The following is a 72,089-nucleotide window of genomic DNA, read 5'->3' on the forward strand; positions in this document are numbered from 1 at the left end:
CCATCCAAAACCTCCTCGAAGTTATCAGTTGATACCTAGCAAGGGATATCATACCCAGTGCAATCATAACATCATCAAATATATCATAAGATGTTTCCATACTATCTACATCCACATCTCCTAATAAATCCTCAACTGCTGACACCTGACTCTACATACATGACTCAAAGTCAACCTATGAATCAGTAATGCTAGAGTATGAACCCTCATCTACTGACTCTATTGTATCACCCAAATCACCAACATCAAAGCTAGGTGACTGCATAGATGCATTGATCCCACCAAAGGAAGCAACTACCTCCTACACTAGAGCAACATTATGATAGCTCACATACAAATCTCTAATAATAATCCCATCCTCGAGAGAGTGTGAAGTACCAGTAGTAACAATTGCATCAACTATCTTTACACTAACTATAGCAACAACTCTAGGAGCCCCAACCTACTAAAGCTCAATGCTGCTATCCACCAAGGGTATTGACACATCTACTGGTCTCTGTGAAATGAGTCCATTGTCAACACTGTGAATGGGACTAACAAGTGTCATACTAAATATAGGTACATCAGCATCATGGACACCTATCGGGGAAAACTCAAGCTTCCTTCCTTGCAACCTCGATGTCGGCCTTCTAAAGGTAGAAACGACGTACCTCACCACCCTCTCAACTATCATGGGATCTAACAAGCTCTTCACCAACCTCTGTTGATGAAGCTTTAGTTTCTCCAAACTCTCCTACAAGGCATTCATTTTTACACTAACTTCCTCATTAATTCTTTGACTTCTAGAACTACCAATCCTATGTATGTCCATAGCTAGAGAAAATAAAGTGCTAGTCACTCTAGAAATCAAATCTAAAAATCTTCAATGTGAACATTGAACAAAATAAAGATTGAGCCTAATTCTTGCAGGCTAGCAAGAAACCACTCCGATACCACTAGAACATACAAGTCTAGTTATAGCTTGAGCAATTCCAATTTTCACTAAATGTTCACCAATTATTCCTCACAAATTAGATGTTTGGCATTTTGGCAAACATTTGGCACATAGCTGGTCATTACTGTATTTATGGTATTTGGAACGTACTTTAAAAAAAAAAGTTTTAGCATGTATGATTTGCAAATTAAATACATTTAAAGAAATAATTGGAAACATATGCAAACTTCCTTTACAATAAATTAAACAAGGATAAATCTAATTTATTAATGGCATACAATAACAATACCAACTTGGAACCTGAACTTGTTTCACCATTCACCATGTAGAGGGTGAAAGATTCTCCAAATCATAGGCTCAGTGGATGACCAAATTCACACAAATTGCCAACTATAGACCCTTTTAAAATCTTACTCCTTTAATATTGAATTGACCCAAAGCAAGGTGTCCACAACCACTGTTATAAAAATGTTGTGAATAAGTGTTGGTTGCAGCTAGAAGTAGGGAAACACAGGCCTGTTAATGCTAATACATGTCTGCAAAAATGGTTCATATCCCTTGATCTACAATTTCATTAATGTTGGAAATGTGACGTCCAACTTCCTTAATGCCAAATTCAAGTTTTAGCATCTCACATGACATGCCAGAGCCCACTGATTATTAATTGTAGGAAATCATACCTATGACTGGAGGTGGAGTGTCCATATAGCTAGCAACGAAATACAGACCCAATGATAAGTCGTCTAGCTCCTTGATGGATGAATTTGGTTTAGAATCCTATCAACACAGTTATAATGCCCTTAACGCTACCTCCAGATGCAATTCAAAAATCCCTTAATATTAATTCCTTGCTCCCTCAATTCACAGTCATTAAAATAAAGGGAAAATTCAATTCCCTTCGAATCTAGACAACACTTTAAACCAAATCTCCAAGACACAATAAAGATAGTAGGAGATATTTGCAATCTATTATACCTCAGCAACAGATTACAATACTATTCACAACAATTCTCAGATCCAACCCTTATACTTCAACAAGGGCCACAAAATATCAGACTCAGAAAAAGCCACAAAGAAAACAAAAGAAAATATATCTTCAAGCATGTTTTTCCCAATGAAATGAGCTCTCATTTATAAGCTCTCATTGGCAGAAGTTTCCATAAAACTCCACTTTAGAAATCATGGAAGCTTCCCAAAAGAACTCCAACACTAGAAACTTTCCAACTTATTTTTTTAGAAATATCACTTAAAGTCATTATTATAATAATATAAACATTATTATACTAATGCAACTCAATGAATAATAAATAAATAAGAGCTCATGCAATCATTAGCTTGGTCAACTGCAGGTGACGACCAACTACAAAGCCACCCACTACACGACCGAGAATGGAAACTACTAAAAATAGACTTACTTAAAATAGTAAATCTATAACTGAGACCCCCAAAATGCCTTGTCAGCTTATGAGGGTCACTATGATGAGCTAACTCTATCAATCACACATACTGGCCAAAAATGGGGACATTACAAGCTTTCATGAGAATGTGAAGGTGACTGTTGAAAAAGGGTATGGATTCAGATTTGGTTCATTAATCATGTGATTAGTGTTTTACTTCATGAGATCATTTCCTAGTGGTGAGAATGTATAATGGATGATTGAAATTCTTGTTGATAAATAGATATGTAGATACCCAGGGTGATACTAGGCTTTTGGGGGCTTTCACTTGCCCTAATAGAATGAGTTCAAACACTCTCTAAATTTATCTTCTAGATTCTAATCAAGTTGTCAATTTGTTCAATATCTAAGATTGCCTTTTTCAATACTATTGGCTAATAGATTGACTTCCTAAGTAAAATTGACTTTGTTGTTTGGACACAATTGAAAAAACTATTCGAGTAGTTCAATCTCTAAATTGCACAATACAACTCCCTCATAACATATGTGCAATCAATAAGTCTAATATACCAAATACAATGGGTGTGCATTTAACTAGAGATAAGAGGGGGCATCTAATAAATACCCATCACCATGAGATATCCAAAGGTTAAAATATATTTGACACGTCTTCATGTGACCATGAGAATTAGATTTAATTTTAACTACAAGAAAACAAAATCTATTAACAACATAAACAAATATAGCATAGAACATTTATAATGTTACACATAACACCTCAAGATCATTGATTTCGAAATACAAATGATATTTACAATCTATTCATCCTATAAATCACTCATTTAACCATTCAACAAATTTAAATATATAATGAAAAAAAATGACAACTTAAAATTTGAATCACATTAAATTGTCACAAAAGGGGAGAAATTAGAAGCCAAATTGTTGATACTTGCATTGAGTTTCAAAACAAATAATATCATCCTTTCATCTCCCTAAGGAAATTACAAGGAATTGTTCATTAACAAATTTTAAAATATGAATAAAATAAAATGTTTTAATAATGAAATTCCTGCTAAAAATAAGTCTTGTCCATTAGTGTCAAGAAGCCTCTCCTCCATGTTTGGAAGAAATATCTTTCTAAGGTACCTAACCTTTTTTTGTATTTTTACAAAACTACAGTCACACAAGTTATATCATCAATTTTAGGTGCATTCACATTAGTGTTCCTAATACCCAATAACTGGTATTTTTTCTTATCTCATTTTCTTTGATATTTAAGTTTTGATATTGATTACTATGCCACATAAGTGGTGCATCAATCTTCGTCAATTTTTTGCACTCTTCCTTTCAATTTACTTATGGACTAGTTATATTGTTAATATATTATTTATAAATCATTTTTGGTTCATCCATGGTAATCACTCATGAATCTCCTTTCTAGTGCAAATCAAAACCAATGTCTGTCAAAAATGTTCTTATTTGATCAATAGTTTTCTTGGAATCATCCAAGAATTCTTTCAATTCCTTAACACTACTCTTAGAGATACATTGATATTTATATGTCATATTAAAAATCTAATTTTGGAGGGGTTCTTTAGGTCACTATATTACACCTAGGTTTACAACATTCTCTACCTTCATGTTCATCACTTCCTTTATCTGTTCCATGTTTTGTTCGTAGGCATTCTCTTCTATTTTGGTCATCCTCACTTTTGAGTCACATGATTTTTAGTTATTAAGGATTCATAAGATTGTCTTAGTATTCTAATAAAAGGTAAACCATGTACCTTTAGATATTCAATCCATTATTTAATTACATTTTTTATATGACTATATGTCTACAATTGAAAGATACATGCCACGTTCTTATTATACATTGGATCTAGTATAATATATGATGAGATTTTCATTTGGGTTGACAAAGAAGCAAACAAATTTCTTAGATTATCTAATAATAATCCAGAAATAACCTTTACTTTTTATTTATCCATCTTTTTCTTTTCTATTTTTGTATGCATCCTCTAGTTTGCATATTCTCAAACTCCCACATCTTGATTATATTTTGGATTAGTGCTATCATTTCTAATTACATAAAAATCAACTATTATTGTTGTGCTAGGAAATTTCTATATCATTGGTTGAGACATCTCAAAGAAGATATGCCATGTTCTGTCATCCTCAAAAAATGTGTTAGTGGGTTTTAGCTTCTTTCTTTTTTTTTTTTGAGATTGATGAGAACTGTATAAGTTGTGAAATGAAATCCTTAGATTGTTACTTCTTTGATTCTCTCTTTCTCTTCTTTTCCAAGGTTATTTACAATGTTGATGAGGTGGAGAGTACTTGAACAACACTTTGTAAAGATTCATAATTAACAAAAAGAGTTGTTTCAACAAGTGAAGTAATAATCTGAGTTAGTTTGGAAAAAGAAAATTTTAGTACTTTCCAAGAACTCATGTCTGGAGGTTGAGGATTTATTTTTTTCTTCCCTTTGATCAATATCTCCTTGAGGAGTCTCTCTTTCCTTCCCCTCACCTCCTTAATCTTCTAATTCTTCATTTTTATCCCCTCGTCCTTTGTTAAATCACTATTGGGTACAAATTTCAATCCACAAGTGACTTTTTCCTCACTCCTTTGTTAGTTGTGGCTTATCTCCTCCTCTAGCAACACTTGATGAAGTTTGTGTGGGAAAATTAGTAGCAATAACATTCACTATTGTAGGTGTATTTTACATGGGATTTGTGGGAGTTTGTGATGGAGTGACTTTTCCTTCCCCTTTCTTCATTCTTATCTAGGTTTTGGTTCTTTTCAAGATAGGGTTTATCCTCACATCAATATCATCAAGTTCTAGAGTGTCCTAATTGATCTAATCTATTGGAGTATTCTAGATTTGTGCAAACTAATAAGGATCTACCACATCATATCCATCCTTTGTAATCCCTTGAGTGTTTAATAAAATAATATACTCTTGAATCTAGTTGATGGCTAGTCTAGACTAATACCTCCTCTTCACTTCAAAATCATCTGTGCAATTGGCTTAGAAGTCCTTAATTGCAAGCACGTGATGATAAGTAGGATCTAACTACAATTTTTTTTGTATACTAATTGTTGTAATCAAAATATGGCCTCAAAATGTCTTAGGTTTCCATTGCATATTTGTTGGAAGCTTTACAAATAATTGTTGCATTTGAAGAAGAAAAACACGAATATGCTCCCAATGAAATGGGAAAATAGATAGAGACCTTGTGTCTTTTTGCACATCTTTTATGTACTTCATAGATTTATCAACACAATTTAACCATGATAATTTTACTATCAAATTTTCCATGGGAAACCATCAAAAGCACTAATTTTGATGTATGTGAACACTGAGAATTGAATGAAATAGGTAACATATTCCAAAATTACAACACACTTCATGAGAGATTCTTCTTTTAGTGCATCCTTGTAATTCACAAACTAGATTCATGGTAAGTGCATCATTTACTTTGTGTAAATTATTGTATCCCTTATGCAATTATAGGATAGGGAAAAATCATAGATCCAGATGTCCTCTAAAAACTACTTTGCATGCTCCAAGTCAAGCAAATACTGTGGCAAGCTAGGGCATAAACTAAAAATGATGACATGTAAAATAACTTTTGAGGTGAAATTGATTGATCAATTAGTGGATGCAATCACTTATTATCTCAATCTAATTAATGTATCTACTTGCACAAACAAAAGTATTCATTCATCAAGACAAATTATGTCTGTATCCCCTCTTATCCTATGCAAAAGTACAATGGTGTCTACAATTTATCCTTTAACATTGGTAGTCTGAATGGTTTTGGGTAGATTTGATTTCCTTGACCTTTTCAAGTGAAACCATTCCTTGGAAATTATGTTTCTATAATAGGTCTTCTTCTCACTAAACCTTGACTACGATGTATTAAAATTCCAGTATGTGAACTCTCTCACAAATAACAGGAAAGAGTTTTTAATTTTTTCTCTACCTAGGATGATAAGGACTTCCTCATTTTCCTTTTTAATATATCACATTTCTAGATTATAGTGGTTAATACATTCCATAGTCAACTTTTGACATAGGTCCAACTAGGTGAAATGAATTAAGGAGACACTCGCTAACCACCTTGCTAGAGTGCATATATAGAAGCTAAAAAAATATGGAAGGATGCCAACTTATATTAATTCCAATGCAAATATGCTCATATAATTCTAATACAATGTGCCAGGCATAAGGCCTACTTGGTTGTAGCTATAAACACTGAAACACAATCAACACACTTTAAGGCTTGGGCTTACAGAGCCAAAATTGTGTTATCTTTCTTCTACTTACCCTAATCCTAGATCTCAAATTTATATAGCCAACAAGACGACAAGTCATCATGTTAGACAATTTATTACATATATCTTTAAAATAAAGTGCAAATTCAAAATGAAGAAAAAAAAATTAAAATAATAAATTACCCAATTTGCAGATCAAGTTGCTCAAGTCTCATTTGCAAAAAGATATTGTTACATATCCGAATTTTATCTGATATAGGCAAATTTACAGTCAAAATTCATGGAACGACCACCCAAACGTAATGGCAAAGGTGGATATTCATCTAAGTGCTCTCAATATTATTGCACCTTCAGTAAATAGCTCTCCAACTCCTATGGCCCTAATACTATGTAAGAATTTTCCTAAGGAAAATAATGAAAAAGGATCTAGAAGCTTAATCAATAGTACAAGAGAGATACACAAGATGATATGATCAATTAATTAAGTCAATAATGATCAACAATACAATAGAATACCCAATGACATTCGAGTAAACGCATAGACTTGTGTCACCATTTATGATACCAAAACCTATTTTGGTCAAATCTCATTTCTTTATCAAAAATCATTTTTTTTCAAAAACTAAAAATTCCCTTTTATAGATCTTAGATTCAATATCATCATTATATAAATTTTTGAGTGTTTTGATTAGTTATAATATGTTATAATCTCAAAATATTATAAGTTGATATTTCAACATTTTAGAAGATGCTCCCTCAAAAAAGCAAAAAAAATTAAAAATCACATTAAAAAAAAATTAAAAATATATTTATCTCTAGAGGAGAGAATCCTCTTCATGAATATGTAATTTTTTTTCAAGAAGTTATAGATATGATAGGGAAGCTTTGATGGGAGGAAAAAACTATTGGATTCTGATAGGGTCAAACTTGAGTACTTATAACAAAGAAAATATTCATCAAAAATAATTATTTCTTTTTTGGTTCACTAGATATACATGTCATCTATAAGATATTTTGAAATCGGAACAAAAAAAGATGATTTGCATATACTTATTTGATGGGAACTACACCCTATATTTTTTACATTTTAAAAAGGGACTTCAAAATAAAATAATTCTTACTCAAAAAAATTATAAAGATTATAGGCATAAAATTCATCCAATTATACACATTTCATCAATTTACATCATCTTCATATTTTAAACACAAATACCATTTTTTTTTGTCATTAATGTTGAACTGTGACATTCTGATATCACATTTCTTTATAAAAGGTGACATAGGTTTGTGCTTTTACCCATTCACATGAATATAAAATAGATGTGCCTAAATATATAGGAAATACATGATAAATAGGAATGATGCAAGTGATAACCTATGAACTAGACAAGGTGTGATCACATGTTCACTAAATACAAATCATCCTTTTTTTGTACAAAAAAATATGTTCATCAATGAGAGGATGATAATGTGATAGAAGAAATAGGTGGATTGCATGCGCAAAGAGGTATGAGATGAAAACTAACTCCACTCTAGTAGATTTCTTGTAATACCTATCCCTAGTTGACTTTTCTTGTTATATTGTTAGATTCTTTTAGGTCTATTTTAGGTTTATGTTTTATGATTAGCGGTACTTGGTTGTCAAATTTGATTAGATGTTGCTTCATACTCAGTTGATTTATGTGATGAGTTATTTGGTTATTTCAATTATTTCAGGATTATTTCGATGATGATATATATGTTCATTTAAAGACTTTCATATAATTCATTATGTCAGTTAGAGGAATGATTTATATGTAGTTCTATGGTCACTTACCCCATACTTGCATGTGTATGGTGTATCTATCTGTTTTACTTTATGTATGACATTTTTGATGTGGTTGAGGAAGGGAGTTATAGTCACCTGCTAGTCCAGATCTACACGATGTACCACTCCCCGCCATTGTCTAGTTAGTTTAGAATATATTTAATTACATTATTAAATATTAAAAAATATTGTGTAATTACATTATTAAATATTTAAAAATGAAATTGTTTATGGGAGGCTTTTGTTTTATGTTTCACAAAATATAATTTAAAAATCAATTTTGGGTGGGCGGGGGCCACCACCCTCCCACCCCACTTTCTCCTCCTTGTGTTTTACCAGCGGCTGTCTTATTGTTGCCACTATACAACATGTACTGTTGTTGTTGCTATTGTGACAACTTTGCTATCGGTCATGCGAGCCTAAAATGCTTCTTTTTATATTGCATTTTTTTTTTCAAATTTAATTTGTTAAATTTGAAAATTATAATTATATTTAAATTTAGTTTGTTTTAATTTAAAACTATTTAAACTTTAAGTTATTAGTATATAGTTTAGTTAATATTATATTATTATTAATATTAAATTATGATTATTAAAAAAATTAAAATTATTTATTAATAGTTTTAGTTTTTATATTAATAACTAATATTAATTGCTAGTTTTATTAATATATATTTTTAAATGATAATTACTATTATTATATAGTAATTACAAGTGGATTGAAATAAGGTTTCAACGTTGCATCAATCGGGTTTAATTTAAACTAATTGTTTTAAACCCAATGTTGATTTATCTAAATGAACATGATGAATTTTAGAAATACATTCTTAAATAGAGCACGAAGCATATAAACCTTTAGTGAACCTTGAAAACTATTATGTTTTAAAACTAAATGGATTATGAAACTTAATGGTACAATTTTATATGAAAATGATTTATAACACTAGGAAAACTTTATGATTTGGAAAAGTTAGTAATTACCATACTTTGAGAAAATGAAAAATGTGAACCCTAATTGATATTGAAAACTCTATAAACATTAATACTTCGAAAAAAGAACTGAAACCTTGGTTGTTATTGAATCTTTGTGTTTTGCAAAGGAAAATGAAAATGGAATCCTTGATTGTATATCAAACCTTTGTGTTTTGAAAACCAGATGATCTATGAAAACAATTGTTAAACTTATGATGAAATGTATGATTCATCTCGTGTTGGGTTTCGGGTTTAACTTAGTTTTCATGACACTTGGAAATGGGAATGAAAACTTGAAAACCTATAACTAAAAATTGAACATTTATGTTTTCAAACCTAGTGAGTTGTGATAATGACTTTTCATATGTACTCTTTATATGACATATGATTTTACTAGTGTAAGGGTTTCGAGGTTGACTTAGCTTTGACTAGTTAAGATGTTTACTAGAGGCTTGGGCTTTTGTTCTGTGATATCATGATGATGTTTTGTATATGATCTTTTATACATAGCCATGGTGATGTATCATGTATGCTCTATGCTAAGTTGATCAAATGTTCTGTTATTGCTTTCAGTTTCTCTTGTGTAGAACTGAAGTGAATAATGTGTCTTGTTTGATATAACCTTTGATTCTTCGATCAATTATCTTTGGATTTCTTCCTAGTTGCTTGTATACGATTGAAGTGATTAAATGATTTGTTTTTGGTGATGTCATGTTATGAAATGGTTTGGTTTATGTTTACTTGATTTTGAAAAAGTCCTTTTATGATGATCATATTGATGAAATCTGTGATTTCGATTAGTGATGTTTTCTATATCTTTCCATTTTCTTGTTTAAGAACTAATGAGTGGTTTATAGTCATTTGAGATCTTTTTCTTATGTTGAGCTTAGGGTAGGTTATCTATATGTCATGTTGGGAAGTGGCTTGCAATGGAGGCCAAGACCCTAAAGAGGTTGGCAAATAGTCCATTGTAAGTTATTTTAATAAGTTATAACATTTCATGAAATGGGTTAAAATAAATTAATAAGATATTGGTACCATAGAAAGTCACTAGGGGCCTGGAGTATTAAAAGACTACCACAGTATCCTTAGAGTTGACTTATTAGTATGCCTTGTCTGTACGAAAGGATATTGATGTCGCATAGATACACTAGGGGGTCTAGAGTCCATAGTGGCTGCCAGGGTAACCTTAGAGTTGTCTCATGCGATGACACTTATCCACTTGCATAGTAAATTTCCTATGTGTCTGTTTTGCCTTTGTTTTTAGTTGATACTTGTGTCTTGGTACCCTTTGAGATTGTTTGCTTTCAGGTGATTTCTTAAACCTAGATGTTGGTTTGGACTTTTGAGTTTGTTATCCTATTTGGGACTTCAAACTATCTCCTCAATGTGGTGGGAGTGGGCTATTTAGGTTCCATGAGGTCAAGTGGTAGTGCATTTTCTTATACCATTTAGATCTAATCGTTGGATGTCATTGCTGGATGTGTTTGTGTAGATGCTCATTCCTATTTAATCTTGTATTTCTATGATGGATGGTTATACCTATTGTATTGTATTTTAATTCATTAATCATAAGAGATGTTGTATATTATTTTATGATGTAGATTCTTTCAACCTTTCATACCCTGTGACCTATACAGTGGATGATTGTGCATTTTGTTTATTGCCAAGTGGCATCTTATATAATTGTATATTATTTAAATGGATTTGTACTTGTAGTTATTCTTTACTATGGATGTGTTATATATTGGATTTAGTATTAATTATTTAACTAAAAATATGATTCAACATCTTGGCACCCTTAAGGATTGTAATCTGTTTTATGGTATATGTTTATGTGAATGTTAATGTTTTCGCTATTATTTAATCTCTTGTTGTTATTGCTTCCGCTATATTATCTGTTGATGTTATTATCTTTTGAAAAAAAAAAAAGTTTGACAAACTTAGTGAAGATTTAGGTTAATTTATTTTGGGTCACCTAGCGGTGCGTTACATTTCTCCAACACAATGTATTAAAATGAGATGCAAACTCGTATTTGTCTACATGACAACTATTATGCAAATGCATTACCTTAAATAAACTTAAGTGTAATTAATGAATATTTGAAGTCACTAATTACACCAACACTCTTTCCACACAATATTACTCTATTCCTCTCATACAATTGCATTAATATTCCATACATGATGAAAGTACAATTGGATATGCCTTGCTCAATATTTCAGAGGCATGCAAATATGGTCTAAAATAGTCATTAGAAATTGAAAATATTTATAGTAGTCAATAGAGATGACCCTTCTCTTGATTAAAAAAAGACTTAAAACCTTCATTGAAACCTTCTCTCATATGTACTTTACGTAGTCAAAAGAATTCAACTTCTTCCTACTCTTCCAATAGGCTATCTTGGACACGCCATAAAAATTTTAAAAACCTACATGTTAGATGTATCATAGATTTTATATGTACATGTTTCAGAGGAAGAAAAAGCCACATATTGTTGTAGTGATTAAATAGATAAGCAAATATTCAAGAAAATGTGGAGACCCATTGTTGGGAATGATTAAAAAAATCATAAGGAAAGTTGTTGGAAATGATATATGGAAATGGTAAAGAATGTTCTCAATCATTGTTTTGTCACTGATGTCAAACTTGCTACTTGCAGGAATGACAATTGCTTTAGTGATCCAAATACTATAAATTAGTTGATTGTCAGGAAGGAGGCAATCAATAAGATGTAACTAGAACACCTAGAGAAAGGTTGAAGTTATGATATTGTAATGAAGTACAAGGGTCAGCTAAGCCATTGATGAAAAAGTGTATTTGATGACATATTATAAGACACAAAGAATGGGCACATTAAAACATATCAAAGATGCAAGGTTTTAGCTAAGTCTTTTGTAAAACTCAACTAAGTTCATTAGAAAGGAGTCGAGCAAGCTAGTTAATGCCGAGAAAATTTTTAGTTAAAGTCGAGTAAACTTCAAGTGTCAAGCAAGTTCAGATGCCGAGTGACACAGAGTTTATCAAGTGCCAAGCGAATTCCTAGTTAAAGCCGAGTAAACTTCAAGTGTCGAGCAAGTTCAGATGTCAAGTGACACATAGTTTATCAAGTGCCGAGCAGATATAGGTGCCGAGTAACACAGAGATGTCGAGCACCAGTAAATCAATAATGTCGAGTTGTTGCATTATTTTGGAAATCGAAGATTCGCCAGATCTAAGCTGACAAGGTTGTTACTTAGAAGTTTGTGAATTAAATGGAAGATAAGAATGATGAGCTAGTGGCATAGAACACCATGTAGAACGTTTTTAAGGATACACCTGACGAAGTTTGAAGTTAAGAACAAGATATGAGGTAGATACATTGTATCCTACCTAATCCATTTGAAACCCTAAAATTGGAGAGGGAGAATTGAGCGGCAAAGGGAAGTCAGATTTCTATTTAAGGAGTCATAAGTTAATGAAAAAAAAGAGAGAGAGGTGGTCAAGCATGAAAGCATGAAATGCTGAAGAAGGTGCTAAGGAGGAAAGAAAGCATAGTTAATTTGTTTCAGTAAGAAGACCCCTGATATAGATGCATTGGTACAATGAGTTAGAAGACTCAAGGAGACGAAGCTTGAGAAGAAGACAAGCAATGAGAGCTGAAGTGATTAAAGCCAAGCATAAGGATTGAACTAAAAGTGTGATCTGAAATCTGCAAAGTATGTTGTAAGTTATATCAAATCAAAAGACCATTATCGTTACTTTCTAGCAATTGTAACAGCTAGTTTAAATCCTATGGACTTAGGTTGGTTTGATAGCCATAAGATAAATCCTTTAACAGGGTGACAATCCAAGAGAATGTTCTAAAGACCTTTAACCAGGCCCATTCCTAACAGTTTGGTGAAATCCTCTAACAAGGTCACATTTAACAGTGTGTTGTAAGCCTTTAACAGGGCAGGCTTTTAACAGGGCATCACTTCAGAAGAGTGAGAATCAAGTAGCATGTTACTGGTGGTTTTTCCCAAATTGGGTTTCCACGTAAATCATTGTGTCATGTGTTGATCTTGCATACTTTATCTTTGCATGTTGATTTACTGTAACTTGCTAATATGGTTGATTTAAGTTTGGATGGATGAAAAGTGTATGGATTCATTAAAAATAGTGAAAAAGTATTAATAGGGCATTTGGACCTTGAATAACTGATTCACCCCCCCTTTCTTAGTTATTCTAAAGAATTTTAACAACCCATAACCCAAGGGAGGAAGAAGGTGCATATGCTAAATTGAATATAAGAATGGGACTACTTCCAACTAAGTTTACAGTCAAAATTATGTTTTAGAAACATGTTAGAAATAAAACAAAAAATACTCAATGTAAACTTCATAGATGGTGGTAAATTTTTAATTTCAATACTAGTCCACAAACTTCAATATTCTTACAAAGTTTGATTTGTTTATACATATGCATGTATGGAAGTTTTTATAACATATTGCTAAAATATTAAATATCTTTAAGTACATTTATTAGTTTATAAAAAAATTATAGATTTAATAATTTAAAAAATTAATGAATAATATATTTTAAATATTAGGCAAGAGCCTACAACACATTGGTAAATTGTGAACCCCTCATCGAAGAGGTCTTGGGTTCGAATCTACTCAAGATTATCACATAATAATAATAATTAATCTAACAAGAATCATAAAATGAATAATAAATAATCTAGGCTTTGGCCAATTAGCTATATATATATAATAATAATTAAATATAAATAACAAGTATCAATAAATATGAGTAACTCAATTTTCTATTAAATAGTGTATATTTTATATAACAACAATACTTTTTATATCATTCATTGTCTATATTTATATTTCTCCAACTAATTTTAAAGTGGACTAAATTAATTTTTCCTTTGATTACATCTATCTTTTTTTAACTTAGATTTTTTCTTATTACACCATAGTCACATAAAATTGAAATATTGTTTTTGATGTAAAGATTTATAGTTTCTTTTCGTATAAATAAAACAAGTTCAACACTCATTACGTTTGGAAAAGATGATGAAAAGCCTTTAGCATGTAACCCTCTCCGGGCGCCACTAACCATGCCTCTTTCAATCTCACGTATTTGCCCTTACTAGGTACCAATTTCACTAAAGCTAATATAAGCCTTATGGGAAGACTTCCTTCAATATTCATTTTTCGTTTGTCATTCGATATAAAAACTATTGTTTATGTTTGTAGATGTGCAACTTGGCACAAACATTTAATCTATAATAAAATATGTCAAAATGGCATTACCATTATCAAGATTATTTGGTCTCCTCGATTTCAAGCCTCCTTACAATCTAAATTCAACAATATTTTTAAAATGGAAAAATGTACAAATAGGTTTTTCAACAAGCTCACACTTATCACTATCCTCGTGCATCTTATCACTTCTCTCAATGGTTTTTGTGCATCGTGTGCAATGACATCACAAGCTCAAATGCATCATAATAAAAAGACTTATATAAATAGTTCAACTATTTTTACTACTTGAATCCTACATTATTTGTAAAACTTCACACAAGCTAAAAGCATCATCTAGCTTATAATGGTAGGGGTAGAGAAGTAGTAGCTACCCAAGATAACTTCATGCACCTAGAACTTCTAATTTGTATGTCAATATATGTCAATTTTTTTGGTGAACCTTCATAGCTGATTGAAGAGCTTAAAGCTAAGGTTTAGGTGTTTCCACATGTACAAAACTCTCTATAGAAGTCATAGAGTGCATAGTGGTCGAAAAGTGTCATTTCAAACGTTTGCTAGAACCTGTCATGTTCACCCTCCCATAGCCACTCACCAAAAAAATACATTTTGTACAAATGAACCAATCAACAACCAAGAAAGTTAAAAAATGATCAACCATTAGTACATGTGCGATCAAATATTAGTACATTTGATATTGGCTATTAGTACATGTGTCAAAGACTATTAGTACATGTTACATCATTTGGGGGGCAAGGGGGTTAAAGCAGTAATTGGGGGGATCTATAACGATATTGTATCAATCATTGAATCTCCTAACAACTACTGGGTCTCTTCCCCTAAACCATATACTTTCCTATCTCTTCTAGATCTTTGAGCTCATATCCAACTTTGCATAGCCTTCAATCTTTCAGACAAAATGGTCATTGATATGTAGAACTATAGCCATTTGCAAGGTTTGTGTGATTTCCCTTGCATTACGCACATTTATGTTAGAAATACAAACAAAGGGAATAATAGCTAATTTTTGGACAAAAACTCACAAAATAATGGTTGAATTCACATGGACAATGTTATACTAACAAAAGCATACAATAATTCTTTAACACTAATAAACATTCTAAAAATCAACACCATATCCATCTCTTTTATTACTACCAATAAAAAATCCCTTTGCAAAAGAATTTTAGTGCCCACCTCACTTCCAATATCTATTGAAGGCTTATAACAATACTTCCAACTCCTGCTAAAAAAAAAAGACTTGTCTCACTAATTCCTCATATTCTCTTGCGTGCAAAGATGAGTAGACATATAAAAAGGTGCAAACCCTTATCTGAAGGAGTAAAGATGCACATATATTAAAATCAATAGAAGAATGGAACAACTTTTAGTTGAGTTGGTATCCCAAATTAGCTGCCAAAAAATCATAATGTTAGCTTTACAAATATTGGTTAAATTTTAATTTTAGTATTAATATTATTCTAAGAATTTAATTGTGTACAATGTCCAATTCATGTATAAATAAATTATTCGATAATATCTTTAAATACTTTTCTTTATTTATAATAAAAAATTTAAATAGTAATTTAAAAATAATAATATATATGAACTACAATAAAATTGATATTCAGCTCTTGTGTTGTTCAGCTCTCTTTGATATTCAATAAAAATTTTACCCCTCTTTTAGTTTAATAATATATATGAACTATTTTTTAAATAATTATTATCACTAATTAATTATATCAATGATTAAATGTAATCACTACAAAAACAATAAGATTTTCTATTAAGCCATATATTTATTATTATTTATATATAACATTAAACAATAATACTTCATGTAATTCATTTCCAATATAATGCCTATTAAATTGAATTTTTCCCTTGGCATCCATCATTTTAAACTTAATTTCATTTCCATTACACCATCATAAATGTATACGGTCATAATCTAATCAAATCAAATCATAAAATATTTATTTTTCCATGAAAAGATTTATAATTACTCTTCACATATACAAAGGTGTTTCAGCACTCATTATTTTGGGAAAGATGATGGAAAGCCTGCCGAATGTTCCCCTGTTTGCCCATCACTAACCATACCTCTTTCAATTTCACATCTTTATTCTCGCTGGATGCCCAAATTTCATACCACTTTGACTGGAGCCAATCTGAACCTCGCGGAAAGACGCCCATCCATACCCATTTTCCACTAACCAATACGGCACCAAATCTACTGCCTGTGTCTGCATTTATATGGAAGTGTATCTTGGGATAAAGAGAATCTATAATAAAACATATCAGAATCGCATTGGCATCGTCGGCATACTGCGGCCTCCTCAATTTTAAGCCTCCATATGATATAAATTCAACCACATTTTTCAGAGGAAAAGAGGTGAAGAAGTTTTTCAGCGAGCCCACATCAATCGCTGCCCTCGTGCATTTTATCACTTCGCTTGGCGTCGTCTGCACATTGATTCCGAAGGGCACAAAATCAGATGCCTTACAATAATAAATGAGCTTTCCATATTTCAAATAAAACAATTTCTGATTACCTGTATTTTACTTATCAATGGTTCAACGACAGATAAGTCGTTTGCTGTGACTATCAGCGACTTCAATCCCTCCCGCTGCTCCAAGTTGACTGCACACTGTGGCTTCAAGCGTGCATGCACTTCAAACCCATTTAAATTAAATTCCTCCAACAAAGTTAACTTTACGAGGCTCGGAAGGGTATCCAGTTCTGGACAGTCCTCTATCCTGAGCATCTTCAATGAAGTCAAACTGTCCAAACCTTCTATTTTCTCTAATTTGTAGCACCTTATCAATTTCAACTTCACTAGAGAACTTAACCCTGCAAGATTTGGAAGGGTGTTAAGTTCTTTGCAGTCATATATTTTCATTGTTTCCAATAATCTGAGGGGCCCTATACCTTCTATTTTTTTACAATTGTGACACTCTCTCACTTCGATTGTTTTCAAAAGTGTTAACTCTACAAGACTTGGAAGGGCGATCAGTTCTCTACAGTCTTTTATCTTGAGTTTCTCCAATGATGTAAGGCTTATTAAGCCTTCTATATTCTGCAATTTGTGGCACCCTGTCAATTCAATAATCCTTAGAGAAGTTGATTCTCCAAGACCTGGAAGCCCATCCAATTCTGGACGATCTGATATCCTTAGCTCCTCTAGTGATGTCAGACTTTTTAGGCCTTCTATATTCTGCAATTTGTGGCACCCTGTCAATTCAATAATCCTTAGAGAAGTTGATTCTCCAAGACCTGGAAGTCCATCCAATTCTGGACAATCTGATATCCTTAGCTTCTCTAGTGATGTCAGACTTTTTAGGCCTTCTATATTCTGCAATTTGTGGCACCCTGTCAATTCAATAATCCTTAGAGAAGTTGATTCTCCAAGACCTGGAAGTCCATCCAATTCTGGACAATCTGATATCCTTAGCTTCTCTAGTGATGTCAGACTTTTTAGGCCTTCTATATTCTGCAATTTGTGGCACCCTGTCAATTCAATAATCCTTAGAGAAGTTGATTCTCCAAGACCTGGAAGTCCATCCAATTCTGGACAATCTGATATCCTTAGCTTCTCTAGTGATGTCAGACTTTTTAGGCCTTCTATCTTCTGCAATTTGTGGCACCGTATCAATGCAATAATCCTTAGAGAAGTTGATTCTCCAAGACCTGGAAGCCCATCCAATTCTGGACAATCTGATATCCTTAGCTCCTCTAGTGATGTCAGACTTTTTAGGCCTTCTATCTTCTGCAATTTGTAGCACCGTATCAATTCAATATTCGTTAGAGAAGTTGATTCTCCAGAACCTTGAAGCCCATCCAATTCTTGACAATCATATATACTTAGCTCCTCTAGTGATGTCAGATTTAGGCCTTCTATCTTCTGCAATTTGTGGCACCCTGTCAATTCAATAATACTTAGAGAAGTTGATTCTCCAAGACCTGGAAGCCCATCCAATTCTGGACAATCTGATATCGTTAGCTCCTCTAGTGATGTCAGACTTTTTAGGCCTTCTATCTTCTGCAATTTGTAGCACCATATCAATTCAATAATCCTTAGAGAAGTTGATTCTCCAAGACCTGGAAGCCCATCCAATTCTGGACAATCTGATATCCTTAGCTCCTCTAGTGATGTCAGATTTAGGCCTTCTATCTTCTGCAATTTGTGGCACCATATCAATTCAATAATCCTTAGAGAAGTTGATTCTCCAAGACCTGCAAGCCCATCCAATTCTGGACAATCTGATATCCTTAGCTCCTCTAGTGATGTCAGACTTTTTAGGCCTTCTATATTCTGCAATTTGTGGCACCTTGTCAATTCAATAATCCTTAGAGAAGTTGATTCTCCAGAACCTTGAAGCCCATCCAATTCTTGACAATTATATATCCTTAGCTCCTCTAGTGATGTCAGATTTAGGCCTTCTATCTTCTGCAATTTGTGGCACCCTGTCAATTCAATAATCCTTAGAGAAGTTGATTCTCCAAGACCTGGAAGCCCATCCAATTCTGGACAATCTGATATCCTTAGCTCCTCTAGTGATGTCAGATTTAGGCCTTCTATCTTCTGCAATTTGTGGCACCATATCAATTCAATAATCCTTAGAGAAGTTGATTCTCCAAGACCTGCAAGCCCATCCAATTCTGGACAATCTGATATCCTTAGCTCCTCTAGTGATGTCAGACTTTTTAGGCCTTCTATATTCTGCAATTTGTGGCACCTTGTCAATTCAATAATCCTTAGAGAAGTTGATTCTCCAGAACCTTGAAGCCCATCCAATTCTTGACAATTATATATCCTTAGCTCCTCTAGTGATGTCAGATTTAGGCCTTCTATCTTCTGCAATTTGTGGCACCCTGTCAATTCAATAATCCTTAGAGAAGTTGATTCTCCAAGACCTGGAAGCCCATCCAATTCTGGACAATGTGATATCCTTAGCTCCTCTAGTGATGTCAGACCTTTTAAATTTTCTATCTTCTGCAATGTATATGCATTGGAAACAATTAACTCTTTCAACGCGGAAGGAGCCTGCAGCCAATTTGAGGTAGGATTAAAACATACACACCATGACTTCAAAAAAAACATTATTTTAAAGTACCTAAAGCAAGATACTTACATCCGCATCACGTTCCCACAGCCCTTGTGATATCACAGGGTACTCCAGGTGTAAAATTCTTAACTTTTTCAGTGGAGGCCAGGATGGAAAATTTGTGTGTCGAAAGCCTATACACTGAAGGTAGAGCAGATCTTTTGATAGTTCACTAAGTTGCTCATCAAAAAGATCTCCATAACCAATAAAAATCTTTAATCCCAGAGAGCCGGCCTGAAGGGTACGCTCTCCTTGGTTTGTGTTTAATATGATATGACCTTGCAGAGGGCGGCAATTGCCACCAAATGCGTTAGTCATTCCTCGGACTCGTACTGATACCTGAATAGTCACAAGTAAAATTAAGAAACATTTTAAAGCAATGGTACTGATTAGATGCCATGACTAACAAGTAAAATGAAAGAAAGCACCGAGCTCACCTGTTGAGGCTGAATATTGATAATCTGTGTTCTGGACCAAAGACGATATGGAGATTGTTTATTGGCAATCTCCCTTCCCAGATCTCTCAAATGATCATGCATTCTAATATTATTATACTCGTCTAGTTCAACAAGACATTTATTGACAAGCCTCTGCCAACCGTGCAGCCCATTCCAATCTGATCCGTCCCATACTGCAATGGCCCTACTGCTTCTCTCTCCGATGAAGAAACACGCTACATCCAGAAACATCTCTTTCTCTTCTTCATCCAGAGCATCATAGCTTATTCTGAGCCTCAATTTAATTTCGTCTGGCACTAGTCTGGACACCTTGTCCAACTGAGACTGCCAATAATTCTTGTCAGACATCCCGCAGAGCAGACCCCCGAAGACCTTCAGTGACAGAGGCAGACCATGGCAAGCATTTATGAACTTTTCAGCAAGTTCCTTGAATCCCAACACCGGAGAGGGTTGTCCGAATGCGTGCCAACAGAAAAGCTCCTTGGCATGAGCGGCATTTAGAGCTCTGATATTATATATAACACAGATACCCCATGCGTTAAGAACGCGCAACTCCCGTGTGGTGACAATAATCAGACTTCCCTTGCCAAGGCTGTCCCTGTCTGGCACTAGAGCATCTAGTTGATCTGTATGGTCCACGTCATCTAAAACAAGAAGCACAGGAACAGATTTCAGACGCCCTCTTAGAATCTCTTTGCCTTTGTCTACATTATTAAAATCTATGGTTTGAGAGCCCAGGTCCTTCAGAAGCTCTTTTTGTTTATCATATAATGCCTCTTTCCTCGCAGCTTCGCGCACATCAGAAACAAAGCATGAGCTACCATTAAAGGTCAAGGACTTCTTGTTAAAGAGGTGCTTAGCAAGGGTGGTTTTGCCAGCCCCACCCATGCCCCAGATGCCCACCATTTGTACTTCCCCAGCAGCAGAATTGAGCAGAGCGTTGTTGAGGTCTTGTTCCGCTTCATCTAAACCCACGGGATGCTTGGCAACATCTATTCGCACCTTCTTCAATTCTTTTAATACAAGATTCACCACGCTATTCACAGCCTTCTCCTCTTCCCTGAACAATATTGAGCATGCGGATCACAATTAAATACAGTGAGGATGAAAAGAACGGAATTACTCAAGCTATGGAAGATGTGAAAAGATCACTGTCAATTTTAAACAAATACAGAGACATAATTATAAAATTAGCAAGTAAAATATTTAGTTTACACATTATATTGGATCTATTCACAATTATAAAATTAGAATGTAAAACATATATACATTTATTGGATCTATATAAAACAAACTGATAAAACAAGCATATTTTTAATTATGTTGGTTAGATGTGACGGTTCTTAAATAATTTGCAATAATTTCCACACTTCATTCACAACTTCTCCTTTCACATATGCATAGCCATTCTTTCTTTTCAGATATCACCCAATTCCCTCTTGTCAACACTGCTATATAATTCATTCATAATCTTATATACTCTTTCTAAATGTTTTTGAGCAGATCACGTATCAATCCAGGTTAAAATTCTCTATTGGAACTTGAATGTAATAGATTTGTTAGTACATTTCATTAGAATTATTATATTTTACCAAAACCTTAGGTTATGAATATTCCGATCAACTTAAAATCCTATCAGAATAAGTCAAACTGAATTATACACGCATTGTAGACCTAGCATTCACTTCCAGTTTGCTGCCGAAACCCAGGTTTGTAGGAAGGTTGTTGAGTCTCTCTGTGTTATAATAAATATGTATTGCTATGTACACTTCGAAAATAAGAAAACAGACTCTTCTGTTGTTGTATCTCTGTTATTTCCCCTGTTCTGTTTTTCTGTTTAATCTATAATATTGTGTAATAGAAACTAATAACCACCTGATTTTTTAGATGGATATTTATAATAATAGAATATTAAGCCACATCAATGAGAAGCTAGGTCTAGAAAATCATTGGGTGTTGTTCAAATTTAATAAGAATATTTTGAAAGAAATAAATTTTATAAGAACGTTTTAAAGGAGAAGATGGCATGAACTTTGTAATGCAGTTTAAGTTGTAAAATTTATTATTTTATTATTTTATATATTTAACTAAAAGGATAAATAAATATACAATTTAAAAAATTAAATTTTTCTATAATTTCTAATTAGAATCTAAATTCATTTAGTTAAAACTTTAAATTAAAAGTAAGAATTATTACAAAAAAATTGAAGTAATCTTGAAAAAAACATGCTCTTGTTCAACATGCTTGGTAAAAAACATTTTTATTGATTTTTTAAAATTAAAAATAAATTAAAAGTTGTTTTCCTTCAAATATCAGAAATATATACAGAATTATTAACTATCAATATTTCACTTGTATATTTATAATATAAACAGAAATACTAGCTCTTAGAGCACCTAGAACATGTGATATAGTTTGCATTTGTAGGTTCAAATATAGTAAAAGTTGGTTGGACAATTCTTAGTCGTCATCATCATTGTAAAAGTCATATTAACTTGTCCACAATATTAAGAAGAGAAAAGGTTGCCATGACATGCAATTGAAAAAAAAAACAAGTCAAATTATTTAAAAGGAGCTTTGTTATAAACTGAGACAAGCATAAATAAAGAATGAATAATATTTATTTATTGATGAAAAGTATTAAAAACATAGAAATAATTTTCATTAAAATAAATCAAATATATTTAATTAAAATTTAGATTTAGATTTTGTATTTCTTTGTTAATTTGGAATACTCATATTAACTAGTTATTAAATGAACTCTCTTTCACCAATGGAAATTCATTTTATTTATTGCTTTTTTTATAATATTATGTTTCTTTAAAACTACATGCCAATTTTTTAACTATAAAATTTATATATATTATTTTTTCAGATTTTGATTGGATGAATGATTTGGACTCTTATATGCAGATCACAAGATATGTTTTTTTATAAATTATTTAAATTAGTTCCTCTTATCCCTAATTTTTGGCACATTTCTTTGCCCATATTATATGCCATATTGTCTCTATGAGCTATTTATTGAAAAATACATGAAAATTCTTTCGTAGATTTTTACAATACTTTTGAAAATTCATATAGATAATGATTGAAACTCTACATTATAATACTATAATTAATGATTTGATTTTGCATTACAATGATTTTAAAATAGTTTAGAAAACTCATATAAACAACTATTAAAATTAAATATTATAATAATATAATTAATATTTTATCTTTCTTATGTTTGTAGAATGATTATAAATAAATTAAAAATACATTAGAATTAAATTAGTTAATTAAAATTTTATATTAACATTACATATCAAGAAAGTAATGTAATATGAATAAGTATATTCATCATATTCTAATAAATCAATTGATTTAAAGATATGTGTGAGTTAATACCTAATGATATGAATATTTATCTCTTATGTATGTAAAATCACAAAAATATATGAAAAATATATATTTAGTCCATTAAATTATATTTCAAGACTCTATATTAAGCATTAAAAATGTATTATTATATCTATTCACCTTATTATGTATTTTTATATTGTATAAAATTTTATAGTACTATGGAGTTTTTTATATCAACTATATTATAAATTATAAATAAATATACATAGCTACATAACTGAACGGCAAGTACTTAGCCACTAAGTGGCACTTGTTTATATTTATCTCTAACGTGATTTATGTAATTGTAAAATTACTTTTGATATACTATTATACTATAAATATTAATATGTGGTTTAATGTGAAGTGAGATTTTCTGTCATATGCTTGTCTCTTTATAAATAAAGATTTCTCCCTTCAATTTTCAAGTCTCTCATTGATGAATTGGTAGGTATCCCAAATCATTAAATAAAAATTTATAATTTACTACTAATATAATTATATTAAGAAATTGATGTAAAAATATATATTATGTAAATGAAATAGATTTAAAAAATAATAATTCTTGATATTATTTTAAAATAATTAAGATAAATATACTAATACAAAATGATGAAATGCAAATCACAATACTGGTATAAAGAATTGATTAAATTGGAAAACACTCAATCAAATTTACAATTTATGAATCACAATATAGAAACAAAAATTATCATCACAATTTTAATTGATAATGATTGTGGTATTACTAAAATAAACAAACTTAAAGTGTAAACTTTAAATCAAGTGCGATGCAGTGTTTGCCGTTAGAATAGTTTTAAATTATTTTGGAGAAAAGAAAATATGTACTGCAAATGACGACATTCTATTAGAATTAAGATATATTCTAATGTATATTTAATTATATTTTACAATATTAAATTACATTATTATATTTAAATTGTAATACTCAATATATTAAAGTTTAATATAATAAATATTTTAGATTGTATAATTGTCATAAATTATAACTTTGTTCAAAAAATAATAATAATAAAAGTATATATATTATTACATAATTATATATGTCTATTGAATTTAATTACATGTTTGTAGTTGAATGGTAAATACCTATTACTATTAGGGAAAATTTGTCTAAAAAATGCAATATAGAGAAGTAATAAATATCAAAAATTTAAAACGAAATAATATAATTATTATACTCATTATAAAGAAGTGAATGAATATTTTGGTTGCAAAACAAAGTACTCATGGAATATAATTTACATTACTCATGGACTCTAATTTACATTACGCATGGACTAAAATTTACAGGGTACGTATAGAGGTGTAATTATAGAGTGAAATAGCAATGCATGTCTTCAACATTACTCTTAGAGTTGTTTTAAAATGATAAGGTTATATTAGAAAACAATTACCTTGATATTTGTTGGTAAATAGATTTGTCATAGTAGAATATGCCCAATGGAGTGTGTGGCAAACCGTTCACAACAGTTGGATAGGCCCTTGGTATACGGCCTTCCTCTGCATTTAGAGGGGCGACTCCCTCGTAAGATAAAATATATGATTTTACAATAAAGATAAGTAGAACTTAGAAAATAAAAGGAAAACCATTGATAGCGAATGCACCACACGCCTTCAAAGTTTTCATGAAAATGATGTAACTAATAATGAGAGCAATCAAGGACTACGCTTGAGAACTTTCACCAACACAATGCTAATTCAACCATTCACGAATACTCACACCATACCATGAATTAACACCTCAACAATTCAGACCCTTTAGAAAGAGAACGCCAAATGTACTTCCCTTATTTCTTTGCACCAAGAGAGTAAGAAATAACTGATTACAAAAGCAACAATTGTACACACTTTCCAAAAATTGCTTTGTTATCAGAGCATAAGTGTTCCTTGTATCAAGTCCAAAAAGTCCCTTATTACATTGATTTTCAGGAATTTATAGCCAATCTAGATTAACCAACTTTTCGGGTTCGTAACTATCTCAAAAGTTAGAGTTTTGAAATTGGAATAAATTTGAAAACTGACTCTAACTCTAACTTCATATGAGTAAAAAATCTAGATCCTAACTCCAGTTACAACAAGTGACACGTGTCACTTTCCACCATAGCACACATGTTCTTCAACAATCTTGGAATCCTTCGATAATTTGTAAGCTTACCAATTCCACTGACCTGTACCTTTATCACTTCCATATATATATTCCTCATCGCGAAGCATCAAATTGTGCATATGAGATTTACACCTACTTGCTACATTCACAAGAGGTTCTTAAAACTTTATCACTACTATTCAATCCTGTAGCTGCCATTGTGTTTGTAGATGTCCAACTATTCAGTCTACATTTCATTGAATATCGGAATGAGGTTCTTCATAACCTCAACTTTCACAACTACACCAATCTCATCCTAACAACTTTGTGTGAAGAGGGTAGGAAGATTCACAATATCTGGAGAAAGCAAGTTTTGGACTTCCATTAATATAATGGACAGGCTCACACTCTTTTCAACTTTTCATTTCAAAGCACATCAATTATTGATGTAAATATAGTAGAAACAGGCCTATACTCTGCTCACTCATATGATATTGTTCTAGCCCATTTGCATACCAAAGGATCCAGTCACACCAAGCCAGAACATGATGCTTTGCCCTTGCCTTGTTATGTGATCTGAAGCCAAGTGTACACACACAAAACAGAAGCTACTTTGGTGAAGCCTTAAGCTAATCGATATCAATCTCTTATTGCATAGGTAGTCTCATGTTCTATCTTATATCAATTATAGAAAAGACACTCTAGCATCAATGTGATGGGTGGCTCTTTAACAAATTCTGTCAAATAATTGACAAGCTGAACATACGTCTTTTGCCAATTCTAGTGACGGAACAAATGGTATGTCTGGCTTGCTTCAATGTCTTGTACAAGCTCAGAGGATGAAGGTTATGTCAAACAATTGACATTTGTTATTATTGCCGCCTTCAAATACTTGGAGTGCTGAAACTATCTTGCAAGAATGAATTACCAATTTTAATTCCAGATAATGTCTTTGCAGGCTGAAGAGTGGTTGCCATCTTACTGTGCTTTGATAATCTTCAATGTGAATAGCATGGGCTGCAGATGAGTATGTTAATCTCCATCAAAGTCGTAGGTCTCATGAATTTGGCCTTCAATCAAAACAACATGCATGTCTTGTCTAACTTCTCCCCATGTTTCTTGCATCTGTCATTACTTCAAACAACTCACATACCTTCCATTAGCTATCACAGGTGGAGAAATGTCAATTGATTCACATGCATTATTACTGTTGCTACCAGAATTATCACTATGAAACCACGAACATTTCAAAGATTAATCTCCCCATCCGTGATCATTCCCATGAAGTCATCAGAAGTGATGTCAAGACAAGCATTCTTCGTACTCTCCTTTATCTGTGACTGTGCCTTCACTCAAATCTCATCTTACTTTGGCATCGAACATTGTTTTCTTTGTGGACTCCAGCAACATGAAGTTAGAGAATTTTAGAGTTAAAGTGAAGCTAATCATATGGCTCGAGGGCCTCTATAATCTGAAATAAATTGATGCCTTCATATCGAGACGTGGGTGATTGACTTTAAAACATTCAGAGAGTATTAATTTAGGCATTTAATCAAACAGTTTGATACTTCTCTCCATCACCTACGCGCACATTTCTTTGTTCAGTTGGCAGGTAGATAAGTAGTGCATAGATTTTCAAGTGACTAGGGAACCATCGGCAGCAAGCTAAAGACTGGAACACTTAGTCAAATGGATTTCATGCGGCTTGTCTAGCTATGGGTGGCTAGGCATCCGCAACATTTCTTACTGTTTCAAATCTCATCCTTCACACTTTCTTTTGTGTCTATTCCTCAACCACTACTTTCTATAACCACTAACTACTCTTGCATATAGAAACGTCTTTGTCTTTGCCTTCAGTTCTTGTTTAGATTTTTGGTATAGGTTAAGATTAGGGCAAAAAGTTAGAGTATGTAGTGAGAGAGTATTTTAGTACATGGAGAGAGAAGGATTGAGTGAGAGGAGGCAAACCCAAACCCGTACTTCTCTCTAAAAGTTTGAATACATGGAGAGAGAAAAGTACGGGGGGAGAGAAGATTGTGAATGAAAGAGGGCAACTCAAACTCAAACCTCAAACTTCTCTCTAAAAGTTGGAGTACGTGGAGTGAAAAACGTACAGGGAGAGAGAAAATTGGTTTAGTTGGGAATTAATCTCTCTCTTTCCAAAATTAATATAATTAATCCTCCCTCTAAAATGTCTGGGTAACAATATTTTACTTAAAAAGTTAGTGAAGGTTAGTACAGGAGCGAGAACAAATTGAAATGTTAAGATTTTTCTATTTTTTAGGATATTGTGTGTTTGGTTTTTGGTTGCTTCTCAATTTTCACAATATCTAGTAAACTTTGATAACAATATCCCAAACTTCATCCTTGATAACAGATTGATATCATAGTCTATACCATCCTTTTGAAAAAAACCCTCTTGCTACAAATTTAGCTTTCTTTTCAACACGATGACTCCCCTCCCCTCTCGCGATCATCCTCATGCTTCCATTACTCATGAGGACTGCGATCATGGCTACTGTGACTAGAGCTTGTTGCAAGTGTTCGTTGTTTGCAGGTGTTTGTGTGTCTTCTATTGTTGGGGGTGTTCACATTTTGCAAGTGCTTGCGTGTCTTCTATTGTCATGGGTGTTCGTGGGTTTTCCTGTTTCATGTGGCTTTGTGTTTGTCCTACAAGGGCTTCCTTGTTCATGCAACAGATGTCTCTATCTGCATTTTCCTTCTTCGCGTGATGGGTGTCTTTTTCTGTGTTTACGTTTTCCACTATTTCGTGTGAAGTGCAGCTTCCTCTCCTTCGCGGGTGCCCTCATCTTCTTGCGGCAGGCTATCTTCTTCGCGAGCCCTCGATTCTTGTCTTTGCATTTGTTACAAGTGACCTTTGCTAGTGTTGTTGGCGGGTTGGTAGTTGTTCATTGGTGCCTATCCCCGATTCGAAGATCTCTGATGTTGGAGATGCATGCCCATCGCAAAGTCAACCTCTGACCTACCAGAGGCTTTGCAACCAGATCTCCAAGCTAGAAATGGATAACCAAAGCTAAGAGAACAAATAATCTCGTTGACTGATACTATCTCGAAACTCAAAATTACCACAAGTTCAAATACGTCTCAAATTCAAGGTTTTTCTGATACTTTCATCTCTGAGACTGCAAGTCTAAAAACCCATATTGAAACCATTATCGAGCAACTTGATGGGCTAGATGCCAACAAAGAGCAACAATTGATAATTGTGGCAAAACATTCTTCTCTTATTTCTAAAATCGAACATAAAGTGAAATTGTGGGCCTCTCTATGCAATAGCATAGCTACTACTATGCCTATAGCAAGTTTCGATAAGATGATTCAAGGGAAGATAGAGGATGAGCGAGTGAGACGTGCTTGTGAGCTCAACCTGCAGGTTTACGGCCTCTCTTCCATTTCTAACCCTCTATCTATTGGAAGCTCCTTCATTTCTGATCAACTTGGTATCTCTAACATTACACGCGATAAATGTTGGATTAGCCAAAGAGATACCCTCTTCATTTGATTTCTCAACTTTTCTGAAAGGCTTCGTGCTCTTAGAGCGAAGAGGAAATTATTCTCTCTTCCCTCCAAGGTTGATAAAGATCTCACGAAAGCACATGTTACAAAGCTAAAACATGTTAGGGGTCTTGTAGCAGAGGCTAGACAGGTAGGGAAGTGGGCAGTGATCAGGAATCTTAGAGCAGTCATCTGTGATTCCCCCCCTAGTGGATGGGAAGTGAGACAAGCCCCCAAGACCAAATGACAGTCTTGCCAGCAATTGGACAAAAGAAAGGCCTCCACTTTTTCTCTTCTTGTTAACTGCTAGAATGGTAATGACATGTTGTGGTCATTACCTAGTCTCTTCCATGATGCGGTGGGGTCTATTGATATCCTAGTCATCACCGAGACTCACGAGAGCCCCATGCATCCTCTTCCATGATATGCAAGTTATAAGTGGTTATCAGTTTGTAGAGAGGAGGTTCATGCTTCCGATGGGGTCCATGGCTCTAGGGATGTGGCTTGCTTGATTAAAGATGATATTTTCAGTTCTACTATGTTAGTTCACTTAGACAAGTATGCCATATTCTTGTGGGTCCACATTGGCCATAAGATTCATCGTCAGAGAGATTTTCATTGTTATGTGTTATTTCCAGTCGGCTTCTTCTCCTTATGACATTCACAATAACGAGGACAGGAACCCATTTGCTAACTTTTACAAGAGTGTCTCTCAGTTTGCTACTTTGGGGGACATCGTCATTCTCAAGGATTTTAATGTGTGGACTAGAGAGCTTCAAACTCCTATATATGATTGTTACTCTGATTCGATTTGCATTTCTGAGTTAGATCCAACCTGTGTGGGACTGCAACAAACTTCTGATGATGTTCACAAGTCGATTACTAGCTATGGGCAACATCTTCTCCATCTTTGTGAGTCTTCAGGCTTGGTGATTTTGAATGGTCTTGCATGTTTCTCGGGGTCTGAGTTCTTTACTTGTTGGCCTCATTGTGGGGGCGTGAGCGTTGTGGAATATACCCTCACCCTTTCTTCCTTCATTCCCTCCATTCACAGCTTCACCATCTCTCGCCTCCCCCTTTTTGATCATGCTCTCCTCAGTTTTGCTCTTCGCTTTTCCCCCCACTCGTCGCCCTCTCTCTCTCTTTTCTCTAGCCTTCTCATCTCTTGCCTATCGCTACCTGTCCTTCTAGTTTCTGTTTCATTAATGGTGATAATGAGTTTTTTTCCTCCCCTCTCAAGAGACTCCTTAACCTTGAGTGTTTTGGTGACTCTTGTGAGGCCTCCTCCATGTTTGATACACTTGTTGTTATTTGGGAGTTTGCTCTCCTCTTTATCCCTCACCGCTCTATGCTCTTCTGTAGAACCATACATCCTAATACTTTCCCTATGAACCAATGGTTTGATGATGATTGCAAATCCTTTCATCACTCCTTATGCTCTTCTTTTGAGGCTCATTCTTCCTTGTACACTTGTCTGCATTCCTCTTACCTCTATTTTCTTCGCTCTAAGAAACAGTCCTTTGTCGCGGCTCAATGTAAATCCTTATGCTCCATGCTTATCTATAGTCCCCAGCTCTTCTGGCGCACCCTATTCCCTCGTTGCCCCCGCACCCTCCATCCTTGACTTTTGCTTACTAACCTCTCACATTGTTTCTCTGTATGACATTCCTAGCTAGTCATCTATCCACCCCACTATGCCCCCCTTTTGCCACTAGTTCACCCCCTCCATCATTTATAAGCCCACTAGATCCATGAGATGTAGTAGAGCGGCTGGAGATGAGGGGTTCCTGGCCGAGCTTTTCAAGTTTGGTGCCTCGATCCTTAATTCCTACCTTCCTATACTCTTTAATAGAGTGGTTTGTACTAGTTTTCCTACTTCTTGGTCAAGGCACCTAATTTATCTTATTCACAAGATCGAGCCTATCTCAGACTCTGACAACTACATGACCATCATGATCAAGCATACACTTGCCAAACTATATGCCACAACTCTAAATGCTATATTATCTAGAGAGCTTGACAGAAGAGGATGAGAGCTAGAGGGTAGGGTGATTTTCGGAATGACTACCAGACCATATAGATCACATTTAAACTTTGTGGGCTATTATTGAGGAGGCTAAACACCAATTGAAAAAAGTATACTGTTGTTTTGTAGATTTTTGCAAGGCTTTTGACTCCGTTCCTAGGGTGGCCTTATTCTTGAGACTTCGTGAGATTGGGATTTCTAAGATGTTGTTAACTACTATTATGAGGCTATACGAAACTGTGGTGGGTAGATTCAGGACCCCTAAGGGATTTCAAGATCTGATCCAGAGCAATGTTGGAGTGAAGAAGGACTGCCCTCTCTCCCCCACTCTATTTGGTTTATATATTGATGAGCTTGAGGACTTCCTTAAGATCTCCTCACTTTGCGGTGATGGGTGTTACTTACATCAAATCTTGATCTCCATCCTCCTTTTAGCAGACAATGTGGTTTTGTTATCTTCTTCTCCGGAGGGTCTACAGAGGTTGCTAGATGGTTTGGCTTCCTTTTGTAACTAGCTTCAGCTTGTGTCAACCTAGGTAAGACTCGGGTCATGATATTTAATTGCTTAAAGACCTCTCACCTTCATTTCTCCTTTCAGGGAAAAGACATTCAGATTACTTCTTCATATATGTATTTTGGAGTGAAGCTTTCTGGACCTCGCTTCAGTATGAGACTAGTCATCTAGTCCAAAGTTAGTGAAGGCATGGGATCCCTTGCTATGCTTGAGAGGTAGTGCTTCAGACATCATTTTCATGACACTCCATCCAAGCTATCTCACCTTGATTCCCTGGTGTGACCGATTGTTCTTTATGGCTCCGTGGTATGGAGACCTTCTCTTCTGGTCTTGGGTTGGGCCTCTATTGAGCACATGTAGACTCTACTTCTCAGACATATCATTAGATGTCATAGGCTGATCCCTCACAGTATTATTCTAGTCGAGTTTGGTGCTCATCCCTTCAGTCTTGTAGCCATATTCAATTTGATCTAGTTCCTTCATCACATCTGTGGGTTTGTAGATTTGACTAGTGACCGATCTAGATACTCCTATCTAGCCTATTGCTCCTTTGTTACAACAAGAAGCTTTGATACTAGCACTAGAGCTCATTGTTGGTATGCTCAAGTAGCCTCTCTGTTGAGCTCAATTGGGATTGATATTGATCACCTCCCTCGATATCAGTTCTCACTGGATGCTCATGTTCACCTATTCCCCTCACGTCAGGAGTTGAATGAACATGTTAGACTTGATATCTGTAGACAGTATATTACTATTACTTGGAGTAATCCTCCTAGAGGTTTACATCCGAAGATGGCCTTCTATGTTGAGCACTCTCTAGAGATTCGAGATGGGGTTATTGTTCATTCTAGCTACCTATCTCGACATTGATGTCATGCTCTGTGTATTTCTCTAGGCTCTTTTAGAGTTGGTTCTCGCCACCTTTAGAACTGGACTAACCATCATATGGACAGGGATGATCGGATTTGACAGATTTGTACTTTAGCTGAGGTCAAGGTAGAGACTCACTTTATTTACTGTTGCCCTGTCTTTTATGAGATCAGAGGGAGATTTCATTGTCTATTCTGCGACTGCTTCTCTCTTTCAGCATTCTTCAGCTACATTGATCAGTGGTGTCTTGCACTTTACCTTAAGGAAGCCACCCTACTCTGTGAGAGTACTTTGTAGTCACTTCTTCCTTATGGTCATACCTCAAATCAGCTCATTACTGCCTTTTTCTTACCCTTGTCTCTACCAAGGGGTGTGAAAAGGTCACTTACTACTACCACCATCAGTCACTCTAGGTCTGTGAGACCCCGCAACAACTTATCCTGGTAGCGACACTCCTCCAGTAGCTCATGAAGGCAGTGCAAGGCTCATTTGCAATTCTATCCTTCTGTGACCAAATTCTTCATGTCTACAAAGGATTTCTAATCCTTTCCTTGGCACTTCTCTTTTCTTCTTGTTTCTTTCTTTCTTTTCTCGGACATTGTTTGGTGTTCCCACTTCTCTATGTTGTCTTGTTGTAAGCTCTCAGTCTCATAGACCCTTTTGTGGTCTTTTGTCGGACATTAATATTATTATTTTATCTTATCTCTCCCCGTACCAAAATATTCTCTCTCCACATACCAAAATCTTCTCTCTCCACATACCAAAACCTTCTCTCTCTAGGTAGTAAAATTTACTTTGTTTCTATTAACCTTAACATTTTGAAAGTTAAGGTTAGAAAGTTAGAGTTTGTGATTTTGGAGTCAATGTGATTTGGAGTCAATGTTTTCTCTTCTTCATTCTCTCTCCCAAACCTTAAATTTTTGCACTAATCCTAACTTGGACATTTCAAAAACCCAAACTCCTATATTTTTAAGAAAATAAAATGGCAATCATAATGTAGGGGAAGCAAACAGTTAATGAGTAGTTTCAAAGGCATGTAGAGATGTGATTGATGGTTTGAGGATGAGAAGTTGGGGTATGTTGATCATCAATCAGAAAAAGTTCATTCACTTACTCATTGCATTTCACTCAATAGATGATGTTTCAAAACACATGATGGCAGTATTCAAAACCTTTAAGGCAACATAGAATCTTCAAGGCATCATGTGGGTTATCATAAGTCTTCATCAAGACTTCAAGCTTTAGCAGTAATGATTCCTCCTTGCGGTACTATTACTGATCTTATATTTTTTAATATGTATTCATCCATTAAATAATGAATGTTGGATGCTCTACAAGAAAGTCAAGAATGAGTAAGGAGAAGAGATAAGGCTTTCTCAATCTGAATATGTATAGTTCGTAATATCTTCCTTGTCGGATTTGATACTCAATGTCTATTGATGTCTTGGATGCCAAGTCCATTCACTTACTCATTGCATTTCACTCAATATATGATGTTTCAAAACACATGATGGCAATTTTTCAAAACCTTTAAGGCAACATAAAATCTACAAGGCATTGTGTGGATTATCATAAGTCTTCTTCAAGACTTCAAGCTTCAACAATAATGACATCTTAATTCTGTTGGTTGATTGATCTCTCGTATCTGCACCCCCTCTAGTGTCTAAATGCATTTGAAAGTTACCTTATACCATTGAGATAGCAGAGGTAATAATGCAAGATAGCGATTGACAAAATACTCCACATACCAATCACAGTTTTTCATAATGATCAATGTAGGATGAAATGTCAGAAGAGTGTTGGGGAATTGAAAGTCTTGGAAAGTATGCGTTGATTCACACCATGCCTCCATTTTGAAATCCAAACTATGTAAATGAACTCTTTGAGCAATGATAGAGTGGAGCTTTATATGTAAGGTAAACTTGGGTCTCCAATGTCTTGAAGATGTGAATGATGCCCTCACACGCATAGCCCAGGTCAAGGAATCATCAACTGTAAACAATACATGACATGTTTGGGTGAATAATGATATTGATTGCTAATGCCATCGTACCATGACCATCACTTCCACGAAATATGGAAATGATACGCATTATTTGTTTGATAGAATGCCTTCCCAATACATGTGATCTATTTGGTTCAATACCTGCATCCTCTCTCCAACCAACATATTCCTCCAATGGTGTATTTTGAAATGATAGAATCTATGTTGTGACACGACATAGGGAATAAGAGTTTAGGTAGGAAGGAGACAATTCAATGAAACATTATTGTGCTTCATAATGAATGTGCATATGCAAGGGCGTGTTCAAGAATGTGCAAGCTACGTATATAGCAAGTGATCACCTGAAACAGTAAATTGTTGCCAAGTAATAACTCAAAGCCACCAGTATGAGATCATTGCCAAGTTAACATGCATCGTATGTTGTTGCAAATGAATCATGGGAATCACCAATCAACGATTGTAGGTGTATGATACAGATATGTGTATATGTTGATTGGTTAGTGTTTGATCAAATGCCCATGATGAATATGGAGATTCTTTCATTTTATGTATGAGGGAAAGGTCTGAGGTTCTCACAAAGACCATCTGGTATTTGGGGATGCAATTCTAAAAACTCCCTTACTTTTGCAGTGATCTGATAAATTATTTACCACTCCATGAATTTTCTCATATGGAGACATTGTTAGAATATATAGTCTGTTGATATAACTGAGGGGGGAGCATGAATCAGTTATCCAACTATTATCACAATTATTAACCTTAAATAAACTTAACCATGTGAGTAATACAAACTAAAACCACAACAACATACTCATACACAATTAACACTAGATATGTTAACTAGGGAAACCCTTGATTAGAGGGAAAACCCCGGTGGAGATGGTAGCCACAAGATGATGTACTAATATAAATATGGAGAATGTCCATCTCATCTATCACCCAAAGAAAAGAGGACCCTAAAATTGAAATTTGGAAGGTACATTATCTGGGGTGACATGTTGTACAAGAAGGGAAAGATGGCACCTTCCTGAGATGTGTGGATTCTAACCAAAGAAAGGAGTTACTTCAATTGTTCCATAATGAACAATGTGGAGGACACCACTCGGCATCAGTGACTGCCTATAAAATTCTAAGGAATTGTTTCTACTAGCCCGGAATGTTCAAAGATGTAGAGGTATGGGTCAGGAAATGTGAATCCTATCAACATTTCAAAGGAAGAGTTCAATTAGCTATACTCCCATTGAAATTGGTTGTAATCGAAGGACCCTTTCAATAATGGGGCCTAGACTTCATTGGCCCTATCCATCCTCAATCTAGTGCTAGACACACTCATATTCTGTTGGCGACTGATTATTTCACCAAGTGGGTGGAGGCCATTCTAGTTAAGCAAACAAATTCAGAAGTGGTATTTAGTTTCATCAAGCAAAACATCTTGGTTAGATTTGGGGTCCCTAACAAGATTATAGTTGTCAATGCTACAAACTTCTCATCCCAATAAATGTCAATATTTTGTGATCAATATGGAATCATATTTTCTCATTCCTCAGATTATTATGCGCAAGCAAATAGTCAAGCAAAATCAAGCAATAAAAACATTATACCCATTGTGGCGAAGTTGATAGAAATCAACTTGGCACAAGCATTTGTATGATGCATTATGGACAGATCGCACCACTAAGAAGAGGGCGATGGGACTAGCCCCTTTTCAATTCCTTTATGGTACTAAAGCAAGTTTTCCTCTCCCTCTCGAATTGTTTGCTTTGAAATTATAGGATGCTATTGAAAATCATGAATTCAAAGATGTTCTTGAAAAGAGAATATTGTATTTGACCAAGCTTGAAGAAGAAAGAGAAGTGGTGATTAATAGAATACAGGAACATCAATCTCGAGTCAAGAAATTATTTGCCAAGAAGACAAAGTAAAGGGTGTTCCAAGAAGGTGATCTTGTATTGCTTTGGGACAAGCACAGAGAACCAAAGGGTTTACATGAAAAATTTGACTCCTTATGGAGAGGCCCATTCCTAGTTAAAAAAGTATGTGGACAAAACTCCTTTATCTTATCATACTTGAGTGGTACCTAGTTGCCCTTGCCTTACAACAAAAAGCATTTGAAGCATTGCCATCAATAATGTATGTGGCTCACCATCTTGTACATATGTTTGTTAGGAGTTTTTGGTTATGCCTTTTTCCTCCTTTTTGTTTGGTTTGTGTTCCTAGTTTTGGTGTACTTAGTCCTCTTTCATGTATTTATCTCCTTTTTGGGTGACTCTATAGCCCTTGTGATAAAGCATTGCTCTTGCTTAAGTTTGAGTTCTCTTAGCGTCCTGCACAGTTCTTGTCCCCAGATAGAGCCAATTGTTACCTTGATATTTTACTTAAAAAGTTAGTGAAGGTTATTACTAAAGTAAGAACAAATTGAAATGTTAAGAGAACTTACCAAAATCTTCTCTCTCTATGTACCAAAACCTTCTCTAACTACGTACTAAAATTTACTCTCTTTTTATTAACCTTAACATTTTTTTAAAGTTAAGGTTAGAAAGTTAGAGTTTGTGAGTTGGAGTCAATGTTTACTCTTTTTTCATTCTCTCTCCTCGAACCTTAACTTTATGCCCTAATCCTAACCTGGACATTTCAAGAACTTGAACTCCTATATTTTCAAGAAAATAAAATGACAATCATAATGCAGGAGAAGCAAATAGTTGATGAGTAGTTTAAAAGGAAAGTAGAGATGTAATTGATGGTTTGAGGATGAGAAGCTGAGGAATATTGATCATCAATCAGAAAAAGTCCATTCACTTACTCATTGCATTTCACTCAAAAGATGATGTTCCAAAACACATGATGGTAGTATTCAAAACATTTAAGGCAACATAGAATCTTCAAAGCATTATGTGGGTTATATCATAAGTCTTCTTCAAGACTTCGAGCTTCAGTAGCAATGACATCTTAATTATGTTGGTTGATTGATCTCTTGTATCTGCACCCCTTCTGGTGTCTAAATGTGTTTGGAAGTTGCCTTATATTGTTGAGATAACAAAGGTAATAATGCAAGAAAACTGTTTGAAAGAATACTCCACATCCCAATCATGGTTTTGCATACTGTTCAATGGAGGATGAAATGTCAGAAAAAGTGTTGGGGAATTGAAAGTCTAAAAAAGTGTGTGTCAATTCACACCTTGCCTCCATTTCCATAGTGGTGTTGAAATCCAAACTAAGTAAATGAACTCTTTGAGCAGTGATAGAGTGGAGCTCTATATGTCAGGTAAAATTGGGTCTCCAACATCTTGAAGTTGTGAATAATGACCTCCCACACATAGCTTGAGTCAAGGAATCGCTAAGTGCAAACAATGTTTGACATGTTTGGGTGAATAATCATATTGATTAAAAATGCCTTCGCACCATCACTATCAATTCCATGGCATATGGAAATGATACACATTATCTGTTTGACAGAATGCCTTCCCAATGCATGTGATCTATTTGGTTCAAAATCTCTGCATCCTCTCTCCAACCAATGTACTCCTCCCATGGCATATTTTGAAATGACAGAATCCATGTTGTGACACAACATAGGAGATAAGAGTCCGGGCAGGAAGGAGAGAATTCATTGAAACATTAAAGCGCGCTTCATAATGAAGGTGTGTAAGCAAGGGTGTGTTCAAGAATGTGCAAGTTGTGTATATAGCAAGTGATTGCTTGAAAGAGTAAAATATTGCCAAGTAATAACTGCCAAAATGAGATCACTACAAAAGTAAAGGCATCGTATGTTGCTGCAAATGAACCATGGGAATCATCAAGCATCGGTTGCGGGTGTATGGTACAGATATGTGTATATGCTGACTGGTTAGTGTTTGATCGAATGTTAATGATGAATATGGAGATTCTTTCATTTTATGCATGATGGCAAGGTCTGAGGTTCTCACAAAGACCATCTAGTATTTGGGGATGTAGTTCTAAAAACTCCCTTACTTTTGCGGTGATCTAATAAATTATTTACCACTCCATGAATTTTCTCATATGGACACATCAGATTTCATTGAAATGCCCAAACTCTATAACTGAAGTAAGGTAGAGGCACCAAATGAAAGACTCCAAGTGACATTGGGTAGAAAGTTTGAAGTTGAGCAAAGAAGTCCAATTATTATCTTCTTGAAGTTCAAAAATTACATGGTGAAATCTATAAAACTCATTGTCTTGTGACATGTTGGCAAATAAATAAAGATAGAAGAACATTCTTTCAATTTAGATATATCTCTTACAATATCATGACAGTGACAAGAAGAATTTTGATGCCTTAAGTTGATTAGATAAGGAATGGTCTTATGAAGAGAAGTTGTAAGTAAAGGACATGGGTTTTTGTAAGCAATGCTATGAGGTAGAAATTCCAAGGCAAGGAACCTCTCGCATTACTGACAAGCATGCATCCTGAGATATCATATAGGAAAATGGGAAATATTGAAATTGCAAATTTCTAGCAGGTTATGAGTAGAGAAGAAAGATCACCTTTAGCACAATGAACATCGGACAGCGGGTTGCTCATGCAGGAGGACATCCTCCCACAGTTCAGTGTACTAAACTAGTTTTGGAGTGTAACAAGGCAATTGATCAAAATTCTAGAGACATTAAGACCTCAAGAGGTAATGTCGTAGCAAGCCAAGATTCAGTATCTATCTCCATTTCATTCAAATTGCCAGTAAGAAAAGAATTCACAAATATCTCTAAAGAAGGTGCTCAAGGGTATTTTCATCAAAATGAAAAGAAGTGTTTCAATGTTATTGCTAAAAGTTGGCTAGATCAACCTAGGTGAGGACAACCACAGTTACCAAGAAGAGCTTTGTGTAGAATACTTTTTAATGAAGACATTTCAGATATGATCATCCTTCTCAGTAGAATAGTGGGAAATGAGGCAGTTGAGGACTTTCGGGATTACATGTTTTTGTACCTCAGTAACATGACCATTGGAAAACAATTCATTGATTGGGGAGAAGTGATTGGTGACGCCCTTCATCATCAATTGACTAAATTCAATATGAATCAGGGATTCCACATGTCCTCTACCTTATGTATGCAATTGCTAGTATGGAGTCATGGCTTGGTCTTAATCCATATAGGGAATACAATGTGGCTACACAAATCTATAATTACTATCCCCAGTTGCAATTGAAACAAAGAAATGCACACTTTCGTAGTGTGATCGATGCTTTCTCTATGCTTACAGCCAGAGATCTACAAGGAGATATGGGACTTTGAATTCCTCCTGAAGCAGCCAATCTCATTAGTACTTATGGTAGCTTCTTCATACAATATCCCTAGTTCACCTACATTCCCATTGAGGGTTTCAAGATTTTCCTCTTATGTAGCCTCATTTTGTAGATGACAAGTTGGTGCTTTCAGAAGTTTGTAGGAAAATTAGTCAGGTAAACAAGAAGTGCAGGAACAAAAGATCCATTCCTTTCCCAATCGGTATTGGGCACTATAACTTTGTCTTTCTTCCTCAAATGCCCAAAATACTGAAAGATCTATGGTGAAGATAACTTTGAACACTTTTCAAAGTCATTTCCCATTCTGTTGCAGTGGGTATGTTAAAAACACCTTGATACTAGGACCTAGCTATCTTCATTTTCCTATGAGGGAAGATTATTGGGCAAACTGTGAGAATGACTTTGAGGTGAGAAAAAGAGATTGCATGATATATATAGTGCAACAAATCATTGATTATAAGATGGGATGGGATGTCATAGACATAAAGGAAGATGGATCAAATCTAATTGATCCTTTCTTCTTTGAAAGAATACAGGTGTTGGAATTGCCATGTATCAATTGGTCCTTTCTAGAATTGAAAGATCTCAAGGAAAGGATGACCTTTGTGATTCAATGAGTAGAGAATTAGTTAAGAAGTTAAACCAAAGAAGCCACAACCACCAGGTCAAAAGGGAAAAAAAGTGTGAAGAAAAATAATAGCTTGCAAGAAGGGACATTGAATTTAGTGATCTCATTTTCTTTGCTTATCACTTCCAGTTCTTTACATGGCATACAAGGTGGAGATGATGGTGAAGATCCAGATAGAAGAATTGATCTGGTTTCAACATATGAGCTCAACGAAGTCACTTGGAGGAAAAAGAAAAGGTCAAAACCTGAAGAGAAAGCTTTAAATCCAATAAAAAAAATGATAGATGAAGCCCTCGAGATTAATGCTTTGCCATCATCATTTATAGATTAAATGATTCATTCCACAACATCTCCTACACGCTCTTTGTCTCCTGAAAGTGTGGAATAGACTTAAGAGGTGCCAGATACAGAGTATACAAATAACCAGGATTTCATGCCTACAATCATACAAGTTCCTTCAGTGATTGATTCATCTACTACCACTATTTCAGCATCTTGGTTACAACAAAGTTTGGAGAGAAAGAAGAAAAGAGTGGTCCAATTAGAAGCACCAAACTTGGACGTCATGGCTCATTTAGTGCATAAAGGTACAAGGTAAAGAAAACTAGAATAGATTCTACACTAGCAGTGAATCCTGCCTCAGGAAACTTATTTTTTGAGATTGTGCAACCGGTCATAGATAAGAACATAGACGAGGTGGATAAAGCTGATTTTAATATAACCCAAGTGGATTAGGGTCGAACTACTTGTGAGGCTAGAAAGCATAACTTCTAGATGTTAGTTGTTGTCCTAATCGAACAGTCAAAAGGAGACAAGCAAGTTAAAAATCAGCTCAAGCATCAAGTTCAAGCCATTTCTTCATGCATATGATCAATGGTAGGTGATTTATTCCCAAATCCTAGTGCTTCTACAAAAATAATGGAAGATCCCGAGAAGATGTTTGGTGAAGATGTCATTCAAAACATAGGAGAGTGTCAGGCATACAACAAGATGGTAAAAGCATGGATGAAAGTGAAACACGTGAAGGAGCAAGCCTCAAGCCTATTTCAGGAGGTAAAGGTGACATATGCTAAGGAAAATCACATACAACAAAATATTTTAAAAGAGTTGGCAATTCTCAAGGAACAACAAGCATTCTGGAGAGAAATTGATGGTAATTTGGTAGAGATTAAATGAATGGACAGCATTGTATTCAAATCTTTGAAATTACTCACCAATGGAGAAGAAAAGAAAATTGACATATGGCTAGAGAACATCAAATGAAAGCATGATAGCATGAATCGTCAATTAGTTGAAGAAGATAAGTTCTTAAATGCTTGCAAACGGTTGAAAAGAAAAACCATGGGGAGTATACCAACAATTGTGGAAGGTATTCCTATCAGTGAACATACTCAGGATCCAGACATATCTTCCATTTTAGAATGCATTGAATATAAAATCAGCATTGGGCTTGGCAATAAAGAGCGTTCAGATGAAGACATCATGATGAGATTGAGCTCTCTCTCAGTGCCCACTAGACTTGAAACTTGGAAGGTTACACACTAGAGTTGGATGAAATCAGGAAGATTAATGATCTAAGCAAGTTGAAAATGCAGAGTGTGGTCATCATCAAAATAAAGCTTTGGCACAAGTAATCAAATCATTCAAATCATACAAGGTGAATTGGACTCAGCTACTCATAGGACCTCTATATCAAAGGGCAAGCACAGGAGATGTCATTGATCACAATTGAAAGATAAAATAGGAATGTCTAAGGTTGTCTCAAATTTTTTGTTAGTATATTTTATAAAGAGGTCAACTTTAGAATCCATTTTGGTTTTGTTCAATGCCTTCACTTTTTCCTAGTTTTAGTTAATCATTGAAGGTTAGAGTTGTAAAAGTTAGAGTTGGTTATGAACTATCTTTAGAGTAGTCCAAACTCTAACATTTTGAGTAGTTATGAGCCCAAAATGGTGGTTACGCTAGAATAGATTATAAATTCATGAATAGCACAAGTAATTGAGGAATTTTTTGGATTGGAAAAGGAGGGACACTTATGTTGAGGTTTTGATAGAAAAGCAATTTTTGGAAAGTACATACAATTTTTGCTCCTATAATCAACTAAATTTTCTTATGATCTTGGTGCAAAAAAAAAAAGGAAGTGCATTTTGTATTCTCTTTTCTATAAATCTGAACTATTTGGGTGTTGATTCTTGTTGTAATTGATTTTTTCAGGGTATTGTGTAAATGTTAGTGAACCATCAAATCACCACTAAGCTAATGCTAGCCCTCAAGCGTAGTTCTTGATCCTTCTTGTTAGCAATTAAAGTTGACTTAGAAAGGCTCGAAAGTTGTTTGGTGCATTCATTTTCATACTTTCTTCACATCTTTCTAGATTCAAATACATCTTTATTTTAAAAATCCAAATTACATCTTATGAGGGAGTTGCCCCTCAAAATGCAAAGGAAAGTCATATACCAAAGACCTATCCAACTGTTGGAGAAATTGATTTCCCGCACACATTTCCATTGGGCGAAATCATACTTTTTATAGTGACAAATCTATTTACCAACAAAAACTAAGATATATTCTAATCTATATTTTATAGAAAATTTAAAAAATTATTAAATTTTATATACATTATATAATAATATATTTTATATATTTAAACTTGTCATATTAAAATTTAATATAATAAATATTTTATAATATGCAATTGTTTCAAATTGAAATATTGTTCAAAAATTAAAAATAAGATATAATAAAAATCTATTGTGATATATGAATTATTAATAATTATATTTATTTAATTATATAACTTTATTGAATATAATTATATGTTTGTAGCTTAATGGTAAAAAGATATTACTACTAATAAATATTAGTAGACAAAAAATGCAATATGGTGGAGCCTCTGAAAAAGGGGCTCCTATAACACAAAATCAATGGAGCCAATAGTATTTGAAATAAGTAAATTCTATAATATAGAAAATGAATAAATGTATATCAAAACATTAGAAATGTTCAATTTATGAAAAACTAGTTAGTGTTAATTGATGCAAGATATCATAATTGTTATAAAAGTGAATGCAATAGTATATTGCCAAGTTGACAAATACAACAAGAGCTCTGTTGAAGTCCTTGCCTATCATGAGAAGTGGTGTGGTGAATAAGATTGAAAAAAGAAGCAGTTGTTTGCATAATTAGTAATGGAAAGTTGCCTTAACTACGGGCATTTTGACAAACAATGAAATGATTTTTAATGGTTGAAAGCAAACAACTTAGGCAAAGCTGAAGCTGAAGCTGAAACGAAATCCACTCTCCTCTTCTCAATTAGAGAAAGACATAAATGGTGTAGAAGATGACCATTGCAAACCAAAAGTCAATGGGAAAATATTTTAAATAAATCTTAGGAAGTTGATTAGAGTTTATGGTTGATATGTTAAGAGAAGGAGAAATATAGAAATTATCATGATTATGATTAAAATCAAGTGAAACCTAAAATGCTTGTAGTATTAAATAAATAAGGGAGACAAAAGTCTAGATAGGGTTTGGTTCAAGACTAGGATGTGAGAGCAAAAGTCTAGTTAAAATTAAGGTTAGGAATAGGAATAGGACCAAGAGTAGTAAAGGTTTTTGGTAAAATATAAATATGTAGTGGCAAAAGTTTAATTTAAGAAGAGGTGTCTATTTTCTATCTTCTAGTTGGATATTAAAAAAGGTTATTTAAACATTAAGATTATTATTATGATTAATATTACATAAATCATCTCATGATTAATATTAAGATTAAGAAATAAGATTATAACTATATTTATACATAATGATATATTTGTAAAATATAATTTATTTATATAAAAATAAAAATAATTTGTTTTCACTAATTTACGGGACCAGAAAAATCTAATTGAAGGACTCTTAAATGACATTAGTGTGTGCCCGGTTTTGGCCATTCTTAGAATTAGATAATTTGTCATAGTTTATGGCGGAGCTTTGCCATGGTTTCCGTCTGCTGGCAGATCTAGAGAAAGGCGTGATAACTTTGCAGGGTTTGACAGAAAAAAATGCCGCTCTTTTGGGAGTGGAGGCGATGAGTGAAGATCAATTGAGAGCGATGACTGAAGCGGCCGATCAAAACGAGTTTTGCGTTCTCATGCTCACGCTCAACCATCTTTGATGGCAGATGCTCACAAATGGCTAGGAAAAGCTCTTGTCAATAAATTGCAGACACAAGTAAATTGATGAGCATTTGTCTCTAGGTTTATGTTTTAGCTGCTGTGAGATTAAAAATAAAGTCAGAGTCTTCAAATACACTGGATTTTGTTTGGACATTGTTCCCCTGGTAGTGTCTAGAAATTAGATATTTTATTTTTTAATATATTTTATTAGAAAATCAATAATACCCACGGAAAATATATGAACAGCCAATCAAAACAGAAAAATTATTGAACAAAATTTGATTTAAAATAAAAACATATCCATTTTGCATCTATATAAGTTGAATAAACAGAGAAACCAGAAACATTAGTTCCCTGGCTTACGGACTAACAAAAGGGGAAACCCCGCCAAGAAACACTTGAGGAAGATTTGATGGGCTAAATAAAGGAAATAGATTGTTCTGTACTTACCCTTGATTACTAATGATCTCGCCTTTGTAAAGGGAAGCTTTATGCAGTGCCAACTTCCAGTTTTCAAGCTTTTTTGAGTCGTACCTGCTCAGGTGGAACAGCATACAAGCACAATGGGACTAACTAATTTAAATATGACAGATACGTAAGGAGAAAATAAGAAAAACTGAGAACATCTGATAATAATACATTACTTAATATTTCCGGTCAACTGGGCATCCTGCAGACAAACAGGGGAAGAGTATTTGAGATGTACCTGCTCTTCATTTCATGGTCGTTGAAGGCCTCTTCATATTTTCGCTTTCCTGTAATCGCCCATCTTAGAGTAGAGAGCTCAACGTGGTAGAAAATGGGTATAAATTTGATTTTGGTTAATTGCAGTATGAATTCCAACTCAGCCAAACACCAAGCGGATTTTGCATAATTCTCAGAGAAAATCGCTATGTGAACTGAAGAACTACGCATTGCTACTTCTAAAGCTTTTGGGAAGAAATCCCCAATTCTCAGCTCATTTTTGTCGAGAAATACTCTGAGTCCAGTAGCATATAACTTCTTGTAGATATTGCTGGCAATACCATGTTTGGTATCCTCTCCGCAATGATTTATAAAGACATCATAGGGCTGGTGTCTCATTTGGGAGGACGATTCATGGGCGAACACTACGCCATCAAAAGGGGCTGCCATTATGATTAGAAAGAGAGATTGGAACAAAGACGAATGTTGATAATAGCGGCTTAGGGTTTGAAATGCTTGATAGGCTAAAACGAGGCTTTCCTGTAAATTGAGGCCAACAGAAACCGGGAAATAAATATATCTGGCTTAATGGAGAGACCAGGAAAATATATAAGATTGGCTTGGTGCAGAAACGCTTGGAAAACAAGAGGTTGATGTAATGGAAACCGGAGTTGAGTTGCAGAGAAACGAAGAAGAAAGTGCCCTAGCAGAGAATAACATCTGTTGGGAAATAACGTAGAAAAGATGGGTAGTGGAGAGGCATCTTTCTGTCCGACTATGACCACTAATTTAGAGAATGTGAGATGTGGGATCAGATTGAATGCTTGGAGACCAGGCGAAGTAGACTGGGGCAAAGAAACGCCGACACGAAAGCGCGTTAATCCCCATTTTCACCGTGTGAACGCCTCGTCCAATCCGTCCAAAAGTAGGTCTAGTACCATCACTATTAAAAGTCAAATTATCTACGAAGGAATCCTATTCCTCTCTAGAGTCATTTTGACTTTTAATTAATGGTAGGGTATGATTAAATATATATTTTTAGTCCCTGCCTATCTATATAGGCAGCAGGGTACTAATGTTTTTGGTTGTGGTCATCAATTAAATTTTATGAGCAAAGTCTACATATTGTTAAAGTTTACAATGATTTATTTTTAAATGAATTTTTAAACATTAATTTGTTATTTGTGATTGGCTGATCTCTATTTTTGTAGAGGTAATATTCAATTTTCTCAAACAAAAATTCAAATATTTTTTTAACATTAATTAATGAATGCATTAATTACAACTTTGTCTTTTCAACATTTGTGACAAGTGGATTAACTTTAAAAAAGATAATCATTTTATTTTCCACCTCACAAATAAATGTCTAATCAATATTAATTATCAACATTAATTCCAAATCAATTGCACTTGTTACCAATTTATATTTTTAAATTTATTTTTTCTTTCAATTTATTTTTTCTTTTTAATATTTTAAAAGTTTATGTAAATTAATCAATATAAAACTTAAGATATGCAATATAACATATTAATGGTTAATAACTTATTTTTATATATAAAATGATTATTATATCATATCACATGTAATATATAAATAAATGATATTGTTGAATATAATGTAAATATGATTTGTAATGATATTTTAAAAGTATTGAATATTTTAATAATATTTTTTAATACAATAAGACAACATAAAGAAGATCAAATATTTAAAATTGATTAGTTTGTAATTTTTAATGTATTTTACAAATAAAACTTCCATCCATTTTTTATTCTATTTTTTCCTAGGTAATTTTTATATTTTATTAAGTAGAAGTAAACATTTACAATTTTTAGGCAATTCATGTCTGCCAAAGATCTGAACATCTTGACACTAAGCCACTACAACTATTCAGCTACACCCATTATACATTTGACAAAATGGTCATAAGCATTGAAGAACCTCCATCTATTTTATCTACTTTCCAACCATCACATAAGGCAGGGACTCGAGCTCAACCAGAGCTCTTGTTTGAAGTTCAATTAGGAAAAATAATTGATCTTACTTTTACTTTTCCATTAACATTAAGAAATTTCCTTTCAATAAAAATAAATAAAATATGAAAAAAATTCTTTAAAAACATTTAAACATGATGAACTATAGACTGTAATATAAAAAGGGAAAATAGTGTACATAATTAAATTCTAAAAATTTATATTGTTATTAAGATAATCATGTTGCATTACTCTACCTTTAGCATTAAGAATGATGAAACTCCTTGCCCTAACCATAATTGTAACCCTAAATCATATTCACAACCTAATCCCAACCCTGACGCTAACTCTAGCCCCAAACATTGAACTACAAGCTTAAATAAGATCATAAACCAACTCGTAAACTCAATCATAACCCTAACCCTAAACATGTCTTAAACCTGGGCTCTTTTTTTAACCCTAAATCTAAATATTAATCTTAATCAAACCCCTAATCTAACCATAATTAGGTCCATGATATAAACCTTAAACCAAATCATAATTGTTATCATAATCCTAATCCTAAACAAGATCATGACAAACTCTAAACACAATCGTATCCTTAGGCATGGCATAAATGTAAAAAAATAGATTCAGACTTACTATGAGTATGTTAAAGTCGACATTTAATTTATTTTACTTTGTTTGGTGAAAAGACACACCTGACTGAAAATTGATTTTCATTAGAATGAAGATGGGTCACATTGAATGCTTGGAGATGAGGTAAAATGAGTGGGTAGAAGAAATGCATAGAATGAGTAGTTAGTATCGCATGGATCAAAGTGTGTTCACCTCCATTTTCACCATCTGAATGCTTGGTTCAAAAGTTAGTCTTGTATTATCACAACACTATTAAAAATCTAATTATGTACAAAGGAATCTTATCCTCATCTTGAGTCATTTTAACTTAAACTTTGTTCATTTTCTTATTAGTATTACTTATACTCAAAGAAGGCGCAAGGATGCACATATGAGTGTTTGATTTGAATGTTAATAAAAATAAGAATATAAAAGTTTTACCCACTAACATGTGTAATTAGAGAAAGTGGTCTTATTGATAGAGTTCCTCAAAGTCGTTGGAACTAGCACATGAATGTTGCAAGAACATTGTCAATTGCCAAAACAAAATGTTGATATGAGTTGTCAATAATATAGACAACTAATTTGTGAAGGTATGTAATGAACCTGCTCAAATCTGATTGAAAACTTTTGATTTTTGGCCTTGGAAATTTTGTCAAACACTTCACATAGAAGGGTCATATGACTAATATAAAATTTCATTTTGCTTTAATGACTCTTTTCTTCAATTAGCATCAATGAAAATGCTTGCAAGAAGACTCAGAATTGACTAAACAATGACCTAACATGAATGTGCAACTTATTTTGACAATATTCAATGCATATACATGATTGAAACTACTTGCAATATGCAGCTACATCAACTAGTAATTATGACAAACACTTTGGATGCAACCTAAGATGGCATTAATGCACTTACAGCCAAGTGGCATTAATACAAACACTTGGTATGCAAAATTATAACATTATTTATGCCAAAAAGAGAACCTATAGCCATTTGACATTCTATCAAACAATTGGCATGCAAACTAATAAGCTAATCATGAATGATAAAAACATATTCAATTACAACTATATCAAACCAGTAACTTATGTCTCATTTATTGCACATTTGATGGCAACTACAATGCTAGTATGAAATGGCCAATACTCTTGGCATTACAACATATGCAAACTATGTAATTTTTTGAGTACAAATGCAGCCTTAGTATGAAATCTAAAATGCAATATATATGCAACAATTGACTTGAGAAACCTGGTACACAAATTGTAGAAGAGCTAGAGACTTGATTGTAACACTTGTTGATGATGGAGACCCCTCCAAATGAAGAAATCGACTCCCTTGAAGTGTCGCCCTTATTCTTGCCTGGCAATACTTTAGATAAATAAATGCAGACTCTAGGCTCCTCAAATTTGTCCTTGAAATGGTTGTCTTAGCAATAGCAATTGAATGCAACAATACCTATAACTATAGGATGCTTCAATGATGAGCTATGAACCAAAATGTCTTGCCAATGGTGCCCTTTCTGTAGTATATCAGACCACTGAAATTATTTACCAGCAACCTAATAGCTACTCCAAAATATGCCCAAACAATTGCCAAGCTCTCCCAAGATGAATGCTCAAATACCCACAAAGAAACAATACCCGAATGAGGCCATACAAGAAAAAATCTAAATATTATATGCAAAATTGTCCTCCATTAAAATCTGAAAAATGACTGGTAATTATAACAGCAATGTGCAATAAATGAAATCAACCCAATGATGAAATTCCAAAGCTCCAAAATTTGCAATAGATTTCCTCAAATTGATACCACCAAAATTTGGCCAAGGGCCATAAAATTTTGCTTTGACATACAAATAGAAAGTCTAAAGCAACTTCCTCAACTTTGCAATAATTCAAGTGATATTTCACACCCTCAAAATTGCCAATTGAGAGTTTTTGTTCTCAATGGCCAAAGACAACTGCAAAAACCCTAGGCTCCACAACCATCAAACATCAACATCAACAACAACAAATTTGCCTAGTGAGAATGAAGCCCAAGATGTCTATTTTTTCTTTTTTCTCTGCTTTCACTAGAAACTTCTAGAACATTATTTTATTTTATTTATTAAGTGAATCTATTAAAATATTTTATAATTCAAGTAACTTTATTAAATTAATTAAATATAAAGTTACCTTTTAATATTTATTTATTTGATAACTTTATAAATAATTAACTTAATACCACTTATTTATTTAATTAAAATATTTAATTAGTCATCCTCATAAAATATTCATTATTTTGGACAACTTTTTAATTAATTAAATCAAATTACCTCCAAAACGGGGACATTACAGTCCACCCCTCCTAAAATTGCTTGTCCTCGAGCAATTCACCACTTGGATCCCACAAGAAGAACTACATAATGTCCCTATCATCACCAAACAACTCCTGCAACATTTGCTCAAACCATCTATCGTTTTGTTGTACCAACTCAATCCCATCACCAAGTGCCACATAAGTATAGGCCTTAAGTGGAAGCAAGCCAAGAGATTGATCATCCTTGCCTCCAAACTTCACACAAGATAAACTATCATCCCAACTATTTAGCACATGTTCTCTTGAATTGTGCATCATGAATAGGTCATGTACATGAGAATAAAAAATGAAGTTGTAAGCATTTCTCACCATGTACACCTCTGAAATCTCCTCTATGAGCCCCGTTTACAATCTTGACGCACTAGTAGGATTATAAGTACTATCAACAATGCTCATCTCAAGACTAGAATCAAGAGAGTTGTCATCATCCAAGCCATAGAGTGGATTGTCATATGACCAAGCGGCTTCCACTTCGAACAATGGATTGAGAATCATCTCATGTTTCTCCTAAATCACCTTTTTCTTTCTCTTACTATCCATCCCTCTGATAGAATGCAAGCCTCCATCCATAATACCCCTGAATACGCCTCCTATCATCGACCTCAAAAGACATTTCCATCTTACGTACATTGAGCGTAAATACTCCCAAGTCCTGGAGCCACTTCATTCCCAAAACTATGTCCATCTCTCCCATGTTGACCACATAAAAATCTAAATGTAACTCATAGTTGTTCAATCTCAAGGTTAGATTAGCAACCTTTCTGGTGCATGCGAGAGTATGTCCATCTGCTACTCGAACTCTAAATTCATCAAAATCCTCAACCTAGAGTCTGCGCCAATCTACAAAATCTCCATTAATAAAGTTATGTGTTGCACCACTATCAAGCATAGCGATGCAATCATGTTGTCCATCAACTGTCCCCTTGAACCTGAATGTAGTCTCATCCTGAGCATTGGCAATATATGTCATGGGAGTAGAAGTCTCATCACCCTGATTAAGTTCTAAAGCAACCTGCTGATCAACTTCATCATAATCGGAGTCCTCAAAATATGCCCACATGAAACAATTTGCCTTGCTCTTAGGCCGCAAAGGGCAATCATGATCCTTGTTGTAAGGCTCCTTGCACCAATAGCATAATTTCTTCTTCCTCAACTCTTCTTGTCTCTCCTCATCCATCATAGGTGCTGATTTCTTTTTCTTGTCTGATTGTTGGGGAGTCTCATTGCTTGTTGAAGGGATTTCCTTATGCAAACTCTTGCTCTTTGGTGCTGCAAACTCCATGCTCCTAGCCTTCTTCACTACCTCCTGAAGAGTAGGAGGATCAAAGGCTTTTATCCATCCTCTCATAGGCTCCAATAAGCCCTCAATGAATAACACTACTAGTTTTCTCTTTAAGATGTTGGAAACCATCACTGATAATCTCTGAAATTCTCCAATGTAACTCTCCAAACTCCCAACTTGCTTGAGTTGAGCCAAATCTCTAAGGTATGATTTTGGGTCTTTCTTATCAAAGCATTCCACCAATCTATCCACAAACCCCTGATAAGATGTGATCTAATTATACTACAAAGTAACTAACCCATGATACCACCATTCATGCAATGCACCCTCCAAATGCAAAGTGGCATACTTGATGGCTTCCTCTTCTGTCATGGGTTGAAGAGCCAAGAAAGTATCCAACTTATGAATCCATGACTGTGTAGTAGATTTGCCACTTCCATCAAACATAGGTAATGTAAGCTTATTGGTAGCCTGCTTAAGATCCTTATTTTGATTTTGAGGTCTCTCCTATCAAGACTTGTAGTAGTCCATCCTCGTTTGTATAAAATGATCAAAATGCATGAGCTCTCAAGCTCCTGGTGTCAATAGTTGCCATTCATCATGAGTAGCTATATATATAGTATCAAAGGTAGGCTCCTCAATAGCTTCAACATTCTCTTTTATTACATGTTCTTCTCTCAAGAAGGTGGGTCGTATAGGTCTATTTGTTGTTCTGGAAGGAGTTTTATTAACTCTAGGTGATCCTACCACACTCCTGTTATCCCCTTGCTCATGATTTTGTCTATCCTATGTGTTTATGCGCTCAACCATGGTAGTGAGTGCCTGCAAGGCCTTAGCCATCTGCTCTTGTCTTATAACCATTGCTCTGAAAAAATCCCTCATTTCTTGATCCTCATTCCTATTATCTCTTGGTGGGTTGTGCTCTTGCCTGTCACCCACGGTGTCTAACTACCTATCAAAATCTTATTCCTTGTCAAACCAAGCTCACCTACAAGTGTAAAATCTATGAGGGCCAACACCAGGTGTCTACATGTGATTGTTAAACCCTCAGGATGGCAAGATTTAGCTCTGATACCATTGTAATAACCCTGCTCAAATCTGATTGAAAACTTTTGATTTTTGGCCTTGGAAATTTTCTCAAACACTTCACATACAAGGGTCATATGACTGATATAAAATTTTAGTTTTCTTTAATGACTCTTTTCTTCAATTAGCATAAATGAGAATGCTTACAAGAAGACTTAGAATTGACTAAACAATGACCTAACATGAATGTGCAACTTATTTTTGACAATATTCAATGCATATATGTGACTGAAACTACTTGCAATATGTAGCTACAACAACTAGTAATTATGACAAACACTTTGGATGCAACCTAAGATGGCATTAATGCACTTATAGCCAAGTGGCATTAATACAAGCACTTCGTATGCAAAATTATAACATTATTTATGCCAAAAAGAGAACCTACAACCAATTGACATTTTGTCAAACAATTGGCATGCAAACTAATAAGCTGATCATGAATGATAAAAACATATTCAATTACAACTATATCAGACTAGCAACTTATTTCTCCTTTAATGCACATTTAATGTCAACTACAATGCTAGTATGAAATGGCCAAGATTCTTGGCATTACAACTTATGCAAACTATGCAATTTTTTGAGTACAAATGTAGCCTTAGTATGAAATCTAAAATGCAATATATATGCAACAATTGACTTGAGAAACCTGGTACACAAATTGTAGAAGAGTTGGAGACTTGATTGTAACACTTGTTGATGATGAAGACCCCTCCAAATGAAGAAATCGACTCCCTTGAAGTGTTGCCCCTATTCTTGCCTAGCAATACTTTAGATAAATAAATGCAAACTCTGGGCTCCTCGAATTTGTCCTTGAAATGATTGTCTCGAGGATAGCAATTGAATGCAACAATACCTAGAACCATAGGATGCTTCAATGATGAGCTATGAACCAAAATGTCTTGCCAATGGTGCTCTTTCTATAGCATATCAAACCACTAGAATTATTTACCAGCAACCTAATAGCTACTCCAAAATACGCCAAAAAAATCGCCAAGCTCTCCCAAGATGAATGCTCAAATACCCACAAAGAAACAATACCTGAATGAGGCCATACAAGCAAAAATCTGAATATGATATGCAAAATTGTCCTCCATTAAAATCTGAAAAAACATTGGTAACTATAACAACAATGTGCAATAAATGAAATCTACCCAATGATGAAATTCCAAAGCTCCAAAATGCCTCCGAAATCTGCAATAGATTTCCTCAAATTGATACCACCAAAATTTGGCCAAGGGCCATAAAATTTTGCTTTGAAGTACAAGTAGAAAGTCTGAAGCAACTTCTTCAACTTTGCAATAATTCAAGTAATATTTCACACCCTCAAAATTGCTCTCCAATTGAGAGTTTTCATTCTCAATGGCCAAAGACAATTGCAGAAACCCTAGGCTCCATGACCATCAAACATCAACATCAACAATAACAAATCTACCTAATGAGAATGAAGCCTAGGATGCCTATTTATTATTTTTTCTCCACTTTCTCCAAAAACTTCTAGAACATTATTTTATTTTATTTATTAAGTGACTTTATTAAAAAAAATTATAATTCAAGTCACTTTATTAAATTAATTAAATATAAAGTTACCTTTTAATATTTATTTATTTGATAACTTTATAAATAATTAACTCAATACCACTTATTTATTTAATTAAAATAATTAATTAGTCATCCTTATAAAATATTTATTATTTTGGACAACTTAATTAATTTAATTAATTAAATCAAATTACCTCCAAAACAGGGACATTACAAGGTAGTGGCTTTTGAGCCTTTGCATTGGAGGAATATTCATGTGCAATCCTTAGGGAAAGATGATTCGGACCTTTGGGGATGTTATCTGTTGTATTATTCCTATAAAAGTCAAGAAGATAGAGAAGCAAATGTGAGCATTGGAATGGATCCAGAGCTCGATGGATTCATGGTGATTATTTGTCAAATCTTGTTATTGTTGTTATTGTGTCTCAATATCTAGGTCAATCATTGTATTCCTCTTTAACTATTGTTAAATAACTGAGAAGGGGGTGAATCAGTTATAACTAGTTATCCTACAGGAATTAAAAACACTTTTCACCAACTTAAACTTCTTAAAATTTCAGATCATTAATTTGGTAACCAGGTCTAACATCATGATTCCAACTGATATAAACTAAGCTTCAAATTGTCAACTTAATATACCTTACCATATCAAGTATCAGAGTAAACTTTCAGCTTATACCAAGTTGTAGCAATAACCAATCAACAAGAAATAAGCATGTAACACAATAAGCATTCACACATGTTGACATGCAAGCATTTAACATGGAAACCATGTAAAGGGAAGAATCGCTTGGGAACTGACAATCCAAATATTGTCACTCTTCTAAAGCGAGCTCTGGTAAGAGCCAACTTTGTTAAAGGTTGCTTACATATTATTATTGTGACCTTGTTAAAGGATTTACACCAAAGATCATCTAGACCTTATCACTCCTTGACATTTCTAAAGATTGGCCTACTCTAAGGGCTTATAAAACACTCTAAAGAATGTTACTAGATAGGATTCCAATAGATTGTTAGGTCCACTTGGTTAAGATTTTTTTCTACTACAAGGGTAAGAAAGTAATAATGAAATGATGCATTAGGTTTTAGCACTACCTTGCTTGTTCATATATCTGTTTCACTCAACCTCTTCCTTCTGATCCCTTTTTGGCTGATTTACATGTACTTCACACATCAACTTAGCACTTCCTTTTCTTGATCTTCACAATATTGTTTTGCTCGGTTCACCTTCTAACAATCACCTTCTTCTTCAACTTGATCATCAACAATCAATGTCATCAACAAAAATAAACATCTTGTTCTTCCCTCAAATAGAAAACTTATGTTGTTCCTCTAGAATCTTCCAGGTTTTGTCGCTTAATCACAATTGTCAGATCTTCAATAGATTTAGATTCATTGAATCTAGACACTCAGAAAATATAGTTCCACCTTGAACTTTGTGCTATATTTCAAATTGTTAAATCTCTTTCATAATATCTTCTTTGAATTTCTTCAATTGTTGATCTCATAACTAACTTCATCTTTATCCTTGAAACTTCTGAAACAATCTTAATTTTCATCAAATGTCGCCCTCAAATTACATCTTTTTAAAATGTGTTCTTGTTATTCATACTCGATGAACATAACAAATTGCTCAGTCAATACTAGACTTGGTTAAAATTAAAGTTCTTCACTTATTTATTAGGTGCTTTGTGACAATTGTAGTAGCTTGGTTAATACTATGGTTCTTCATTTATTGACCAAACTGTCTTTCTTATACATGATCTTTAACACTTAATCAAATCATGTAAAACAATAAAACCAACATTATATTCTTAGAGTCTAACTCATTCAAGTGCCCATTGAATACCATACATTTATCAACACTTACATTATCATACTTTCTTCAAATCCTCTTTATCAATCAAATGATATGACACTCTACTAAATTAGCATAATGTCTAACCAATTGAGGCTTGACATCAATGACACCATAACAACTGATATGACTCTTTCACATACATTATCAGAATTATTAGTTAGGGCTAAAAATATGTAGAATTTTTAGTTGAGTATTGTATCATTGGCAAGTTTAGATTTGTGACTTGCTTGTCAGTCTAAACTGGAAACTATTCTTATGTTTGTTTGTTTTCTTTTCTTGGTTAAAAATAATTTTTTTCTCAAGAGCTTTACTGTGACGTTTTGAGTAAGTATGAGGAAGAGCTTATGAAGCCTTTGAAGTAAGCATGGCATTTATTCAAAATATTGCATTAGCGAAGTTTGCAGTGGGGAATTTATTTTTATTTTTATGGAAAGTGGGATAGGATTTTTATCAGTGCCTTTTTCCTTTCATCATTATTACATTTTTTTTTAAAACAATTGGAACTGATTCCAATTCTTGCAACCAAGCATAGAAAATGCATCTTCTCACTCATCTTCCAGGTCAACCAAATAGGTCCATGTGATATTCCAAAAAATATTAATTCCATAAGTGAGCTTATTCTAGCATAGTTGATTGTCCCATTCAACAGTTCCTACAACCAAACAGGCCCCCAATGGAAGCCTATTCTTGCCTCCAATCATTTTAACTTTAATTTTTTAATTTTTCTTATTACTAGCACTTGTAATTAAAGGAGGTGCAAGGGACATTTTGATTGTTGTTTGATTTGAATGTTAATTAAAATAAGAATATACAATTTTAGGCCTACTAACATGTATAATTGTAGAAAGAAATGATGGTAGTCCAGCTCCTCAGAGTTGATGAGGCTTGCATGAATTCTAGAAGGCCATTATCAGTTACCAAAATAAAATGTCGATATGAGTTGTCAATAAACAATGCAACTAATTTGTGAAGGTAGTGGCTTTTTAGCCTTTGCATTGGAGGAATATTCATTTTCCATCCTTAGGGAGAGGTGATCTGGTCCCCTGTGGATGTTAATTGTCGCATTATGCCTATACAAATATTCTTGCATCTTTGCATCATGCCTCTTGTGTTTTAGTCATTCCATGTGAAAAGAGTTTCCAATTATTATTAACTTGTAAGAATCTTGCACTATAGAAACATTTTCATTATATTTTAATCATATTCAAAATATAATTTATGTGATGTTGCCATGGAATTGTGTTAATTCAATTTCTTACCCTATTTCCTACTCTGAAAAGGTTTTTATTGGAATTTGATTTACTTTTAGGTGTATGAGCTCTTTTGGTTCAACCAACAGTAGAGAAAAGCTAGTTTTATTTAAATGATGTTCATAGATCTCATTATTGTAATAAATAATTGTGTATGGTCACACATACATAAATTTTATATATATTCTTCTTTATTTTCTACAAAAATCTATGATACTACTTCATAAATTTGAAAAATTCAATCCTATCCTATCTTTTTCCAATTACCATAAGCCTTTAGTAGTTAATAGAAGTCTTTATAGATTATATTTTAATCTCTTATCTTTAAATTATATATGATGAAATGCTTAAGTGAATATGATTATTTGATCAAAACAAGAGCTGTTTATTAAAAGAACTCGTGGATACAAATTAGGCAAGATGATGACTAGTATGCAACTCAAAGAATATCTCAAAAATATAATAAATATAAGCATAAATAATAAGGGTAAACTCTCTAGAATGTTTACCCACTACATTGATCATCATTCATTAGTGTGTATAAATGGAAAATAAGTAAATAGTATGCATCCATACGAATGTAAGTTTTGAATTGTGTCATTGTGTTGAGCATTTTTTCCTATTTATGTCCTATAGTTATTTGGGTACTAGGATGGTATTCATGGACAAAGAAGATAGAAATGATAATCTAAAGGAGAAGGAAAGTAATCTCAATTGATCAACATAAAGTGTTTATTTTCAATAATAGAGGTATGGTGGTATGGATCTCAATGAAACCCACCATCTCTTATCTTTGCAATTTTTTTTTGACATGGAACACATGGACATATTTCCTAGATACTTTATGTATTGGTTTGAAGAGCAAGCATACACTTTGATCTTTCCAATTTTTTTGACATGAAATAGATGGACATACTTCTAGGGTAGCTTATACACTAATTTGAACAAATATTAAAGAAATTATAGTATGTCATTTGCTATTGTGTTTCTATATTCATTATTTTGTCTATTTTTATTTTGGGTGACATATTTTTCACATCGATGTAGGAGAATCATTGATTCAAATCAATCATACATCAACCAAACATATTTTTGTTTCCAATTTTCCAATTTGTACAATCTGAGAGATTAATCCAGTGATTTAACATATCTTCAAGTTAGCATATGCAATAATCAGATTATAATTAGGATGTAGTTTAATCATGTTCTGATGATTTCAACTTATTTATTTTTATGGTTCGTGATTATGTTGGACTATTTCCTGGGTAGTGTGTTCTTATCAGTTCTTGGACCTATTCATGGTATTTGGATTTGTGATGGAAATATGCAAGTAGTGATATTCTATGGCACATTTATTTATGTTATTGGGTCATGTGAAGACCTACACTAGTAAATTTGGATCCAATTTTTGACAAATTTTGGTTGAAATTTCAATACATTTTGGTCAAAATTTTGACCAAGTAGTTTGCCACAATTTTTCTCATCGAAATTTTGACCAAATTGTAGGTTGGTCAAAATTTTGACGAATACATTCGTCAAAAAGTTTTTGTTTTTGCTAACCATGATTTGTCATTTTTGGTCAAAATTTTGACCAAAAATTGGTCCAAACTTACCAAGAATTGGTCAAAATTTTGACCAATTCTTGGTAGAAAACTTTCAAGAATTGGTCAAAATTAAAACCAATTCTTGGCGGAAAAAATTTCAAGAATTAGTCAAAATTTCAACCAATTTTGGCCCATCCCACGACTAAGATGCCATGGTCAGGACCAAAGGGTTGGTCAAAATTTTGACCAATTCTTGGTGGAAAATTTTTAAGAATTGGTCAAAATTTTGACCAATTCTGGCCCATCCCATGACCAGGATGCCATGGTCACAACCAAAGGGTTGGTCAAACATTCGACCAACTATAGGTGGAAAAACTTGAGGAGATGGTTGAGATTTCGATCAAACTAAGTTGTTTTAAAAAAAAAATAGAGCAGGTTAATCCCCCAAGAATGCCTACCTATGGGCTCTCTCTTAGATCATCTTGTTTGATCACTCAACCAACGTAATTTTGAAAGAGGCTTGGTAGTGGTTTCCATTCCACAATCCATCTATTCAACGATTTTGAAGTTGATCTAATGGTGAGCCCTCGTCTAGCACTAGGTGGCTGCTTGGCACTCTAGCAATTTTTTATGAACCTATCATGGCTAATGGGAGATTTGATAACTAAAGCTCCCAGTGACCCTCCAATAGAATCAATGTTGGTGTTCAAGAAAGACAATTTTTTTGAATTTCAAATATATGCATTAACATCCTTTCTATTGAAGGGCTGTAAAGCATCCCACTTGCTATGTAAGGGCTCCCCAAACTCATCTCTATGCAACTTCATTGGCACAATTTGTGAAATGGTTTGGTAGCAGTTATTGTTCCAACATGTCATTGTGGTTGCCTAGAAAGTGATCTAAAGGGTGAGCTGTCATCTAGCAGTTGGGCTACTTAGCATGAGTGATGAGGGAGCTTTTGTTATCAGAAGCTTCCTACGACCATCAAATGGAGCCGTTTCCAAGAATGAGCAAAGGATGAATATAGTACCAAATTCCAAATGAAATCAATGACATCAGATCTATAAGAGTAGAATGGAGCAATAGCCCATTTTCTATGTGTGGCTCCCTAAAGATGCTTTTCTTTCTCACTCCATTGGCAAAAATTTGAGAGTGTGGTTTGACAACGGTTGTTGTTCTAGTGTGTCATTGTGGTGATTTGGAAAGTGATGCTAAGGGAAAAGCTTGCATATAGCATTTGGGATGTTTGTGCAAGCGAGTAGGGGAGCTTCTATTATGCAAGCTTGGTTAGACAGTGTAGAGCTATTGGCACCATCACCAACTACAAATGAATCATTAAGTGCAGAGTTTGAATCCATGAACCATTAGGGGTGTCACTTTGATATTGTCAAGGAGGCCCTTCAAAGAATCAATCACCACAAGGATGCACATGAAGATCTTCCATGAAAACAAGGTTTCAACATAAATGGAATCATTGTTATGATAATTTCCAAAATTAAAACTCTCATTGGATCACTATATCCATAGGTCAGGTTTCTTCATTGGGCTGATGTATCTGCAAGGCATTGTCTTCATGGGACTATTATGATCATAGGTTGTAGGCTTTCACTTAATTGCAATAAGAGCTCATCTTGTTGACAAAGGTGCATTACAATGGTAATAATTTATCATGCTAACATTTAAGAAGTTCATTAAAAGGATTTACAATAAAGCACTTTCTTCCTATTCATAGATGCTTCCTAACTATTTTCCTAAGGCACTGCAAATGGCCCTAAAAAAACCTTAACTCTTTCAATCTGGAAAAGCATGGAAACAACTTATATGGAATCACATCAACAAAACTTGGAACAAGACTAAATTAAACTTTCCTAAACCAGATATGCCCAACTAATATTAGGTGAATGCTACCAATGAAATCCAAAAAATGTAATAAAAAATAATGATACTATCAACATCTATTATTTTCCCATACTGCCATAGTCTAAATGCTTTTTCACCAAGATAAGCTTCTTCAAAAGAATGAATCCCAACTAACATTAAAATGCCCTCCTCATAAAATTATGTATAGACTTCACGTTGGGGTGATTATACTTGTAAGTCTTCCTGAAATCCTCCCTTTCATCAATAACATTTTTTGAGTGATTAGTATATTTAATTAAAGTTTTTAAAACATGCATGACAATATTAATGGGAAATTAAAAAGTACAACACTTTGTAAACATCAAATTATTTTGTCCTCTACTAGGCCATTCAACACATTTCCTTTCAACCCTATATACACATTTTTTCTACTTACAAAAGACATCTACAGTTAGAAATATTGATATTGTTCGTTACAATTCACTTGAAAATTATAATTGATTGAAAGATCAAATAGATAGAAAGCTAGCACTCTCATGACTTGGATAATGAGATAAGATATTTGAATAACTCAAATAACTATTATCCAATACCTAAAAATAATTAGTATAGCATATCATAAACTTGATAATTTATAATCTTACATACATGAAAACAAAAAAGGCACTAGCATGCCTTTTTGGCTTGTTCGAGTCCTTGGCTGTCTTTTTCTTATCTTGTTTTTTACTAGATCTATCATCTTTGGCAGCGGGCTTCCATTTTTCAATTTTCCTTTTAAAAGTAAGAAGAATCAAGGATATTTATTGAATAATTGAGGATATTAAAAATAATATAAAATGCTTCACAGAATTAATTGATAATTATTGCTAGAGATTTAGATGAACCTTGCTTTGGCAAATTTCAAACCACCTATTGTATTTTAGCAAATTTATTTTGTTCGATCATGAGTGCATTCTTGCATATTTTACAGAATACTGGACCTATAAAAGAGTAGAACTTCACAAGCTAATGAGAACGATCAAGATCATAAAAGCATAGATCTTTTCTAGATAATGAAGAATTAACATGACTTCAATCATTATTGAAGTTGTTAGTTTGAAGGTGAAACATCAGTTGTTGGTGGCCTATTGGTTCTAAGTTCTTCATCACATTAATGCCACTAATAAAATGTTTATTTTGCATGACAAGGTCATAAAAAGACTAAATTAACAAGATATTTTATTGCATTTTCTTGAAATGGGTAGGGGCAAAGAGACAAAAATGGACCATATTAGGACTCCAATTTATTATCCATCTAATCAAGGATGTCACTGACAGCCTCATCTCACTCATGTTCAAACAATAAATCATGAAAACATCCTTCATAAAGCTTTATTGTTTTATGACTTGAAGCTACTTGATCATATAAATCCTAAGATGTAGTAGGATCTGTCACGGTGTTCGCAGTTCCATGGAGGACTAAAAAGGGAACAGTTACTCTTTTCATGTTCTGTTGTAAAAATGAGCTAATTCAAAGTACTTCACAGCCTATTCGCACTCTAATTGGTCCAATTTATACTAATGGATCAAAATACTTAGCAATAAGTGCTTCTAGATCATGAGAAATAGTTGATCCTCTCTTATTTGCTCCACTAAACTGATATCTTGGTGAAACAAGTGAAAATAATGGTGCAATTGCCTACCATAATTCAAGTATACATTTATCAAATTCATTTTTATCTGAATATAAGATTTAAAAAAATACTAAAATCTTGTTCAAATTTGCTCCATCTTAAAGTTGGTTTAAACCTTTTATTTTTATTTTTTTTAATGTTAGCAACTTCTTAATTATTTTTATTTTTTTAATGTTAGCCCTATTATATCTAACAACTTTTTGGTTTCAAGATCCTTGTCAAACCTATTTTTCTTATCAAAAACTTCTTAATTATTTTTTAAATAAATCGATTTATGTATAAGTGTTAAGATTGATGTATTGATCCCCTAGCCTATATTGATAGATGCCCCTAACATTATAGTACTCAATTATGAGTTCCATACTTCTTAAATCATCTTTGAACAATGTAATATCTGGCAGATGCTCTTAAAAACAAATCGAGTTCAAAATTTAGTGTCTTACCACAAAAATTGGATGTGTAGTCCACACACGCAATGTTGGAGAAGTTGTGACAATTCCTAGTACCATTTTCTTGACATTTGGATCTAATGTTTCCTTCAAACATGCATGATACGAAAGTCAAGGTGAGTAGGTGCTAGAAACATTTAATAATCATATTCATAGTAAATAAATGACAAGAGGTAAAATAATGTGTTCAATTACTTCAGGATCGAAAACTAGAATTAGTAAATCCAACTTATTTATCATAATCACGTTAGTCAAGGAAGTCTCCAAGAAGGATCTTAATAATTTGGAACTATTAAATCAAGAATGAAAGAATACTACCTTCAAGATAATTGCCCCTCCCGTTGAGTGGCCAAACAAAAATCCTAACACTCTCGGGTTCTTTAATCTTACATTTTGTAGAAATAGTTTCTGTAGGATAAGGTGGTGTAATATATTATTGCATGATTATAATAATATCTTCCTATATTTGTTAAAAATATGGGAGCTTGTTTATCCATACCGTGCCTTCAACAACCTGATCCAATGATGGTACATATCCATGCAGCCCATTACTACCACCATGGCTTGTAATACCAAATGATTAAATAAGTATTCCCTACAAAGGACACCGAGGCCTATAAAATAAACTTCTATAGCTAATGATTCATATTCCTTATTAAGGAGAAATAAAGTGATAGCATGTTAACTCTTAGAAGGAGTTAAAGTATCTTGTACTCATGGTTGCTTACAATAAATTACAATAAATCATATAGATCAATATTTTAAATATGTAATAAGTCGGCGGTCGGCATTTATGAAGACCAATTTTAAAACTATGCATTTCAAATAAGCTAAGTCAATAGTGTTGCACAAAATAACAGAACTAGGTTGCCTGCCATAGAAATTACATCAAGAGAATGTAAAAAAATGCTGATAAAGAAGTGTATGTGTTTTATTCAAATGAGACATCCAAAGAAAGGCATTAAAGCCCACGAAAATAGAGAAACACATAGACATAATAAAAAAGAAGACATGGATACTAATAGTTGAGCATATGCTCTACCACAACCACATAATTTTGTTCATTTTCTCTTCAGATCCCATGATGATCATGATATTGGATCCATCTTCCACACAGCCTTTAACAACCTTAGACTTTTCTTAGACTGCCCCAAGCTTCTTGTATTTCCTATTTAAAATACAACAGTAATACCATAGCTCTTTCTATAGCAAAAACAAAATTCAAAATCATGATTAATTTAAGAAGTAAATGATATAAAGAAAATATAATCCAAGAAACATATGCATACATTACTTCTGTTGGCTTGTACATTTAGATAAATCGAGAGGATAGTGTTCATTCATTTTTCTAAAATTTAACATTTACAAAAATGAAAAACTTGAAAAACTTGTCTACACATTGCATCAACTTCCATACAATTACAATAGCACCACAAGGATAATCACCCGAAATTGTTGAACCAAAATCATGATTTAGACTCATACATCAATTTCTTGTTTTGACCTACACAATATTCTTCATGAAGTCATCATATTCATGATTCTTTGTTTTCTTGTAACATTTAGTATTTATAAGAATGATTGATGACCTACAATTTTTCTATCAACAACAAGATAATATAAAAGTGGAAGACTCTTCAAAACCCATGATATTGAATTCAAAGAAGAAATTTACATTTCTAGAAACTAATTGTGTAATTAAGTAGAGACATTTTTCCTAACTAACTACTAGCAACAAGATACTTGTAATGAAAATAACAAATAAGTATCATTATTCCTTTACTTATTGCTCTAATCCTTTCGTGTTCCTCTTTTTCAGAACTTATTGTCACTCTTAACATTTATGAAATGCTCTATTAAGCTCTCTTACAACCACCTTCAAAGCCTTGTTTCATTACTATCAAGTTATATATCTCATCATGCACAATTTTGTAATACCACGAATGTGCGATTACAATGCAATGTAAATTGTGATTTTATTTTTACATATACAAAGATTATTCTCTTCTCTAGCATCAATCTATAATGCTCAAAAAGTGAGATTTTTGAGTGCTATACATAATTGCTAAAACCAAATAAGTTGAGAACAAATCAAACTAGCTTACACACACATTGAAGAAATATCCTCTTAAATCAAATTATTCTAGATACCTTAGGTGCAAGGCAATGAATGATGGCTTGCCCTGTATTATACCAAGAAGAGTGTGAGACAGAATCTGAATAGTTTCAACAACCTTCAATGCTTGGTAATTAGCATGTTAATAGAGCTTCTAAATTGAATTAATATAACTCAAGAAAAAAATGTGGAGAATTGAGCAATTTTATAGGCATAGGCACCAAGGCAACTAATCTACTTTTCAACTATTCACATCAAAATAGAAATTTGTCTAAATTATATGACAATAAAATTGAGAATCTAATTGTAAGAGATTGGTACTAACCATTAAGTGATGTAAACTAGTCCTTACGGAGGAATAGTTAAAAGGATTTAACTAAGAATAGCATGAGGCTTCCGAGTATAAAGATGTAGAAGACCCATAATCAAAAGTAAAGGAGACACTTGCCCTCCACAATTCACTTTGGCCTGCAAATAGAGTCAAATCATAATGCAAAATAAAAAGAATAATGGGATACGGAAATTAATCTCAACACTTACATTCTTTGACAATGTGTTATTTTAACAAAGATAACAAGAGAAAGAAGAAAATCTAATGTAGAATGTAGAGTAATGGAAAGATTCAACAAGTCATATCCTGTAATGGCTACTGCTATGTTTAACTATTACTAGGGTTTTGGCCCTTCATTATCTTAGACATGCATCATATAACATGATAAAAACTATAGGGGTGATAAGTTGAAGTTCTATTTTGGTGAGAGTTCCTTAGAAGTAACGTCTCTCCTTTGATAACATTTAAAAGTTCTTGTATCATATCATAATTCAATACAATCTTGTAAGACAAATTCTTTGAAGAATTGTAAAATGGAAAATTGTTGCTATGCTATCCATAGACTCTGAACTCATTTGAAATTGAATTTATTATGTTTCTTAAAAGTCCCATTTTAGCATGTATAAATAGGGTGATTGAAGAAATAGTGAATGCATGTATGTTTGTTTTCATTTGATACAAATAATAGAGCAACACTGTTAAGTTGTTTCTACAACAGTATTTTTGTACTTTTCATTTTAAATCATTTGTTATCATCTAATAGATATGTATTTTTTTTTTTTGTTGTGATTTGCAGGAGGGACCTATCAATTTTTTTCTCCAGAAAGTCAAAATATTTTACATGTTTGGCAAGACAGAAAATCCTAGGAGCTTCAATGAAGGAGGTTGCCAAGACAGAAAATCCTTACAACAAGAGATGAAGAAATTTGTTACCATATAATAGTAGCTAAGAAAGAAATCATTTTCACTCTTCACGAAATAATAGTTCTAGCATATCCAAGAAAAGGCTGCATTCTAGAAAAAGTACACTTGCTCTTGTTGTTTCCATGAGCCAGTCAGATGACACTTTAGAAAGGAATGAAAAAGATATAGGCCTCATATAGGCCTCCCTTCACTGCCATTGCAAGGGAAGTGTTAGAGAAGTTTTATTTCTCCAAGATCATTCTCATTAATAGATTTACAGGGTGCTTGATGTTGTCTCAAATCTATTTTTTGGAAGTTTGATTGTGATATTTTGGTAATTCCCAAAGGGAGAAAGATGGATAACTGGTGGTGGTAATTTTTCCCTGAGGATTCCATCAGGGTAATTGCAAAAGCTATTGCCTAATCACTCATCTTGTATGAGGTAGTGTTATTTGTAAATAATTTCAAAACACTTTATATGTAATATGATTTACTTCTTACTAAAATCTTCTAAATCTGAGGCTTCTAAAATGTATAATCTATACAAAGTTGTATTTTAGTAGCTTATTGCTTAAGTAGTTTTTGTTTGGCATCTAAAAATCTATGTAGTGTTTGACAGTAGTCTACATGAATATGATTTGAAGCTCTATACATTTATGAGCTATTATGAATTTCTAATTTTACATGTGTGTGTTTCATGTGTTGTGGTAGTGGGATGAATTGACTAGTTTACTACTCCTTTAAAAACCAACTGTTCTTCATATAAGTGATTGAAAAAACAAATTAAAATGACACACTTCTATGCATTGAGAGATCCCCAATTCGAGCAAAGAAACAAATTCTTGTAAACTGAACCTTTTTTGTTGTTGTTTGGTTTTTAGTTGTAAGCTAGAACGCATATACTTCAAGCCTTCTAAGGCTATTAAGAAGCCATCCAAACTACCTTCACTAAATTTGTATTGTCTACTTGAGAGAGGTAGGAAAGGTTTGAAGAGGTGATCTCTAGTTGAGTCCCTCAATTGGAAGTTTGTCATTTTCCTTTTTATTCGTAATGTACGGACCACAAAAAGAATGCAAAAAAATGTAGATTTTGGTCCAAATTGAAAGCATAAATGACATATGAATCCAATTAATATGTTGAACGACATAGAGCAATGCCTAGGGGAGGTGGAGGGTGCTACTATCATTGTAGGGGAAAATGAGAAGATTATTGTGGGGCATTTTCCCAAGCAAGCTTGTACTTGTAATGGTTGGTACCAACTCTAAAGCTAGGAGATAAGGGAAGAATAGAAGAAATATTTCTTGAAGGTTTCCAAGCAAGTCATTTTGACAGATTATGCAAGAGTAATGTAGAAAATCTAATTTTAACAGATTCGGCAAGTCATATCCTGCAATAACTATTGTTACGTTTAACTGCTATTAAAATTCTCTTCATATCCCATTTGCAAGAAATACTTTAGAGTTTGAGTTTAACTCTGAAACCCTCTATAACATATTTCAATAAGTGTACAATTCAAGGAATGATTGACACTAAAATCCTGAATTTTGGATGTTCTGACCTTTGAAGATGGAATTATCTAACATTAGTTATGCTCATATGTTGGTCATGTCAAATTGATGCAATGCATTTTCCTATGATACATGGTTCTAGAATTTAGTTGATGCCATATACAAATGGTCATTTATTTATCTTCAATTCATTTGTATTATGTGGTATGGTTTCTACTTCATGTTATGTTGTCTACTTACTCCTCTGAAACACTTCTATGTGACTTTAGATTGATCTCACTCAATTATGGGGAGGCATAAGAATGATCTCAAATTTGGAACCTCAACTTAAACTTATGAGTAGTTATGAATGGCCTAGTTCATATTTCATGCAATCTTCTAGTCGCTATGAGTCATCTAGTTCATATTTCATGCAATATATTGGTATGTGATGGTATTCAAAAGTCATCCACTATGTATTTAATTTTGAACGATGGATTTGAAACAAAATATAGCTTACTAGTGGAGGATAATGTGAAGAGAAATAGGAATACGACTTCTATTGTTTGAAATTGTATTGTTACTATTTGAATTGTCGACAACCTACTTCTAATTCATCTAGGCTACCCTGCTTTACACATGTGAAGTGAGATCATTTGGGGAAAAAGTGAATAGAAGCTAAGACTACAACTCTTGAACTTTTCTACCTATTCGCATGTTCTTTTCAAATTTCATGTTCTCGGTGACCTCACTATCAATTTTTCTTTCCATGTTCTCTTCTTTTGATAGAGTTATTAATCCTTAATGATTTGGAATTGTCATTTATTGTATTGATATGAAGATAAAGATTTAATGGTTGCTTATTTGGTGACTAATTATAGCCTCCTAAATGAATTTGATGAGAGAGAATTCTGATTTAGAGACATCCATATATGCTAGACCATTGCTCATGGAAATCCATGGCACAAGTACATCTATTTAATCTTTATAATTAGGGATGACTGGCAGAGAGCACTCACATATTGTATAGAGGGAAAGAAAAAGAATGCTCTTTGTAGTATCTGTACAATTGCTACTATGATTGCAAAGACTTCAAAATATGGAAAAACTTGTGTTACTATATTGCAAATGTATGGTATCAAAAGCCTTTTTACCAAATACATTTTCTAGTTAATAGCACTGATGGAATGCTTGGCAGTTCAACTCTTACAAAATAAAATCAGAAAAGGGGAAAGATTATTAAATGGGGCTAAATATTAAAGACAAGAATAGAAAAGACCTAGATGCCAAATACCTCTATTTTTTCATAATATATTGAGAGCTTTATAGATTTCAGCATTTAAATGAAGCATGAAATAAATAGGGAGCAAGATAAATTTTGTGTGAGAAGCAACTCAACATTATCCAACTTGCAAAATAGATTACTTAGTAGAAATTCTGCTCAAATGTAAAGTGTTGGTAACATGTGAAATATGATAATAAGCAAAGTAAAAACCAAAATAGGAGGGCCACATACTGTCTATGTGATCTCCACCAATGAAAATGCTAGTTCTAGCTGCCATGAGCATTGTCATTCCAATGATTACAACAAATAAGTATTCATATTTTCTATCAAATGCCATTTTTGTAAAAGAAAAATGTGTAAAATCAACTAATGATGAATTGATACAATCTATAGAGAATAGAAAATTTTGCAAAGAATAGAAATGTATGAACATTTTTACCAAATACTCTTAAACTCATTGAACTTCTATGTTGGATCTTTCTTGTGTGATTAGAATATATTTTTCCACTACACTAATTTATTTCCACATTAGACACAATGAAACATGAATGCATATTGATTCATCTTAAGTTTGATGAGGATCTGAATTTAGACCATCCACACATATTATGACCTTTTTCTACTCTTCCAAACATGTAAAAGTTGAATAAACCCCTAAAATGCGATGTGATCTTCATTTTCGTTCATTTTATGAACACATTGAATGGCAAATGCAGCGAAGAATGGTTTTTTTAGACTAGAATTTTAGTTGACTGATAATATAATGTCACCTCTCTTAGAAGGATATTAAAGAGTTAGTAGTGATGGAGCCCTATTCTTTTGCAATAAAATATGCCTTCCATTTAAGAGATGATGTTGAAGATTTAATGAAGTATTATGGCCTCTTGTAAATCTAGTTTTAAGAACAATATTAGTAAACATTTTGTCACCCAATTATGGGTTAATATGCTCATTATTCAAATTAAAAGCAACTTAAAATGTTGTCAAATGAAGGCTACCTTTAAACATCGCATACTCACACACTGCTTTCTCTGCTACCATCTTTAAATAGCAATACCAATTCTGAGCACCAAAAGAGAAAGAGGAGAAATTAGTTTAATAAAGTTGGAATATGGATATAAGTTTACAAGTCTTTCCATGGTATACAAATATAAAGTAAATGGGTTACTTGGTTTGGATGTAGTAATGAGGTTGCTCCAGTAGTCCTCATTGACAATGGTTTGCAGATTTCTTATGGGGTTGAGGTTGTTCAAAGAAACTATCAAATGACTACTAGAAACTAGAACACTAAGGAGGGCTATAATTACTAATTAGAAAATAGCTAAGACCAAAGACAAACATCTATTCTAAATAAGGACTATTTGTATGGTGGCTTGTGGACAGGAGCACCATCTATTGTCATATGGGAGTCATGGTAGGAAAGAAATAGAAGCATTTAAAAAAAATAAAAGGATAGGATAGGAACAACTTACTAACAAGATGGAGGCTACCATTATCAAGATTGTGAATAATAGAATATTGAATATGAAAAAGTGGCAAAAAAGATGACTTACTAGGATGAGAAGATGAGAGGTAGATGGATTGGGTTTAAGATTCCTTGGTATGTTAGTTTGAGCTTCACTTGGTTTCAAGAATACTTTAATATTCTCTACTTAACAAGGCCAACCACGTGAAGGTAGAAGCTCATCTAGCCTCACCCTCGTCCCCCTAAAATCAATCTAAATTACCCATTATCATCTAATTACATACTTCATTCATTCATTCATCAATTTATGAACTATAACATTCAATCAATACAATCACATAACATTCATTAATATGATATAAAATTCATTAATACAAAATACTAATCAAGACTTCATTAGCACATAAAAATATTCATTAACATGAAATAAAAATCAATATTAATATGTAACATTCATAGATTATTACTTAAAACGAAGTTCTTTCATTGCCCAACAAAGTTTATCAAACAAGGTTTATCAAAGAGCATTTTTAAAACATCATTTCTTCTTTTTGTTTTTCTTATCTCTGTTAAGAAAAAGGTTAATTAGAGTATCAATATCTTCCTCATTCTCCTCCTCTTGTGGCACATGTAATGTCAAATTATGATGGCTCCTCTTGTTTGGAGGAGCAGAGGCTGCTGCACTAAAGGGGGCACTGTTGCAAGAACAAGTAAATGGGTTAAATTGGCATACTATTTTTCTTTTTTTAACTATTAAAAGTATTTAATTAAGTAGTACAACATAACATGCATTTTTCTTACCTAAAAATGCCACATCATGTACATTAACATTTTGATCCACTGCCATGTCAACATGTTGAACACTTGGAACATGCTCCACTCCTTCACCATGATGTTCAACATACTCTAAAATATTCAAAAAAAAAGGATACATGTCAAATTGCAATTGAAGGTGTTAAATTATATTCATAATTGCATAATTAATTTCCAATAGCATATTAATACCTCTACTATAATGCACATCATGGCCTTCATCATGAGCAAGTTCTATGATAGGATTTGAAGGCTGCAATGAAATGTTATGCGCATTGTTATGCAGTCAATTTATGTTCAAAACTAACACCAAAAAAGAAATTTCTCAACTATTCAATTTGATTTGCTTTTCATCTAACCAATTTACCTATGTCTCATTTGGTGCACCAGATTCTTGGGCAAGGCTTTCAGATTCTTGGCATAGGCATGCAGCCATGACTTTATAGCCTTCCTTCAAAGCAATTTTTTTTATCTTCATCTATGAGCTCCACATTGAATTATGTGCCCTGTATTTTTTGCTTAATATCATCAGTTTTGCATGTATGGTTTCATTAAAAAAAATTGTTTGCAACATTATATAAAAAACAAAAAAAAAAGAAATTTCATTGCGACTACTTACAAGTTGAGACTAAAGATTCATATAGCCACCAAAGCCAAGTTTGTGTTGGCCAACCTTTTCTAGTCTCACTTTTGTAGCCACTGATGTGTCCTACAGTCTATGAACAATTTCAAAAATGTTAGATTATATACTTACAAAGATCACTACTTAGTGCATGATTATATTATACTTAATACTATCACGACATACCTTCTTTTGCCATGTGCTA

The 72,089-nt window shown here is 33.5% G+C and overlaps 1 protein-coding gene and 2 pseudogenes across 3 annotated transcripts; 1 reads left to right on the forward strand and 2 right to left on the reverse strand.

Annotated features, from left to right (window-relative positions):
* Nucleotides 1-16,525: 16,525 nt before the first annotated feature.
* Nucleotides 16,526-46,164, reverse strand: LOC149541054 (uncharacterized). 3 transcript variants are annotated; one of them, XM_089802045.1, is made up of 7 exons: nt 45,377-46,163; nt 45,121-45,204; nt 20,175-21,255; nt 19,765-20,076; nt 19,504-19,676; nt 17,184-19,368; nt 16,526-17,094 (listed from the first exon to the last, which is right to left on the reverse strand). In XM_089802045.1, the coding sequence occupies exons 1-7, from the start codon at nt 45,802-45,804 to the stop codon at nt 16,657-16,659; spliced, it is 4,701 nt and encodes a 1,566-aa protein (XP_089658171.1). In that variant the 5' UTR covers nt 45,805-46,163; the 3' UTR covers nt 16,526-16,656. The 3 variants fall into 3 exon arrangements, with proteins under 3 accessions (XP_089658171.1, XP_089658172.1, XP_089658170.1); XM_089802046.1 differs by having other exon boundaries at nt 17,184-18,960; nt 19,096-19,676; XM_089802044.1 differs by having other exon boundaries at nt 17,184-19,676; nt 45,377-46,164.
* LOC149541055 (calcium-binding protein KRP1 pseudogene) lies at nt 44,445-45,113 on the forward strand (annotated as a pseudogene).
* Nucleotides 46,165-62,009: 15,845 nt separating the features above from the next.
* The window catches only part of LOC149541056 (caffeoylshikimate esterase-like), a 13,452-nt pseudogene continuing 3,372 nt past the window's right edge, over nt 62,010-72,089 (reverse strand).

Source organism: Cupressus sempervirens, chromosome 9 (genome assembly GCF_028749045.1).
Source record: "Cupressus sempervirens isolate cs-2001-9-10 chromosome 9, ASM2874904v1, whole genome shotgun sequence".
Lineage (NCBI taxonomy): Eukaryota > Viridiplantae > Streptophyta > Pinopsida > Cupressales > Cupressaceae > Cupressus > Cupressus sempervirens.

Excerpts from the sequence above, each read along its gene's own strand:
- LOC149541054 (XM_089802044.1), bottom strand. The coding sequence starts at position 45,804 with ATGGCAGCCCCTTTTGATGGCGTAGTGTTCGCCCATGAATCGTCCTCC. Across the intron at positions 21,256-45,120 it reads GAGATCATTAGTAATCAAGG|GGAAGAGGAGAAGGCTGTGA; the intron begins GTAAGTACAGAA and ends AATATTGTTCAG. Across the intron at positions 17,095-17,183 it reads CATTGATAAGTAAAATACAG|ACGACGCCAAGCGAAGTGAT; the intron begins GTAATCAGAAAT and ends ATCAATGTGCAG.